The sequence below is a fragment of the Bufo bufo genome, chromosome 1 (genome assembly GCF_905171765.1).
Source record: "Bufo bufo chromosome 1, aBufBuf1.1, whole genome shotgun sequence".
Lineage (NCBI taxonomy): Eukaryota > Metazoa > Chordata > Amphibia > Anura > Bufonidae > Bufo > Bufo bufo.
In genome coordinates, this window is record NC_053389.1 from 353,934,478 (window position 1) to 354,006,566 (window position 72,089).

The 72,089-nt window shown below is 45.8% G+C and overlaps 1 protein-coding gene across 1 annotated transcript; it reads right to left on the reverse strand.

The window, feature by feature from the left end:
* Positions 1-14,769: 14,769 nt before the first annotated feature.
* NPM1 (nucleophosmin 1) lies at positions 14,770-55,427 on the reverse strand. Its single transcript, XM_040404825.1, has 11 exons — positions 55,285-55,427; positions 43,532-43,614; positions 41,420-41,539; positions 37,602-37,695; positions 36,660-36,766; positions 36,500-36,585; positions 33,310-33,346; positions 29,857-29,940; positions 26,450-26,560; positions 15,087-15,161; positions 14,770-14,979 (listed from the first exon to the last, which is right to left on the reverse strand). The coding sequence occupies exons 1-11, from the start codon at positions 55,343-55,345 to the stop codon at positions 14,929-14,931; spliced, it is 909 nt and encodes a 302-aa protein (XP_040260759.1). The 5' UTR covers positions 55,346-55,427; the 3' UTR covers positions 14,770-14,928.
* Between the last annotated feature and the right edge of the window lie 16,662 nt (positions 55,428-72,089).

Consider the following 72,089-nt stretch of genomic DNA (forward strand, 5'->3'; position numbering starts at 1 on the left):
TGCATCACCGTCCGGCTGCGGGTTCCGCCCTGATTGATGTTTGCCACGGCTGTGGCATTGTCCGACTGGACCCTTACCGGGAGACCCGCTAGGAGGGGGGTCCAATAAGACAGAGGAAAATTGCTCTGAGCTCCAGTATGTTGATCGGAAGGCAGGCTTCCACCTCTGACCACACCCCCTGAACTGTCCGAGCCCGGAGAACGCCACCCCAACCCAGGAGACTGGCATCGGTGGTGACGACAGTCCAGGAGATGGGGAGGATCTCCCCGAAGTCAGATTCTGAGGGGACAGCCACCACAAGAGTTCCATGCGAACCCGAGGAGGTAGGCGGATCCGAGAGTCCAGACCCCTCGATGTCCTGTCCCAGAAGGACAGGATCACCTTCTGCAGAGGCAGAGTGTGAAACTGGGCAAAGGGGACTGCTTCGAAGGAGGCCACCATGACCCCTAGAACCTGCATGCACTCCCGGATGGAGACACGGGGAATGCAGAAGGCGAGACACCAACTCCCAAATCCGTGAGAACTTGTAATCTGGAAGGAATACCCGGGCTGCAGTGGTGTCCATAATCATCCCAAGGAAGGTCACCCTCTGGGAATGTTGGAGAGAGGACTTTGGGAAGTTGATCAGCCAGTCGAACTGTTGCAGAGTCTGAACAGTGATCCTGACGCTGTCCTCGGCCTGGGGACGAGAGGGAGCCTTTATCAGTATGTTGTCCAGGTAGGGCAACAGAGATATGCCCCTGGTACGGAGAAGCGCCATGAGTGGCGCCAAGATCTTTGTGAATACCTGCGGGGCTGTTGCCAGCCCAAAGGGAAGGGCGACGAACTGAAAATGACGGCCGGCAATGGCGAAGCGCAGGAATCTGTGGTGAGATTCTGCGATAGGGACATGCAGATAGGCGTCCTGGATGTCCACCGACGCGAGGAACTCCCCCGGAAGAAGAGAAGCAATAACGGAGCGGAGGGATTCCATCTGGAACCTCCGCACCCGCAGGGACTTGTTTAATAGCTTCATGTCTAGGACCAGACGCACTGATCCCTCCTTCTTTGGTACTACAAAGAGATTTGAGTAGAACTCTGCACCCTGTTCCTCCAGAGGAACTGGGGCAACTACTCCCCGGTCCAGAAGGGAAGAGACCGCTTGTAAAAGGGCCGAGGCTCGGGCCGAATGCCCCGAGAAGGAAAGAAACGTTCCGTAGGCCTGGAAAGGAATTCCATCTTGTAACCGGAAGTCACAATTTCCAGGCATCTTGAACGTGAGCTCTCCAGACGTGCTGAAAGGAGAGCAGACAGCCCCCCACTGCATGCGGTGAGGGCGACCCTTCAGGTGGAGGACTGCTTGGGAGCCGCAGGGCGGGCAGAACTCCCTTGGAATTATTCCCGCGGGCGCCAGGAAGGTTGGGGCTTAAAGGAAGGCCTTTTGCGGGAGTCCTGAGAGCCACCGGAGGAGGGGGCTGTCGCAGACCTGGAGGAGGAGAAGCCCCGAGAGGACTGGTTTCTAGGGCCAGAGGGCCGAGCTCTGAAAGCGCACTAGGATCTAGATTGGGGCAGGAGGGTGCTCTTGCCCCCCGTAGGGTCAGAGATAATCTTGTCCAGCTTAGTACCGAAGAGCCTGGAGCCCGCAAAGGGGAGGCTGGTGATGGAACGCTTGGAGGAAGCGTTGGCGTCCCAGACCTTCAACCAGACCTCCCTGCGCTGCGTGACCGAGAGGGCCGAAACACGCGCAAAAAGAGTGCTAAAGTCCAATGAGGCCTCACAGAGGAATGTTGTCACCCGAGACATCTGGAGGACGAAGCTCAAGGTGTCCGCAGAGGCATCCTGCTCCGCGAGGTCCTGATGATGGCGCTGCAACCACACCGAAAGCGCCCTGGCTACCCAGACCGAGGCAAACGCGGGCCGCAGTCCTGTGCCCGCCAGAGTGAAGATGGCCTTGGAAAGAGAGTCCAAACGCCTGTTAACGGAGTCCTGTAGGGAGGATCCGTCCAGGACCAGTATTGCCGTGTTCTTAGCCAATCTGGCCACCGGCGGGTCGACCTTAGGAGAAGACCACTGCTGCACGTTATCTGCCAGGAAAGGATTAAGAGTATCCATGCGTTTTGTGGCAGAAAAACTGATTAGGGCGCTCCCAGGCCTTAGAAAGGACCTTGGCAAACTCGCCATGAATGGGGAAAGTGACTGCCTCTGGTTTCTTGGAATGGAAAAGGGTGAATTCCTGGCTACTAGTGGAAGGTGGTTCCCCTGGATGTCAAAGGTGTCACGGACCGCCGTGACCAAGTCTGCCACATGTTGGAGAGCTTAGGCGGGGGTTCCAGCTCCGTGTCCTCATCTGAGCCGGACCTTTCCCCTTCAGACCTGTAGTCCCTGCGAGGGGGAGGGGAAGCAGAGTCATCTGAGGAGGGATGCTGCTGCGTACGCTGCCTCTTAACGGTCGAGCGTCCTCTGTGGGGGGGCACCGGGAGGTGGAGCGGTGCTAACCACAGGATCGGCGGCCGCCATGCGTTTCATAAAGGCCAAGTCCGCGGCCGCCCTAGATATGGCAGAGGCCCAGGAGGGCTCCGCGGGCTCCAAAGGGGCAGAAGAGGGACTGGGCTGATTTGGAGGAGGATGATCCTGTCCCGAGGCAAGAGTCACAGGAGCCTGTGACCGATAGTGGCAGGCAGCAGACCTTACAGGATCCCAGTGGGACCTGAGTAGTCGGCCTTAGATTTTTTGGGGGCCCCAGGTCTAGGCATGATGGCGACAATCCCGGAGTCCAGGTCTCCTACGTTTGCAGAATGCAACCTGTCCTACCAAGACCTGTGAGTAGCAGCCACACGTGGAGAAGCGCTGAGGCAAAGCGGACGCGCCTGCGCAGACGCGATAGGCTCCACCCCCCAGTTGCGTCACAGATCGCGCAAAACCCGTGCGGGAAGTATGAAAAAAGGCAGACCCTGGCTCCAAAAATAGCGTCCACCGCCAGGGGTTAACGGGCCCTCCGAAGCGAACGGGGGAACTGAAACGACACAGCAGGGCGCTGCGAATAGCCACTGCCCCAATAAGGAATCCCTCCTCCCTCTCAACCCAGCAGCCCTGATCCACAGGTAAGCCCTAAGAAAACGGTGCCACACTGAGCACAGGGGAGATTGCAGGAGAGCAGTTGTACTCATCTGTGTCCTGCAGTCTTCACCCTCTGTTCCGGACCAGCAGGGGTTACCTCTTCAGTCATCTGGCACAAGGAGTGGCAGTGATCTGGATAGAGGGCAGGAGTAGGTGACCCTGGATCTGGTAGGCCACCGGAGCTGCAGGTCGAGCCCGGTTCCACTTATCTTCTGGGGGGAAAGGGAGGTAGCCGGGGACGTCCATTCGACCCCGGCACTCACTCCACTGAAAGACCAGGGATGCGCCATGCAACCCTGCGTCCTCTGATGAGAAAAAAAAAACTAACAGGAGAAGACAAAAAACTACAGGGACAAACCTGCAAGAGCAGGAGTGTCACCTCCTTATCCGACACCAAGCTAAAACTGAGGTCCTCCTGTTGGAGCATGGGGGTATAGCCAGTGGAGGATAAGCTGTTTTGTCTTATTTGCATAGTGTCTCCTAGTGGTGGCCTAAGCTATACCCATGGTCTGTGTCCCCCATTGGAATGGGCGAGAAAAGTAAATGTTCCAAAGTTATTACCACAAAGTGACACGTCAGATTTGCAAAATATGGCCTGTGGAGGAGGGCGAAAACTGGCCCGGTGTAGAATGGGTTGGCCAGTTACTGGTTATTGTTGACTGAGAATTATATGGCTCTAATATAGCCTTTGCTGAAATTATGCACAGTTTTCTATATTTCATAAGATATGCCTCTTTGTTTACAATTTGTGCTGTCCATAAGATGGCTGCTGATGGAGGGTCATGTGACCAGGCAAATCACCTCCATGTGAGGTCTCCTTCCAAATACACTGCACCTACACTAAACTGCCAACAGGTGCAGTGTATTTAAATGAAGATCACATGGAGGTGACTTTGCCTGGTCACATGACCCTACATCAGTGACCCAACACAAAAGACATGGTAAACCAGGGAGAATATCATAAGAAATATAGAAAATGGTGCAGAATTTCAACAAAGGGTTTATTAATTAGGGCCATATAATAATCTCACAAATGCACTGGTCAACGATAACCAGAAGGTGGCCAACCCCATTTACATAGTTAAGGTTGGAATTTGACAAAAATTAATCAAGTCCAAACTAATTCGGCTATATCGATCCATGAAATTCCTGGATCAATGTCCATCTTCCGTTTAACCACTTCCACTGGGCCACTTACCCCCTTCCTAACCAGGCCTAATTTTGCAAATCTGACATGTCACTTTGTGTGGTAATAACTTTGGAACGCTTTTACTTATCCAAGCCGTTCAGAGACTGTTTTCTCGTGACACATTGTACTTCATGTTAATGGTAAATTTGAGTCAATATGTTTTACTTTTATAAAAAAAATCCAAAAGTTTGATAATTAGAAAAAACACTTTTCTAAATTTGAATCTTTCTGCTTTTAAAGACAGATAGTGATGCCTCATGAAATATTAACATTCCTCATATGTCTACTTTATGTTGGCATCATTTTGGTAATGTAATTTTATTTTTTTAGGACGTTAGGTCTAGAATCTTATGAGCAATTTTTGAAATTTAAGAAAATTTCCAAAGTCAACTTTTATAAGGACCAGTTCAGAAGTCACTTTTTGGGGCTTACATAATCGAACCAACCCATAAATGACCCCATTTTAGAAAAGACACCCCTCAAACTTTGCAAAACTGGTTTTAGAAATGTTGTTAACCCTTTTAGGTACCATATTCCATAGCAATTAAAGCAAAATAAAAGTGAAATTTAAAAATTTAACTTTTTTGCAGATTTTCCATTTTAATAAATTTTTTCCTGGAACACAGAGGGTTAACAACAAGACACCCCATATGTGGTCATACAGGATATCCCCCCCTCCCTTCTAGTTCGCTTTATACACAGCGCTCAACGTCAATGGACGGTTGGTAAGTGGTTAAAAAGGGGTTGGGCCAAAGGGAAAGTAGCCTCAATGTTATTTTGAATTACAAAGTCATCTAAACTTTTTTTTTTTTTACTCCATCTACTGTATTTGCTGTGACCGGCTCCTGCGGCAGGGTATTCCAGAGATTCACAGCCCTTACATTAAAGAATGCTTGTCGCCTCGTATGACAATCTTTCTCCAGGCGTAGGGAGTGGCCCCTTGTTTTCTTGAGGGGGTTTACCACAGAATAGCTTCCCTCGATTTTTTTTTGTATGGTCCGTTTATACATTTGTACAGGTTAATCATGTCCCCCTTAGACGTCTTTTTTCAAGGCTAAACAAATTCAGTTCATTTCAAGATCTTCCAGGCCCTTTATTTGTTTAGTTGCTCTCCTCTGTACTTTTTCCAACTCCAGGGCATCATTTTTATGGACTGGTGCCCAGAACTGAACCACAATTTCCAGTTGAGGCCGCCCCAACACACTACAATTCTTAGGATATGATAGTGAAGCCAATTTTCAATCCAATTACAAATCATTTTCTAAACCAATAGACCTCAATTTACCCATTAGTCGTCCGTATGGGACAGTATCAAACGCCTTTGCAAAGTCCAAAAACAGACTAGGCAGCCTTCCCTCTGTCCAGGCTTCTACTCACCTACTCATAAAAACAAATCCGGTTAGTATGGCAGCTTCTGTACTTAGTAAAACCATGTTTGCTATCTCCCGTAATCCAGTATGCAGTCCTGTTTTATTAAAAATCTTTAAATACAAATATATTGTACAAAATTTGCCACTAAAAGTACAAGGGACATTAATTACTTTACGCCAAAGTCACATTATGGTGCTTCTCAGCACTTTTCTGAAGTGTCAAAAGGGGTGTGACTTAGATAAAGGGGCATGGCTTTACAGCGCATTTACTATAGTTTTCACCAGAAAGGGACAGAAGTTATAGCTAAAGGCTACACAAATCAGGCGCACAGCAGGGCAGAGATGCGCCTGATTTGTTAAGAGGCTTTTGCCTCTTATATCAGGTGCATCTCACGGCAGCACAGGGAGATCATGACTGGTAAATCTGCCAGTCTAAAAAAATTTACTCCATTGTGTCATGGAAAAAAAACTCAATCACAAAGTAAAAGTAACTGCCGACATGAGCGCATGCACTTGAGAGCTGCTCCGTTCCCTGTATTGAATCCTGACTAATCCTGCCAAGCTGCCTACTTCAAATTACGAGTGGCAAGTACAGAGGAGAAGGAGGAAGCCCAGGCAACACGATATGGGTCCCAGCAAGGCATAGTCTGCGGCTGAAAAGCTTAAAGAGTATGCCCACCAGGAAAATCAACATGGCGCCGCGGCTCCCGCCACTCCACGTGCAGCAGTGACGCGCGGGCAGGCCGCTCAGCAGATAGAGCCTGAAGATGCTGGAGAACCTGAGATTACATTGAAAGTGGTATCAGAACAGCTCCTAAAAGCAATCTCCTCCTGCCAGTCCTCCCTCACATGTAAAATCAAGGAGGTGCGGGTGTACTTGGGCCTGCTGAGGCAGGACGTACATCAACTGAGGGAGAAAGTAATGCAGACAGAGGATCGTGTGTCGGCACTGGAGGACTACACTAGGCCGCTGGACTCGAGACTACAGGAGGTTGAGCGAGCTGTTGGACTATGGCGGCAGAAGTGTGACAACCTAGAGAACCGGGCCCAGCGCAACAATGTGAGGATCCTGGGGTTACCTGAAAGAGCTGAGGGGCGAGATCCTGCCAACTTCTTGGAGGTATGGTTTAAAGCCCAATTCCCCGATGCCGCATTTTCTACGGCCTACGCTGTTGAAAGAGCGCACAGGGTCCCTGCCAGACCACCTCCCCCAGGTGCCCCGCCGAGGCCTCTGCTAGCCCGTTTACTAAACTGGAGAGACCGGGACTTAATCCTTAGTCAAGCGAGGAACAAGGGAGCACTGATGCATGATAATGCTAATGTATCACTATTCCCGGACTTCTCTGCGGATTTGCAAAATAAGAGGGCCACCTTCGTTTCAGTTGAGACGCCTCAGAGAATTGAATTTACAGTATTCAATGGCCTACCCAGCATGCCTTCGTGTGATTGATGGGGACAGACCAGTCTTTTTCACTGACCCGAAAGAAGCAGAGGACTGGATCTCTAGGCACCCAAGACCACGCTAATTGCGCTATCAGATCTGAGCTGCAAGTATTTTTTGGCACTAAACTGCGCAATATGGATGCCTTGTCACTACGTTTTTATTTATATAATGGCGTAAATCTTCTACCTCACTTGCATAAAACGTGAATTTCATTGACAGACCAATGAGACCTTCAAGCTAGTTTATGTTGATGGTATATAAGCTAAGGATGGTTTGGAGATATATATATATATATATATATATATATATAATTATTTGCCATTACTTGCACCTGCAGCTGTATGATTGTAATATACAGGGAATGTTCGGCCACCAGTACGGGCTTAACACTCTTTTTCCTCCCGTACCGGTCCCCAAATACACTGCCACGAAACTAACTATAATGTATGCACTGGATGTATGCTTAGAGATGTTGGTTTTTCACATGTTATGTTATGCGTTTGTGTTATTGAAGGCATGGTCATCTGAGAATTTTGAATGGGTTAAGGACGAGAAGAGATTCCTTATGAGGCGGAGGGAACTACTCCTTTACCCCAGTAAAATCCTGCATTATGCAGGGGGAAACCTCATGGTTAGATTATGGGGTCTCTAGTGGTGATGTCCTGGAATGTGAGGCCTGGGAGCTCCGAAGAGAATTGCGGTATTCTCGCATGTAAGACGATATAGCCCTCACATTCTAGGACTTCAAGAAACTCATTTGACAGCCGATACTGGGCACAGAATTGTTAAACAGTGGGTGCAATGGTCTCTACAGACATACGGTACTTCACACTCTAGAGGAGCAGCCATTTTGGTTCGTAAAGGTCTTATATGGGAACCGCAGCAATCTGTAGCAGACCCTGAAGGCCAATATTTGTTGGTGTATGGATTCATTAATCATGTACCTTACGTTATTAACATATATAATCCCCCTCAAGCTAGAGTCTCACTTCTCCAGACAACATTGGGATTTGCGGCGCAATACCTTTCGGCCCGACTACTCTGTATGGGGGACTTTAATATGGTTATGCAGGAGGAGTTAGGGTTGAGGCTAGTTGAAACCCTTTCTGTCACCACACTATTTAGAATTGCTGCAGAGATGGGATGGCTGGATCTGTAGAGACTTAGAAACCCGCAGCTGAGGGAATACACCTGTTTTACCCCCTCTAGAGGTGCACTATCGAGAATTGACTATATTCTGGGCAATGCTGTAGTATATACGGATCTAATTGATATTAAGTTTGAGCCGCAGGGACCTTCAGATCATGCTGAGGTAGTGGCGCGTTTGAATATTCCCGGGGCTGCCTCTGGAGGGGGGGGGAAATGAGAATTCACCCTTTCTGGCTTGCTCTTCTGACCCAGAATGATAGAATTCCTGACCAGCTGCGGGTTTTCCTGGATATGCAAGGTGATGAGATGGAGAGTTTGCTACTATGGGACACCCTGAAAGCTTACCTGAGGGGCTGCTTAAAGTCCTCAATATCTTATGTAAAAAGGGATACAGCTCGACAGGAACTAGACCTGCACACCAAATGTAGAGAAGCTGAGGCCTCTTTCTGTTCTGACCCCACGGAAGCGAATAGGATAGAATGGATGGTTAGGGGCAGATCCTACATGCTGCACCTCAAAGAAAAAAGTGAGCGCAGAATATTCTTCATGAAGCAGCAGTCGTTTGAATCTGGAGACAGAGCATGTAAGCTCTTAGCTCATATTGCTAGGGCCAACCAAATGTCCCCCCCCAGTATTACGCATACTAAACCCAGAGGGGCAACTGGTGGAATCTGGATGGAATATTAGATGGTTTCAAGCGATTCCATCAACTACTGTATAGCTCCGCAGTGCATTATACTGATGGGGAGCTGAGCGAGGTGCCCACTAAGGTTTCCCCATCGGTAAGCAAAAGATTAACTCAGCTGTTTATATTGCATAGAAGCTATCTCTCAGATTACATAAAATGGGGAGATCGCCCAGTAGCAGATGTCACAGATGTCAGGAGGAAGGTGCTCAGATGTCATGATTCATGCCTGTTAAACTTCAATAAAACGAGTTTAAAAAAAAAATGGGGCTGCAACTTAACCACCTCCGGACCGCCTAACGCAGGATCGCGTTCCGGAGGTGGCAGCGCTGCGCACAGTCACGCATATACGCGTCATCTCGCGAGACGCGAGATTTCCTGTGAACACGCGCACACAGGCGCGCGCGCTCACAGGAACGGAAGGTAAGAGAGTTGATCTCCAGCCTGCCAGCGGCGATCGTTCGCTGGCAGGCTGGAGATGTGTTTTTTTTAACCACTAACAGGTATATTAGACGCTGTTTTGATAACAGCGTCTAATATACCTGCTACCTGGTCCTCTGGTGGTCCCCTTTGTTTGGATCGACCACCAGAGGACACAGGTAGCTCAGTAAAGTAGCACCAAGCACCACTACACTACACTACACCCCCCCCCCATCACTTATTAACCCCTTATTAGCCCCTGATCACCCCATATAGACTCCCTGATCACCCCCCTGTCATTGATCAACCCCCTGTAAAGCTCCATTCAGACGTCCGCATGATTTTTACGGATCCACTGATAGATGGATCGGATCCGCAAAACGCATCCGGACGTCTGAATGAAGCCTTACAGGGGCATGATCAATGACTGTGGTGATCACCCCATATAGACTCCCTGATCACCCCCCTGTCATTGATTACCCCCCTGTCATTGATTACCCCCCTGTAAAGCTCCATTCAGATGTCCGCATGATTTTTACGGATGCACTGATACATGGATCGGATCCGCAAAACGCATCCGGTCGTCTGAATGAAGCCTTACAGGGGCATGATCAATGACTGTGGTGATCACCCCCCTGTCATTGATTACCCCCCTGTAAAGCTCCATTCAGATGTCCGCATGATTTTTACGGATGCACTGATAGATGGATCGGATCCGCAAAACGCATCCGGACGTCTGAATGAAGCCTTACAGGGGCATGATCAATGACTGTGGTGATCACCCCATATAGACTCCCTGATCACCCCCCTGTCATTGATTACCCCCCTGTCATTGATTACCCCCCTGTAAAGCTCCATTCAGATGTCCGCATGATTTTTACGGATGCACTGATAGATGGATCGGATCCGCAAAACGCATCCGGACGTCTGAATGAAGCCTTACAGGGGCATGATCAATGACTGTGGTTATCACCCCATATAGACTCCCTGATCACCCCCCTGTCATTGATTACACCCCTGTCATTGATCACCCCCTGTAAAGCTCCATTCAGATGTCCGCATGATTTTTACGGATGCACTGATACATGGATCGGATCCGCAAAACGCATCCGGACGTCTGAATGAAGCCTTACAGGGGCATGATCAATGACTGTGGTGATCACCCCCCTGTCATTGATTACCCCCCTGTAAAGCTCCATTCAGATGTCCGCATGATTTTTACGGATGCACTGATAGATGGATCGGATCCGCAAAACGCATCCGGACGTCTGAATGAAGCCTTACAGGGGCATGATCAATGACTGTGGTGATCACCCCATATAGACTCCCTGATCACCCCCCTGTCATTGATTACCCCCCTGTAAAGCTCCATTCAGATGTCCGCATGATTTTTACGGATGCACTGATAGATGGATCCGATCCGCAAAACGCATCCGGACGTCTGAATGAAGCCTTACAGGGGCATGATCAATGACTGTGGTGATCACCCCATATAGACTCCCTGATCACCCCCCTGTCATTGATCACCCCCCTGTCATTGATTACCCCCCTGTCATTGATTACCCCCCTGTAAAGCTCCATTCAGATGTCCGCATGATTTTTACGGATGCACTGATAGATGGATCGGATCCGCAAAACGCATCCGGACGTCTGAATGAAGCCTTACACGGGCGTGATCAATGACTGTGGTTATCACCCCATATAGACTCCCTGATCACCCCCCTGTCATTGATCACCCCCCTGTCATTGATCACCCCCCTGTCATTGATCACCCCCCTGTCATTGATCACCCCCCTGTCATTGATCACCCCCCTGTCATTTAGCACCCCTCTGTAAGGCTCCATTCAGATATTTTTTTGGCCCAAGTTAGCAGAATTTTATTTTTTTTTTCTTACAAAGTCTCATATTCCACTAACTTGTGTCAAAAAATAAAATCTCACATGAACTCACCATACCCCTCACGGAATCCAAATGCGTAAAATTTTTTAGACATTTATATTCCAGACTTCTTCTCACGCTTTAGGGCCCCTAGAATGCCAGGGCAGTATAAATACCCCACATGTGACCCCATTTCGGAAAGAAGACACCCCCAGGTATTCCGTGAGGGGCATATTGAGTCCATGAAAGATTGAAATTTTTGTCCCAAGTTAGCGGAACGGGAGACTTTGTGAGAAAAAAATTAAAAATATCAATTTCCGCTAACTTGTGCCAAAAAAAAAAAATTTCTTTGAACTCGCCATGCCCCTCATTGAATACCTTGGGGTGTCTTCTTTCCAAAATGGGGTCACATGTGGGGTATTTATACTGCCCTGGCATTCTAGGGGCCCCAAAGCGTGAGAAGAAGTCTGGTATCCAAATGTCTAAAAATGCCCTCCTAAAAGGAATTTGGGCACCTTTGCGCATCTAGGCTGCAAAAAAGTGTCACACATCTGGTATCGCCGTACTCAGGAGAAGTTGGGGAATGTGTTTTGGGGTGTCATTTTACATATACCCATGCTGGGTGAGAGAAATATCTTGGTCAAATGCCAACTTTGTATAAAAAAATGGGAAAAGTTGTCTTTTGCCAAGATATTTCTCTCACCCAGCATGGGTATATGTAAAATGACACCCCAAAACACATTCCCCAACTTCTCCTGAATACGGCGATACCACATGTGTGACACTTTTTTGCAGCCTAGGTGGGCAAAGGGGCCCATATTCCAAAGAGCACCTTTAGGATTTCACAGGTCATTTACCTACTTACCACACATTAGGGCCCCTGGAAAATGCCAGGGCAGTATAACTACCCCACAAGTGACCCCATTTTGGAAAGAAGACACCCCAAGGTATTCTGTGAGGGGCATGGCGAGTTCCTAGAATTTTTTATTTTTTGTCACAAGTTAGTGGAAAATGCTTATTTTTTTTTTTTTTTTTTTTTTCATACAAAGTCTCATATTCCACTAACTTGTGACAAAAAATAAAAACTTCCATGAACTCACTTTGCCCATCAGCGAATACCTTGGGGTCTCTTCTTTCCAAAATGGGGTCACTTGTGGGGTAGTTATACTGCCCTGGCATTCTAGGGGCCCAAATGTGTGGTAAGGAGTTTGAAATCAAATTCTGTAAAAAATGACCTGTGAAATCCGAAAGGTGCTCTTTTGAATATGGGCCCCTTTGCCCACCTCGGCTGCAAAAAAGTGTCACACATCTGGTATCTCCGTAATCGGGAGAAGTTGGGGAATGTGTTTTGGGGTGTCATTTTACATATACCCATGCTGGGTGAGAGAAATATCTTGGCAAAAGACAACTTTTCCCATTTTTTTATACAAAGTTGGCATTTGACCAAGATATTTATCTCACCCAGCATGGGTATATGTAAAAAGACACCCCAAAACACATTCCTCAACTTCTCCTGAATACGGGGATACCAGATGTGTGACACTTTTTTGCAGCCTAGGTGGGCAAAGGGGCCCACATTCCAAAGAGCACCTTTCGGATTTCACAGGTCATTTACCTACTTACCACACATTTGGGCCCCTAGAATGCCAGGGCAGTATAACTACCACACAAGTGACCCCATTTTGGAAAGAAGAGACCCCAAGGTATTCGCTGATGGGCATAGTGAGTTCATGGAAGTTTTTATTTTTTGTCACAAGTTTGTGGAATATGAGACTTTGTATGAAAAAAAAAAAAAAAAAAAAAAAATCATCATTTTCCACTAACTTGTGACAAAAAATAAAAAATTCTAGGAACTCGCCATGCCCCTCACGGAATACCTTGGGGTGTCTTCTTTCCAAAATGGGGTCACTTGTGGGGTAGTTATACTGCCCTGGTATTCTAGGGGCCCAAATGTGTGGTAAGGAGTTTGAAATCAAATTCAGGAAAAAATGAGGAGTGAAATCCGAAAGGTGCTCTTTGGAATATGGGCCCCTTTGCCCACCTAGGCTGCAAAAAAGTGTCACACATCTGGTATCCCCGTACTCAGGAGAAGTTGAGGAATGTGTTTTGGGGTGTCTTTTTACATATACCCATGCTGGGTGAGATAAATATCTTGGTCAAATGACAACTTTGTATAAAAAAATGGGAAAAGTTGTCTTTTGCCAAGATATTTCTCTCACCCAGCATGGGTATATATAAAATGACACCCCAAAACACATTCCCCACCTTCTCCTGAGTACGGAGATACCAGATGTGTGACACTTTTTTGCAGCCTAGGTGGGCAAAGGGGCCCATATTCCAAAGAGCACCTTTCGGATTTCACAGGTCATTTTTTACAGAATTTGATTTCAAACTCCTTACCACACATTTGGGCCCCTAGAATGCCAGGGCAGTATAACTACCCCACAAGTGACCCCATTTTGGAAAGAAGAGACCCCAAGGTATTCGCTGATGGGCATAGTGAGTTCATAGAAGTTTTTATTTTTTGTCACAAGTTAGTGGAATATGAGACTTTGTAAGGAAAAAAAAAAAAAAAAAAAAAAAATCATCATTTTCCGCTAACTTGTGACAAAAAATAAAAAGTTCTATGAACTCACTATGCCCATCAGCGAATACCTTAGGGTGTGTACTTTCAGAAATGGGGTCATTTGTGGGGTGTTTGTACTGTCTGGGCATTGTAGAACCTCAGGAAACATGACAGGTGCTCAGAAAGTCAGAGCTGCTTCAAAAAGCGGAAATTCACATTTTTGTACCATAGTTTGTAAACGCTATAACTTTTACCCAAACCATTTTTTTTTTACCCAAACATTTTTTTTTTATCAAAGACATGTAGAACTATAAATTTAGAGCAAAATTTCTATATGGATGTCGTTTTTTTTGCAAAATTTTACAACTGAAAGTGAAAAATGTCATTTTTTTGCAAAAAAATCGTTAAATTTCGATTAATAACAAAAAAAGTAAAAATGTCAGCAGCAATGAAATACCACCAAATGAAAGCTCTATTAGTGAGAAGAAAAGGAGGTAAAATTCATTTGGGTGGTAAGTTGCATGACCGAGCAATAAACGGTGAAAGTAGTGTAGGTCAGAAGTGTAAAAAGTGGCCTGGTCTTTCAGGGTGTTTAAGCACTGGGGGCTGAGGTGGTTAAAGGGGTTGTATCGCCTGAGACATTGGTGGCATACTACTAGGATATGCCACCAATGTCAGATAGGTGTGGGTCCTAGAGGTGGGAACAGCACCTCTCTAGAATGGGCACTCCCAGAGTGTAAAAAAAAAAAAAAAAAAAAAAAAATGATGTAAGGGGAACCAGTAATTGGCAGCAGCCATGTCAAAACAGGTGTTTACAGCAACGGAGCAGAGCATTGCAGGACTTGAGAAGGAGCGGAGGGCCAGCAGGGAAGTAACCTTCCCGTTACAGGTCTGGCCAGGGTGTTGCTAAACGCTGCCCATTCTTTCACAACCTCTTAAAACAAAAGACACACAATTACTGTATGCAAGTCGTCAAGTAAAATAGTTTTATTCATTTACATTAGTATAGCCTGGCCCATCTTTATAACCTTAACAGAACATTAGGTGCACAAAACAAGTGGAAAACAATCCAAACAAATTTTCTAACTTAAAAGTATAAAATTAGGAAGGGAAAAACTGCCAGAATTCAAATTATTTAATATCTTTCAGGGTCTTTCGCCAATTCCAGAGGTCATCAATAATCTGCAATGTAAAAAAAATTAAATTAATACATTTTTATACAGAAACACTAAATAAAACAGTTTGTTCAAATATTTCTGAAAAAGCATAAACCACTACTAGTGCGTTACCTTCTTATTGTCAGTCCTGAAACAATTCTTCACATAGTTTGTAAATCTTGCCTCAACTTTTGGAAGGTTACCACCCTAAGTGAATAAATGACAAGTTATTACACCTTAACTTCACAGCAATTATACACTACACGCTCACTTTTCTCAGACAGTGGGATAGATGTATGAATACTAGACATTATCAAGATTAGCTTTTCTATGCTATCTAGTTAACCACCTGCTGGAAAATGCACTTAATTTGTGACTAGAATTAAAAAATGGTACATAACTAGGGCTCCACCCACACAATCATTCCAGAAAGTGTTAAGGGCGCATATTATTGTCATTTGCACAAAAATTTGTGCATATGGATTTTAGAAGTTGCAACCCTTAGCTTGAGACTTTGCGACAGTCTGGTCTAGGGGACAGTCAGACTAGACTCGACTCTATAAAATACACCAGAGTTATCACAGTGGCTCATGCTGTACAAGTCTGGCACACCTTTAGAATGTCTAGATTAAGTTGACACCACCTATTAGTTATTCATTGTGGCGCACAACAGAATTGTGCTCTAAAATGTATAGCATCAGTTTCAAACCATAAATAAAGCGATCACCGTCATATTTCAAACTGATGTTTTTAGACGTCATGACCAAGACTTTCAGTTTGAAAACTGGATTTTTGTACTCACTGTAAAATCCATTTCTCATAGGATGCATTGGGGGACACAGCACCATGGGTATACGCCCAGCTACCACTAGATAACAAAAGTTGGCTCCGCCCAGGTGGGCTATACCCTCTCCACAGCCACTTGGTTATTCAGTTTGTACTAATAGCAGTAGCAGAGAAACAAAGGCTAAGAACCAACATGTCCTAGACCAGGAAATGAAACGAGAAAAGCAACCCGGTGACAGGAAGAGACAGAAAAGAAAGAGTGGGATCTGTGTCCCCCAAATGCATCCTACAAGAAAAGGATTTTACAGCGAGTACAAAAATCCAGTTCTCGTCAATGGCATTGGGGGACAGCACCATGGGATGTCCCAAACCAGTTCCTGAGGGTGGGATTGAAAAGTCATGCAAAAAGTCTGGTGCATAGGTGCAGGAGTACCATGTGACCTAACAGAACCAGGAGAGACCCACCATGAAATTGTTCCAAGGAAAAAAAATGGGAGACGGTAAGGATCCCAAGAGCAAGTGCCCGGGAACAAGGCCTACCAGAAGGAACAAGGAAAACACCCAGCTCCACCCAAGGTGAACCAGGGCTCCCCTGAAGAAACAGGGGAGTAGTATTGCCACGTTTGTTAACAACCTAGCTCTCTGCCTAGAGAAGGATGCTGCAAGATGAGACTCCAAGAGAAAAAAAATGAAATGAATCCACCAAAGGAGAAAAAACAGTCCATGGTTGATTAACCAGCACAAGTGTAGTGACTAGCAACTGTGTAACGCTGTCCAGGAAGGGGCAGGTAAAGCAGCCTGGATCCGGCTACGGAAACGATAAGACGTTAGAAGGGATGCAGAAGATGCCTGAGAAAACTGGGACTACCAAGACATGTAGAAACCAACTTCCAACCAGCACACAAACCACCAGGGAAGAGAAAGGAAACAGACAGGTGCAGATGTTGGCAAGGCCCAAAGGAACTGCCCTTGTGTCCTGTAGCACAACTAATCTGAGAACATACGGGGGTACAAGGAACACCTGGACAATGAGTGAACTACGGGGCCATGTCAGATACTCGAAAAATTCCACCCACCAGCAGGTGAGTGGCGCTAAGTAGCCCTGTCACAGCCATATTAGAGCGGATGTCAAACAATGACAGTTGTAATTGACCACCCAGAGATTCTGTATGGTGGAGAACCTCCAGCGATGACCTGAAAACTGCAATCACGGCTAGTGCCGACAATATTTTATACCCCTGCAGGATAGAAGATCCAGTGGTGAATACGGTAAACTACCAGGAATAGGCCACTCCGTGGAAAGAAAGCAGAGAGACAATAATGCGAGTACTCCATAACATGGGGAAACAAGGCTGTGCAGCATACAGTAGCACTTTACAGGGTTGACAAGGAGCAAACCTAGCACAAAAACAACAACCACCTGCCCATGGTGAAGGGAGTGTGGTTGGTTGTGGACCTCCCCGATCGGATCTGAAAATGCCAGCCATACACTGGATCTAACAGTCACAAAACTAGTCCGACCAAGAAGGGGGAAAACTGGACAACCCCTGTGAGATATGGTTACCAGGTACATGCTGTAACCAGGTTGGTAAGTTGTAGACAGTGCCTTGAGAAGGTACGAGGAGACCCTCGAGCACAACAGTAATGGGGTGCTAGATGCGTGTTATAACCAGAAAAGAGGAATGAATAAAGAGACTAGGGATGGAAACACTCCGTAGGACAGATAGGAGCCCAGGGGAAGGAAGCACCCAATAATACAGAAACTGTATGGGCCAGATATTTCAGCATAGGGCTCAGCACCTGGTATACTGCAAAGACCCGCCTATAATAGGGGTAAAGTGGCTGCACGTTACACTCTGAGAATGGAAACAGAGCCACAGCATCCGGGAATGCTACAGTATCTGGTGATAGTACAGGCACTGTACCTGTAAGGCAGAAATACAGCTGTGTAGTGCAGAGGTAAAACCAGACCAGTGAAATGGGTACAAGCACCTGGAGGTGGTAGATTTACTCCAATTGAGGGGAGCAACGTGGCTGCATGGCGCACCCTAGAATTCGAGAGGTGCAACGGCAATCGCAATAGAAAGGGATCTATACTGCGCCCAGGAAGGGCGAAACAGGGCCGCATGGTGCACCATAGCCCAAGACAGGTGCACACTATAATCAGTTAGGTGCAATGGTCACAGCAAGTGAAAGGCCTTGATATCTCGCCTAGAGATTGAGAAATACGCTGCCAGGATGGAAGAGGCAAGATAAGCTTCTTTCCTCAGAAGCAACAAGAGAGACCACCCCTTTAGAGAAGTCCACACTTGCCAGAAGTGAGGGCCCCTCCCGCGGGAAAGGAGCTGGGCTGAAGCCCAAGAGAGAAAAGGGTCGGGGCCAAGCGGGCCGAAAAAGCCAGGCTAAAGCGTGAGGAAAAAAAGAGGGGCGCGGCCAGGCAAGAAGGGCGTGGCCAAGTGGGCCGAAAAAATTAAAATAAAAAAGGGGACGAAATTAATGCTGTGGCCAAACCGGAGCTCCAGTAGCCATCGCAGGGAGCCCCCCCGTGGAATGGGAAAATGGGGCTAAAGTTTCAAAGGCCAGGATTGAGACCCCCTACATGGTGCACCCAGATGAAGGCCCCTCCGGTAGAGAAAAGGCCCCAACGACTTAGACGCCCTGGCTATGAGGAAGATGGTCAATATGACCAAGAACTGCTAGCTGGAGCCCCTCAGGTGGCATGGGGGGGGTCGTACTTGCCCTCTGCCATCTTTAGGCGCCGCAGGGTCACCCCATCGGCAGACTCAACACCGGACCTGTGGGAATGCCGGCAAGCCACTGCGGATTCAATAATGGGGACTGGGTGACCGGAGAGGCATCGAAGTACGTGTCCGCAGGGGGTGCAACTAAAGTGGCAGCCCACAATGGAGCACCCGCCTGCAGCAGGTGAAAACCTGCAGAAGAGACAAAAGATGAAAAAAATAATTGCATCAAGACCTGCAGGAAAAAAAAGCAGGTCAGGTCTGCCTTCTAAAGACACTAGACTAAAACTGAATAGCCTAGTGGATGTGAATAGGGAGAACATACAAGCGTGCCGAGATGAGAAACATGCACGCGATTTTATTAGGTCAAGTCAAGGCCCAATATTCATTCTTAGGCCTCTTTCACACGGGCGCCCCGGATTTGCTCCGGATGCGTCGCAAGCAATTTCAGTCAGTTTTGACTGATTGCGTTCAGTTTATCGCGCGGGTAAAATGCGTTTTGCACGCGAGTGATAAAAACTGAATGTGGTACCCATTTTGGGTTAGGTGTTCTGTAGATTTTAATATTTTCTCTTATAACATGGTTATAAGGGAAAATAGCATTCTTGATACAGAATGCTTTCTAAAATGTCGATTGAGGGGTTAAAAAATAAAATTTCTCCTTATCCACTTGATCGCGCAGCCGGCATAATCTTCCTTCTTCCAGCACCTGCAAAAGGACCTTTGATGACGTAATCATGCTCACGACATCAGCGCAGGTCCTGCTGAATGAAGATAGAATATCTTCATTCAGCAGGACCTGCGCAGACATCACCACGCGGTGAGCGCGATCAAGTCATCAACGGTCCTTTTGCAAGTCTTGAAAGAAGAAGAAAGACTATGCCGGCTGCACGATCAAGTGGATAAGGAGAGTTAATTTTTATTTATTTTTTAACCCCTCAAATCGACATTTTAGTAAGCATTCTATATTAAGCAAATGCTATTATTTTTCCTTATAAACATGTTGAGAAAATACAGTGAATTTACTTTAATGGGGTCTGGGATTGCTCATCCCCATCATCTAGCAACCATGCGTGAAAATCGCACCGCATCCGCACAGCCCCATTGAAGTCTGGATTCAGTTCACCTCACACATTGCACCCGCGCGGAATTCTCGCTCGTGTGAAAGGGGCCTTAAGCTCATTAAACGGTCACTGAGCTTTTGTAAAACATGATATGTCAGACATATGTTTTGATCTTTGAGGGTCTGTGTGCGAGACCCTTGCTGATCCCTAGACAGGACAGAAGACACTATGGCTGGGTGATGAAATTGATGGGGGGGAAAGGGAACACGATTAGGCTACTTTCACACTAGCATTTTTTTGCGGCTCAGTCATGGATCTGCAAAAACGCTTCTGTTACAATACAACCGCATGCATCCGTCATGAACTGATCCAGTTGCATTAGGTCTTCAATAGCCATGCCAGAGAAAACTGATCAGTCCCCATTCACTTACATTATGTCCCAGGACAGATTCGTCTGGCTCTGCTTAGTCAGGCGTACAGCAAAACGTTGCATTTGGTGTCTACCTCCAGAGTGGAATGGCGACTGAACGGAGGCAAACTGATACAGTCTGCGTGTATTCTATTCCTTGCAGAATACATTAGGGCAAAACTGATCAGTTTTGGACCACTTTTGAGAGCCCTGAACAGATCTCACAAACTAAAAGCCAAAACGCTGTCTCCTGAACCCGTTCGCTACCAGCGCCGTACATGTACGGTGCTGGAGCAATGGGTAAACATGGCGTCCGTTTGCAGGTGCAGCAGATCTCTGCTGTTTCAAACAGCAGAGACCTGTGGATAATTACGGTGACCGGCAATAATGCCAATCACTGTAATTAAATGCTGTTATCAAGTGAGGTCACTACATCTAAATGCACAAAAACCTGGAAGCTCGCGCTTCCTACCGATGACCCGTGTGGCCAAATGGGGCATCGGTACCCGCGATGAACACTTTCAGCCTCGCTGATGAGGCTAAAAAAGTGTTCATGCTGCAATTCTTATTTTGGCCACCAGATTGCAGGCCAGGATGAGAAATGAGAAGAGAGTTTAAATGGATTTTAAAAATCCCTGATAGACCAAAATGAAAAATTAAAACCATTTATACGCTCATGAGCACAAAATCACAAAAAAAAGTAAAAATTTGAAATATACAAAAAAGTTTAAAATCACCTCTTACCCTATAATTAAAAAAATAAATACCTAAATAACAAATATAAGCATCATGGGTATCAACGCGACCGAAATCGCCCATACTATTGAAATAGAAAAAATAATTCCAATATGGCAAATAGCGTCATGAAAAAAAAAGGGTCAAAATGGCCGATTTGCTATTTTTTTTCATTGCTTCTCTTACCCAAAAAGTAATAAAATGTGATCAAAAAGTCAGGCACACCCCAAAATATCAAAAAAACGTAATTAGAGACTTACCGGTAATTTTGTTTCCTTGAAATCCACCATGACGGCTACCATGGGGAGAGATTACCCTTGACCTCTATAGGGGCAGGAACACAGTTTAAAAGGCCACCACCCACTCTCACCCTCAGTGTTTAGTGTTTACAGATTACCAAGTGGGTGCAGCCTAATGATTATAATAGCATATTCAACCACCAGTGACACCATTTTTTTTTTTTAAATGAGTATTACTTCATACTCTCTGATAAAGTTTACATAGGGAGGGAATATCTGAGCAGTCATGGTGGATTCAAGGAAACAAAATTACCAGTAAGTCCAATTACGGTTTTCCTTATCCACCATGACGGCTACCATGGAGAACTACCAGATTACTAGGTAGAGGGGGGGGGGGGGGGGGGGGGGGGGGAAGACGCCTGCAGAATCTTGCGACCGAACGTCAGGTCTGCACTGGCTGAAACATCCAGACGATAGTGTTTTATGAAGGTATTTATATTTGACCAAGTGGCCACTTTGCATATGGCGTCCAGTGAAATACCGGCCTTCTCTGCCCAGGAAGATGCCATAGCCCTAGTGGAATGGGCTCTAATGTTGGCTGGGCTATCCAGGCCCTCCAATGGAGGCCTTTGACACTTTTTTCCCTTTGTTCTGACAAGCAAACTGGACTAAGAGGTTATTGTCTTTCCTAAATTCTTTAGTAGTGGCCAAGTATAACATGGTGTCTCTTACATCAAGGAGATGGAATTGAGATTCTTCCGGCTGAAGGACATCTACGGGAAAGGATGGTAAAATAATTTCTTGATCCGTGTGGAAATTTGATACGACCTGGGAGAAAACCAGGATCTAATTTTAGAACTATCCTATCTGGAAAGACAGAGGTAAGGTTCTTTACATGAGAGGGCCTGGATCTCGCCTAGGCGTCTGGCTGGTGTTATGGCGATCAGAAAAGCAGTTTTGTATGAAAGATGTTTTAATCAGATGTCTGACAAAGGAGTGAACGGGGGTTGTTAGTACTTTTAATACCAGATTTAAGTCCCATTGTGGTACTTTATTCGTAAGGGATGGTCTTATTCTGGAAGCCGCTCTCATGAATCGTTTAATCGACCTATGGTTTGATAGGTCGGAATCATAGAATGCTGCTAGGGCAGATATTTGCACCTTTAAAGTGTTAGGTTTAAGCCCCATATCTAGGCCCTTTTGGAGAAAATCTAGAATTTTCTGGATGCAGGGTGGTGATCTGTTAGGGCAGTTATCCCCTAGCCAGGAACAGTACCACTTCCATATTTTCATATAAATGGCCGTGGTTACTTTTTTACGGCTCAAATTTTAGTGTATTGATGACTTTCCCTGAGAGACCTTTACTTTTCAGCATTTCACCCTCAGGATCCAAGCTGACAGACGGAACAGGCTGGGGTTCTGATGATTGATTGGGCCCTGTGACAGCAGGTTCGGATGGTATGGGATTTCCCAAGGTTCTTCTAAGGCTAGGTCTTTCAGGATGGAGAAACAGCTTTTTTTTGGCCAGAAAGGGACCACCAGTATTACTGTTGTTGGATCCCTTTTGATTTTTTGAAGTACCCTGGGGATTATGGACCAGGGAGGAAACTCATATGCCAGGTTCCATGTCCACCTGGTTCAGAACGCATTGATTGCCCACAGTCAGTCTCTGGGATTCAGGGAGCAGAAGCGTTTGGACTTTTGACGCGAACAAATCTATTTGAGGAGTTCCCCACTTTTCGCAAGTTTTTAGGAAAGCATCCTGGCACAGGGACCACTCTCCCTGATCTATATTTTTCTGCTCGGGTAGTTTGCTTCTAGATTTTCTGAGCCCTTTAAGTGGACCGCCGTTATTGATAGGACATGTTCTTCTGCCCACTGGAAAATTAGTCCAGCCAGTCGGATTAAACCCTGGGATTTTGTGCCGCCCTGATGTTTTAAGTAGGCTACTGTTGTCGTGTTGTCCGAAAATACTTTTAGGTGTTTCTTTAGAAGTTGGCTTTGGGCTACTTTTAAGGTTTCCCATACTGCACGCAGTGCTCTGTAATTTGAAGATTTCGTACTTACTGCGTCTGACCATTTGCCTTGCCAATTTGAGGAGTCTACTTTGGCACCCCATCCGACTGCTTGCATCTGTTATGATTTGGACCTCTGGGGTTGTTTCCCAGGCTACGTGAGTTAACAGGTTTTTCCTTACATTCCACCAGTTTAGATCTAATTTTACGTGGTGTGGAATTAATATTTTCCTGTCCAGTGAGGACTGTTTTCCGTCCCAATTTCTTAAGATCCAGGCCTGCATTGTTCTGGAGTGGGCTTGGGCCCAAGCCACCGTAGTGATACAGGATGTCATGGATCCCAGGATGCTCATGGCTTCTTTTTCTGAGCCTGGAATTTTTGTACTCCCTGAAAACTGCCAGCTTTTCTATGGGGAGGGATGATGACTGGGTCACAGAGTCCAGAAGTACTCCCAGTAATTTTATTTGGGTGTTTAGAGTGGACGAGTTCCCTCCCGTTGCTCCACCTCTGCCCAGCATTGGAATACACCGCAGGAGGGTAGAGGGAGTTCAGGATAAAGTCTTCATCCAGGTACTAACTATACCTCCTTCCGGAGGTGCTCTGTGTAGGTGCCTCCATAGGGGCAGGAAAACACTGAGGGTGAGAGTGGGTGGTTGCCTTTTAAACTGTGTTCCTGCCCCTATAGAGGTCAAGGGTCACCTCTCCATGGTAGCAGTCAGGGTGGATGATAAGGAAACTGCAGATTGTTCAGCAAAAAATGAGCCCCTAAACAGCTTAGTAGACATACCGTATTTTTCGCCCCATAAGTCGCACCTAGGTTTTAGAAAAACAATTTCATTACACCTCAGGTCAGACCACCAGACCCCCAATGTTAATAAGACCTCAGATCAGAGCCCAATATAAAGAAGCCCCCAATCAGACCTCAGATGAGACCCCCATGCCTCATATCAGCCCCCAGCCATATGTTAATCTGCCCCCAGCTACATGTTAATCAGCACCCAGCCTCAGATCACAAAAAGCACTTCTCTCCTGCTCCTGGACGACGCCACTAAACACCGCCCACGATCTTCCTTTATCGAATGTGCTGTGAACTGGCGCGCACAGCGGGAAGTCAGAGCGCACTCACGCTGTGTGTAGCCTTCACAGCCAAGAGCCGGGGACCAGGTAGTGGTGAGTACAGAGCCTATACTGCTTCATGGTTCTCCGGTACTAATGAGTACTTCCATAATGGAAGCGCTAATTAGTATTCTCCCTATAAAATGCAGGGGCTTTCCCTCCCCCCCCCCCACTTTGGAGGGCAAAAAGAAAAAGTGTGTCTTATGGGGCGAAAAATACAGCAAGTATAAAAAAAAAAGTTATGGGGGTCAGAATATGGTGACTTAAAGATTTTTTAAAATAAAAGTTTAAATTTATATTTACACTATTTAGACATAAGGAACCTATACATATGGGGTATCGTTGTAATCTTACTGACTCAGAATGAAGGGCATGGGTCAGTTTTGCCGTAAACTAAGCGCTGTGGGAACAAAACCAGCAAAACGGTGGAGGATTTTTTTTTCCCTCCCAATTCCACATCATTTGGAAAAAAAATTATCGCTTCCCATGATTAATGCCATAATTAAGGGTGGCATTAGAAAGTACAACTTATCCCACAAAAAAATAAGCCCTCATACAGCTATGTGACCGGGAAATATAAAAAAAAAAAAGTTATGGCTCAAGGAGAAATGGAAGAAAAATGAAAATGCAAAAACGAAAAAACCTCTGGTATTTTAAGGGTTAATCTCTTCCTGTTCATGGTGCCGGCTTGCATATGCAGTGGGCAACATACCTGCCTGGTGCTTGCTGTTTCATAACTAAAGTCCGCGGCTGGAGGTAATGCCGATCAGACTTTTAAGGGTACTTTCACACTAGCAGCAGGGGACTCCGGCAGGTGAACAGCCTGTCTGATCCGTCCTGCCGCTAGTTCATGCTCCATCCCCATTGACTATAATTGGGGCGGGGGCGGAGTAGCGGCGGCAGCGCACACCGAGAGGCAGCCTGGACTAAAATTCCTGCATCTGAATGCTCTAAAACCCAGAAGCAAACTGGGTTCACTCCTGAGATCAGGGGAGTCGGATACATAGTGTGGCAGCTTCAGTCCTCCAGAATGAACTGAAGCTGCCGCACACTAGTTCCCATGGAGCCTCAGCCTGTGGCTGACGATTGCTTGTTGTAGAACTATAAAATAGTGTAAAAAATTCAAACAATCCCTCTCTAAAATTTAAAGAAACAAAAAATACACGTATCACTGTGTGCAAAAATACCTGTACTATTAATATAAAAATATTTTTCTAAACAGCAAAAAATTTAAATGGCCAATTTGCTGATTTTTGGTCCTTTCACCTCTCAAAAAAAAAAGTGATCAAAAAAAGTCACACACCCCAGAATGGTATCAATGAAAAGTACAGATCGTCCTACCAAAATGAGCCCTCACATAGCCCGTTTACAACTACAAAAATGTATTAGTGGGTCAGAATAAATATTTAAATTTTTTTTAAAATTTTGTTGGATTAAAATCCACGAAAAACTACAAATACATATGCGATATCACAGTAATCGAACTGACCTGTAGAAAGATAGCTCAGTTTTACCATATAGGGTACATTGTAAAAACAAAACTCGGAATTGCGTTTTTTTTTTCAATTTCACCCCATTTAGAATTTTTTTCCATCATAGTATGCATTATTAAATGTTCGAATTAGAAAGTACGACTTGTCCTGCAAAAAAACAAGCCCTCACATATGGCTATGTAAATGGAAAAATAAAAAAGTAATCGCACAAGAAAGGCAGAGAGTGAAAAAACAAAAAACCTCCGGGGCTGAAAGGGTTAAACTTTGTAGAGTCAGACACCACCACAGCAAGCCCCATGCCGCCAATGATATTGCTCCAGAGATGCAGGGCCCTGCAGGATTGCTCCCACACTAGTCCAGTCACGGGTGGGGGAGGAGCAGTTTACTAAAACTCAGTGACCTTTTAAAAATTCAAATATGTAATGGCAACACCATTTATGTTTAGGGACAATAGGGCAGGTGCTGAGACAATTTTTACTGTGCAGATTTTTTAGCCCACAAGTACCTACTGACCTTTGAAAATAATGAATCATGAATGCATTACCAATTCTTTGCATTTCTATACAGTTTTAGCACAACACTATACATACCACTCATAAAAGCTCTGCCTTCTCTGTTCTGGTGAGCAGTGCAATTACAACTATGGTGACCCCAAGTGAATAGGAAGGAGCCATCCCATACATGTGAATGGAGGCTCCATACTTGTAATTACACTGCAATTGCTGTGGTGAGCCGGTAAAGGCAGGACTTGTATGAGCACCGCCTTCTCTTCAAAAAGCTGATCGGCAGAGGTCTCGGGAGTTGGAACCCTGCAAATCTAACATTGATGACCTATCCCAAGAACAGTAGGAAAAAAAACTTTAAAGGCAGACATTCTGTACTACAGAGAGACATACCTTGTCAAAGGTACCCTGTATTTTTCCTTTCATCTCTTCAAGCGTAAGGGGTGTTTTGGGTGACTTTGGAGTTTGTTGCTTGGCTTCTTGTTTCCCTTTATGTTCCGGTGTCTAAAAGACAAAGAATAAGTTTACATTAAATACTAGTAAGTTCTCAAGAAACCCCCAAATGTCAGCAAATAGTGAATGTAGGGGGAATGCATCAATCTGTACTGACTTCCCTTTATACAAGTACATGCCAAACAAAGGAAGCACACCAATATTAGGGTTGCACAGGGTGTCAATCTTTATTCAATACTTTTTCACTCTGATGCGATACAGGGATTTGCATTTTTTTCTATACTAGGCTGCACTACTGCACACACCATGTTCTCCTAATAGGCCACACTGGAGAAAGGGGGGGGGGGGGCCATCCCTCCTCTGTGATGCGACCAGCCACTGCTGCCAAAGAAAACGCAGAATGACCGATGGGGGACTGTTGGGGAGAAAAGGAGGGCGGAGGACAAACGCACTGTGGTTTTTGTGGTGCTCTGGGTTAATAGATCTTTGTCATCGCCATGTGACCAGTAACATCCACTGGTTACTGGTCACATGGCAATGACATCAAAGGTCCTTTATTTTTCAACATGAAGAATCATCCTGCAGTATTATAGGCATTTGCTTTTGCCTTGGCCTTATTACATTAGAAACTTCACATTAATAGGAACAGTGACCCCATCATGTCCTCATGATGGGCAACATGGGATTATGATTGTCACTTAAGGCACATTAATAAATCCGCAAGTATTCCGCAAAAAGAAGGTCTTGTGAATGGGGCCCAACTGTGACCCCATCCTGTACCTTGTATAATGGGCAACATGGGGTTAATGGTGTCACTATTAATGTGAACAAGGTCCAAATACCCCCATGTGCCTCATTAGTAGTAATCCTGTCAGCTACCTTGTCACATAATGCACAACATGGGTTTAAAAGGAACCTGTCAACATTATGCTGACCTCACTGAGGGCAGCATAAATTAGTGACAGAAATGCTGATTTCAGAGCTGTGTCACTCATGAGCTACAAGTGGTTGCTGAGAACCAGCATTAGGGATGAGCAAATTTCTGATTATGAAATTCGTTCACACTTCGTTTGTAGGTGAAAAAGTGAATTGCGTTATGGATCATAACGCAATTCTATGACGGAATGTATGATTGAATGCCTTCAGAGGCATTCCGTTATTCATTCCATTATAATAGAAGTCTATGGGCTGCTAAACCGATCAGTCCCGTTTCAGTTATGCAGGGAAGTCCTTCCCTTAAGGGTGCATTCACACGTCAGTATTTTTACCTTCCAGATAAACGTTCCTGTTTTTGCGGATCCGAAAATCTGGATGACATGAGGATGCTTTTAGCATGTCATCCACATTTTTGACGGATCCATTGACTAGAATGGGATGACGGAACGCAAAATCGGACAAATAGTAGGACAGGGTATAACGGAACCCACGGAACGGAGAGCACCATGAGTGCTGTACGATTTGCGGATTCCACTGAAAATGAATGGATCCGCATAACGTTCCGTTTTTAATCGGAACTGATGCGGAACACCAAAACAGACGTGTGAATGGACCCTTAATGTGAGGTACATGATGAGGTTATGTGATTTTTTATAGAGCCAGTTAAGGACGCAGTTATACATAGTCTTTTTATTCTATTTTTTACAATTTTATAAGGCTTTATTATGGGAAAGGTTTTTGTTTTTAACTAAACTTTTTTGTGGTATGAGATGAGTTTGGTACCATTTTGGGGTACATACGACTGATCACTTTTGTATTACTTTTTGTGAGGTTTTTGCAGTTAATTTTTTACAGTATTGGGCATATCATGTGATCTTTTTATAGAGCAGGTTGTTACAGATGTGGCGATATCCAATGTGTCTATTTGTCTGTTAAGTTTTACACAATAAAAGCATTTTTGAATAGCTTAAAATCTTGTTTTCGTGTTACCATTTTTTTTTTTTAGCAATTCATTTAGGTAGGATCTCTTCCTGTGGGATGAGATGACAGTTTGGTACAATTTTGGGGTACATATGCCTTTTTGATCGCTTAGTATTAAACGGTGTGAGGCAAGGTGACCTGAAAATTGTTGTTTTGCCACTATTTTTATGGCGTTCACCAGACAGGGTGGATCATTGATATTTATAGAGACGGTCTATACGGACGCGGCTATATCCAATACGTCTACTTTTTCCTAATTTTTATAATTACACTATGGGACCTCAACTTTTGGGGGGTCTGATCCCCTCTACAATGCATCTGTATTGTAATGCGTTGTCTGTAAGTGTATTACACAGTGTAATACACTTACGGCCTGCTTGCCTGTTAGACCCAGGGGGCTGGGTCTCACAGGCTTACATGGAAGGCAGCACGATGCCTATGAACGGCATCGGATCTGCCTTCCCAGCCAGCGGGTCCCAGTCACCGCAGGGACCCTCCAGACACATTGCACGTGCTGTGATCAGCGCTGACCGCAGCACAGCTAGGGTTAATGCGCCAGCATCAGTTTTTTCACTGATGCCAGCTCATGCAGCAGGGGCACGGCTAACAGGAACAGCTGGACCCTTGCTGCTGATCGGGTGGGCGCAGATCTGTACAACGCTGACATTTAAGTTAGAGTCCTCAGCACCATACAGTTACAGCGCTGGTTTCCTACAGGTTAAAAATACTAAAATACAACGTATAAAACAGAAAGTCAATGGAAACTTTGTTTCAAATCGATTTGATGACAAGCACAGAAAACATGAGGGGAAAAAAAAAAGTTCCCACACAAGAAAATAGGACTAACTGCAGCACATTAAGTGTTGAACAGATAGTACAGAAGATATAGGCATGTTATGCAAGGTACATTACTCCAAGTTAAGGGGTTCTTCAGGCTCTCCTATATTGATCACCTATCCTCAGGATAGGTCATCAATATCAGATCGGCAGGTGTCCAACACGCCACTGATCAAGCTGTATGAGAAGGCCACCTGCCATCTCTCTTCCTGTTCAGCATTAATGACCTATCCTCTGGTCAGCAATGTTAAAGTCCGGAGAACCTCTAACTATATTCTCTTCTACATCCCTATACATTCTACCAAATTACACAAAATGTTACAAAGGCATTAGACAAAATGGGGTACCTAGTACAGTCAACTTACAGGAATGGTTTCTGACAAAACCTTCAGCCATGAATAATATTTGAACAGACTAGGTACATTTTAACCTTGCAAAGTGGCATAATTCTAAGTCTTCTACCTGGGACCACTACCAGTTCTTGGCTATTACAGGCTGAGAAAGGAATACACTTGTGAAATGGAATTACAAGCCCACAGTTCAGACTAACAAAAGATACCACTTATCTATGGCAAGAACATAAAACAACTCACTTTTAGAGCTTTAGGAGTGGACGGTTCAGATGCCTTTCCATTGTGGCTTGACTTTTGAACAGATTTCACCTTTACTGGAGCAGGCTAGAAGATTACATTAAATACTTTAATTTTTCAAATTTAAAACCTGTAGAAATTAGTATTTTAAAACAGAAGTTTGTCCTCATACAAAAGTGAATACTGCTTACGGCACCATTATCTTTTCTGCTTACAAATTGTAGGATATGCACAGTATACTGCAGAACTGCCCCTCTAGTCTGTCACAGTTCCTTGTTCACTTTGAAAGTGTTTTCTCACACTTGACATTGCTCACTTATCAACTGGATGTGAAAAATATCTTCACTGTGGACCCCACCAATGGAACCTCCATGGATCACTAGAATGATGGGCTAGTGGAAACAGCTAAACATCAGTTCTATAGGCACTGATTAGTGTCAGGCACATGCTTGACCACTGCTTCATTCTAACTCCTGCAGGGAGGTCAGGACCAGCACTTGACTTGTGGGGACCACAAGCGATTAAACATTTATCATCTATCCTATGGATGTGTCACAAGTATCAAACCTGGGAAAACTAAACAATTAAAACAAACTTCCAGGCTGTGAGCTCTGCAATGCGATTGGCCAGAGCTACAGAAGAACAAGGGCAGACTCCACCTACCATAACTTAGGGAACGGAGATACCGGAGGACATCGCAGGAGAACGGAGCGGCGCCCAGGGATAATAGTAAGTGCAGTGAGATCCCCGGTCACCGCTCTCCATGTCTGTATAGTTAGTTCATAGTGTAATAATTGGTGAAAGGTCCTCTTTAACTTTCATGTAAAAGGTCTTCAAAAGACAAGGGCACTGCCTCATACTGGAGAAGAAAAAGTTCAGTCTCCAGACGTTTCTTTACTGTAAGGGTGCAGTTCTGACATGCATTCTGGATGCAGTTATCAATTTAGCTAGTTTAGCAGCCTCGTTAAACCCTGGTGTTCTGCATTGTGGGAATGATTTAAAGGGAACCTGTCACCAGTTTTATGGTGTCCTAACTAAGGGCAACATAAATAAGTGACTGATTCTCTTAGCACAATGCTGGGTCACTTTCTTTAATTGACTCAGTCAATCTGCCAACATCTTGTATTGAAAAGCTCCAGCTGATAATGATGAGTCATGAATATTTATGAGCTCCTGACTCTCCCCGCCCACCTGCTGCTGAATGACAGTTTGTTTCCATATGAATCAGCAGCAGGTGGGCAGGGGAGTGGCTATAGCTCTGAATTAAATATACGCTGGACTCCATGACATCACGCCGGACTCCAATCAGCTCATTAGCATGCGGCATCTTTGGGTGTATATTATGAGGTAACCATCTGTCACACCAGTAAGTGAATACATCTAAGGTACTTTTTAGTAGTTAGTAAGTGAATACATCTAAGGTACTTTTTAGTAGTTAATGATTGTATATAATTAGTTAGATTATAATCAAATATCCACATGACAGGTTCCCTTTAAGTTTAGATGAATTCTTGAAAGTAATTGACATTAATGCTTATGAAAATGTGTAGAAATCCAAGTCTCACTTCCTTCTGGGAATCATGTCCCCACCTATCCCTTGGTTGAACTTTGTCTTAAAGGGGTTGTCCGGGATTGGTCACATTTGTTTAATAGCAAAGTTACCTTAAGTGTATATATATCCTAGTGTTACCTTAAAGGGGTTGTCCGAGTTATGAAAAAAAATATAGCACTGAAAATCTGATATAACTGAGCTAAGCAAGTTTTATGCAAATAATAAATATATATTTCCCTGGTTCTTTTCTGGCCCTTTGTTTACATGCAATAAAAACAATCTCTGCCCATCCACCTGCTCTGCTAAGGGAGTGAACACAAGAGTTGCCCTGAGTGACATGTCTGCCTGCTGGGAGACTCTGCAGCATGTTGTAAGTGTAGAACTACAAGTCCCACCTGTATAATGACACTGCTAATACACACAGGATCTTCCCCCTACTTTCTTGTGCAATGTTCTCTCAAGTATATCAGCTCCAGTGCCCAGAATTGTCTCTTCACTGCCTGCAGAGCTGTGCAGCTGAAGGGGTTAAGATTCCTAGGATAGAGCACACAGCCAGCAGTGAAGGGGGCGTGGCCAGCAGTGACGTCTTTACAGGCTTGTAAACGACCTTTATCAGAGCAGGAAGAGAAGCTGACATCACAGGTCATGTGACCCTCAGTGAAATCTGAGAAACCAGCCACTGGAGATAAAGTGAGTAAATTGGAAAGCAGGGACCCACAAGGCAGTGCTGCTGGAAATTACATAACCCAGTTTCAAAATATTGAAAACCAACAGGGGGACATTGAAACTGCTAGACAAGGTGATATTGCATGTTTAAACTCAGACAATCCCTTTAAAGAGGACCTTTCACCCATTATGACAATGTGAACTAAGTATACAGACATGGAGAGCGGTGCCCGGGGATCTCACTGCACTTACTATTATCCCTGGGCGCCGCTCCGTTCTCCCGCTATGCCCTCCGATATCTCCGCTCACCAAGTTATAGTAGGCGGAGATTCCAGTCACTAAGTTATGGTAGGCAGAGTCTACCCTTGTTCTGCTGTAGCGCTGGCCAATTGCAGCGCAGAGCTCACAGCCTGGGAGATTATTTTCTTCCAGGCTGTGAGCTCTGCAATGAGATTGGCCAGCGCTAGGGCAGACTCCGCCTACCATAACTTAGTGAGCGGAGATACCGGAGGGCATAGCGGGAGAACGGAGCGGCGCCTGGGGATAATAGTAAGTGCAGTGAGATCCCCGGGCACCGCTCTCCATGTCTGTATACTTAGTTCACAATGTCATAATGGGTGAAAAGTCCTCTAAGTCTTTTTTCAACTGTATTAACCATGTAACGATGCAACTGCACAAGTTGAAGTTATATGTACATTTGGTGGGCGGTTCATGTATAATGGGTGAATCACTTATGTACTTTAGGGTATTTAAACGATATCATATACCAGGGATGCTCAACCTGCGGCCCTCCAGCTGTTGTAAAACTACAACTCCCACCATGCCCTACTGTAGGCTGATAGCTGTAGGCTGTCTGGGTATGCTGGGAGTCATAGTTTTGCAACAGCTGGAGAGCTGCAGGTTGGGCACCCCTGCCATATACATTCACTTTTGGCCTGATAAAGACTAGGATATAGTCGAAATGTTGCCATGTTTGATTGATTAAACTACAAAGAACTGGAAGAGTGCTGAAAACTTTCTTCATTATATGCTCTCTGGAGTGCCGAGGATCACTATGCAGAGACTGTGGGAGGAGTGAAGAAACATGATTGCTCACCAAATGAAACCATACCATGTAAAAATTAATGCCACAACTTTTGACTACTAAAAGCATGTAAATTGAAAATACTGTTCATTCTATGACACAAATATAATTTATGGTGGGATAAACCTGTTGAATTTTACAAAACAAAAATTACCTTCTTAACTGGTGCTTCATCTTCATCTTCATCATCCCTTAAACAAATTTAAATTAACAGTTTAAAATGTTACATTAAGTAAATAACCACTCTTATTGTAGATTACTACCCTCCTAACAGTCATGATAAAAATGGAAAAACTCTCCCAAAAGTCGCACTTATTGTAGACTTAACCCCTTAGGGACCGGGCTCATTTTCACCTTAAGGACCAGGCCATTTTTTGCAAATCTGACCAGTGTCACTTTATGTGTGAATAACTTTAAAATGCTTTGACTTAACAGGCCATTCTGAGATTGTTTTTTCATCACATATTGTACTTCATGACACTGGTAAAATGGAGTAAAACTTTTTTTTATTTATAAACAAAATACCAAATTTACCAAAAATTGTAAAACATTTGCAAATGTTTAAGTTTCAATTTCTCTACTTCTATAATACATAGTAATACCTCCATAAATAGTTATTACTTTTCATTCCCCATATGTCTACTTCATGTTTGGATCATTTTGAGAATGTTTTTTTTTTTTGGGGAACATTACAAGGCTTAGAAGCAAATCTTGAAATCTTTCAGAAATTTTCAAAAACCCACTTAAGGACCAGTTCAGGTCTGAAGTCACTTTGTGAGGCTTACATAATAGAAACCACCCGAAAATGACTATTCTAGAAACTACACCCCTCAAGGTATTCAAAACTGATCTTACAAACTTTGTTAACCCTTTAGGTGTTCCACAAGAATTAATGGAAAATAGAGATACAATTTCAAAATTTACTGTGTCCGGTATGTTTATGTATGCATGTGGGAGCGTTCCCCTTACAGTGTGATGCTGTCAGATAGTCAGGTCCATAAAAATTGGGACATCGACACAATTCTAACATTTTTGCCTCTATACACCACCACAATGGATTTGAAATGTAACTAACAAGATGTGCTTTAACTGCAGACTGTCAGCTTTAATTTGAGGGTATTTACATCCAAATCAGGTGAACGGTGTAGAAATTACAACAGTTTGCATATGTGCCTCCCACTTGTTAAGGAACCAAAAGTAATGGGACAATTGGCTTCTCAGCTGTTCCATGGCCAGGTGTGTGTTATTCCCTCCTTATCCCAATTACAATGAGCAGATAAAAGGTCCAGATTTCATTTCAAGTGTGCTATTTGTATTTGGAATCTGTTGCTGTCAACTCTCAAGATGAGATCCAAAGAGCTGTCACTATCAGTGAAGCAAGCCATCATTAGGCTGAACAAAAAAAAAAAAAAGATAGCAAAAACCTTAGGCGTGGCCAAAACAACTGTTTGGAACATTCTTAACCGCTTCACGTCCGCCCATAGACTATAAACGTCCTATGGGTGGACGTCTATTTCCGACAGCACGTTTTAAAACGTCCTGTCAGAAATAGCAGCTGCACGCTAATCGTGCAGCTGCTGATTGGGTTGCCCGCTGTCAGTGACAGCAGGGCAACCCTAAGACAAGGCAGGGACAGTTCCCAGGTGTCCCTGCCTTCACGATCGCTGCAGACAGCGCTCACTGTGTCTGCAGAGAAGGAAGCGCTGTGCGCTTCCTGTTCCGGCCCGGCGGTCATGTGACCGCCGTGACCGGAGTGTGCAGGGGCTGTGCGAGGTCTCTCAGAGACCTCGATCAGCCCTGCTCTGAGGCTGTACAGCGCTGGATTGCTGCTGTACAGCCTCTCTAGGGGTGCATTTGTCCTGTAATTGGGGCTACTATGTCAGCCCCAGTTACAGGAGAAAACAGTGAAAAAAAAAAAGCAAAAAAGTGAAGCAAATGTCCCCCAGAGGTCTTGTATGACCTTATGGGGGACGAAAAGTGTAAAAAAAAAATAAAGGGTTGAAAAAATAAAATAAAGTTTCACATGTAAAAAAAAAAAAAGTTCCCAAGTAAAAAAAAAAAAAAATAGAAAAAAATAAAATAAAATAGACATATTTGGTATTGCTGCGTCCGTAAAAACCAGCTCTATAAAAATATCACATGACCTAACCCCTCGGGTGAACACCGTAAAAAAAAAAAAAAACTGTCAAAACAAGCAATTTTTGTCACCTTGCATCACAAAAGGTGCAACACCAAGTGATCAAAAATGCGTATGTCCCACAAAATAGTACCAATAAAACAGTCACCTCATCCTGCAAAAAATGAACTGGTACTTAAAAAGTGGGTTTTGGCAAATTTCTTAAAAATTTGAAGAATTGCTTCTAAACTTCTAAGCCTTCTAACGTCCTAAAAAAATAAAATGACATTTCCAAAATGATGCCATCATAAAGTAGACATATGGGGAATGTTAAATAAATATTTTATGAGGTATCACTTTCTGTTTTAAAAGCAGAGAAATTGAAATTTAGAAAATTGCGAATTTTTCAAATTTTTGGGTAAATTTGGGATTTTTTCATAAATAAAGGTGAAATATTTTGACTCAAATTTATGATTATCATGAAGTACAATGTGTCACGAGAAAACAATCTCTGAATGACTTGGATAAATAAAGGCGTTCCAAAGTTATTACCACATAAAGTGAGATATGTCAGTTTTGCAAAATTTGGCCTGGTCAGGAAGGGGGCAAATGGCCCAGATGGGAAGTGGTTAAAAAGAAGGCACCAGTGAGCTCAGCAACACCAAAAGACCCGGAAGACCATGGAAAAAAGGTTTGCAAAAAATTGAAAGACATTTTCTGCAGTAAATTAAAAAAGCGCCACGATTAGAAAGTGTTTACCCATGGGGACTTTTCCTAACACTCCCAAGCGTGGCCACACCTTGGGAGTCTCCTTGCATCATTCGGTTTGATGAGGGTCAAAGGACATCTGAAGCCAATGACTGGCTTTAATGGTGACATGTCACCCATGACCAGGTGGCAAGAGCTGGCAGGGCAGTGTTGGGGCTGAAACCCAACAATGCCTACAATGACAGCCTCAACCAAATGGTGCATATTGACTGATCATAAAATACATGATAAAACATTTTTTTCATAATTTAAACATGTAAGACTCTGGTCACATGTTACATCAGGCTACTTTGTTTTTGTTGAAGGCATCTCTAGTTAGACCAGCAAGATACTTTTGAGGCCCAAATGAAGAAAGGGACCAGTGTGAATGATAACCTCTGTATAGCACCATGATATTTTGGCACTATATAAATGTAGAAAAAAGTTTGCCATGTAACCTGCTTGTCATTATGAAACTTACTCATCATCGTCGTCCTCTTCATCATCATCATCGTCATCATCATCATCGTCGTCGTCATCCTCCTCCTCCTCTAACTTTATCCTTTTCTATTTGGATCAGCAAACAGGCAGTTAGGCTTTGTACAAACAGAAGGGTCAATAAAAACGGCATATTACTGTACCTGTGGAACCTTAGAAGTAGTAGCAGCAGGTCTTTTTGCATTCTTTGTTTCAGTGTTCTCCTCCTCTTCATCATCCTCTTCATCTGATGAGCCCAAATCCTCTAAAGCTAGACAAAAAGACTAATAAAGCTCTAGGACTAAGATTTCGAAAACAAAAAGTTAATATTCTGTTCGGTGTCTAACCTACTAAAAAAGGTCTGCATGAACTTCCAGTAATGAATCTGCTGTGACATCCACTGCTCCCCATGACAAAGAGGCAGCTTGGGAAGGTTTGTTTGTTATCAGAAAATTACCTATTTAACCCCTTAAGGACCCTGCCATATTTCACTTTAAGGATTAGGCAATTTTTTGCAAATCTGACATGTGTCACTTATGTGGGGATTACTTTAAAACACTTACTTATCCAGGCCATTCTGAGATTGCTTTCTCATCACATATTGTACTTCATGACTGGTAAATTTAAGTCAAAATATTTCATTTTTATTTTGTTGTGCTTTTTCATAAGTATATAAAACATTTATCTAAATATAATTATAGTGGATTTGATTAGGTCATATTGCTATATGTATGCATTTTAAAAGATGGCCAAGAGAGGGTCATGGGAAGGACGCTGTTAATAAGGCGTTCTTGTCTCTATGGTTTTATGGCTGAGAAGGATATTCTCTAAAAGCAGCTGGTGCTAATTACCTATACAGTTTGGTATTTATTAATGAAGTAATTTTTACACATTATATATAGCATATCACACATGCTTCAAATTATATTGCAATATAGATTGTAGGCCATATCGCCCACCCCTACGGAGTTAGCACTGCCTCCCACTGAAATGAATGGGGACAAAGACAAGGAGGCAGGGGGGTTTTAGCAGCTGTCTGCAACAAAATACACCTTGTGAGCAGCCGCTAAGGCTCTGCATAGTTCAATATATTGCAAGCTACTTACCAACGAGATGCTGCCCACTAACATATACAGGACCAGACCCAGACTTTAGCCGCAAAATCACAGGTGGCGTAATTTCAAATCCACCAAGTGAAACCTAGACGAAAATTTACAAGTTTATACAGAAGTCCATTTTACCTAAAAATTAAAACACCAATAAATTAACAGAGTGTAACCTCCCTAACCAATTGTTTACATACACAACTGTAGTTCAGTTGACTACTGTTTATGACAGAGCAATTTTCCATTTTGTTCTTTACTCCCTGCCTTCTTGGAGCCTTAGCTTTGTTATCTTTCTGTTCACAGCTGTATGAGGACTTGTTTGAGGCACAAGTTGTACCATTTAAAGAGGACCTTTCACCTCTCCTGACATGTCTGTTTTAATAGCTTCATGCATTCCCCATGTACTGAATTCTGGAGCATCTATTCTTATGTCTGTAGGCTGTCCCATTCCTCTATTATTTCTACTTGAAGTTATGAATAATTGCTAGCTGTCTGCAGTAAGGGTACAAAGAAGAGTTAACAAGTTGGGGGTGTTTACCTGCACAGTCTTCCTCTGTTACCTCCCCTCCGCTAACTGAAGGCTAATAGCAATTTATTCATAACTTCAAGTAGAAATAACAGGAATGGCACAACATACAGACATAAGAATAGATGTTATTACACAGGAAATGCATGTAGCTATCAAAACAGACATGTCAGAAGCAGTGAAAGGACCTCTTCAATATTGCATGATGTTAGAAGTGAGAAGCTGAGGGGGGGGGGGGGGGGGGGGGGTTGAGTTTTCTGGGTTTTGTTTTTTACAGCATTCACTATGCAGTAAAACTGGCTTGTGTTCTTCCTTCTCTGGGTCAGTACGATCACGGCAATTCTTCATTTGTATACTTTGTTTTCGGACGCGGTGATGCCTATTTTTTATCTTGGGGAAAGGCAGGTAATTTGAATTTTTTTTATGTTTTTTAAAACTTTCTTAGGCCCAACATGCAATTATTAAATTGCAATTTGTATAAAGTAATGTTATCCATTACACTATACAAAAATCAGCATATTACAACTCTGTGCAGGCCTGAATTATAGTATACAAGAAGTAGGGATCGACCGATTATCGGTTTGGCCGATATTATCGGCCGATATTGAGGATTTTGAACGTTATCGGTATCGGCATCTATTTTGCCGATATACCGATAACGTATTGGGAACACAGATCGCGCTGCTCTCAGCGCGCTCTGTGTTCCCTCCGCAGCACCGGGGAGAAGAAAGCAGTGTCTCCCTCCCCCTGTGCTGCTGCTGCCGCTGCCGCCAATGAGGGGATAGAACATAAGAGGAGGGGAGGGGCTGTGGCCGCTGCGCCACCAATGAAGATAAGCCTCTCATTCATTCATATACAGGAGGCGGGAGCTGGCTGCAGAATCACATAGCCGGCTCCCGACCTCTATGAGCGATAGCTGCGGTCCGCGGTAGTTAACTCCTCAGGTGCCGCGGATCACAGCTACCGCTGATAGAGGTCGGGAGCCGGCTATGTGATTCTGCAGCCAGCTCCCGCCTCCTGTATATGAATGATCGAGAGACTTATCTTCATTGGTGGCGCAGTGCGCCCCCCCCAAGCCCCCCAGTATTAATCATTGGTGGCGCAGTGCGCCCCCCACCCCCATCCCAATCCCAGCCAATAGTTAAAACATTGGGGGCGCAGTGCGCCCCCCCACCCAGTATTACTCATTGGTGGCAGTGGCCACAGGATCCCCTCTCCCCTGCTCCTCCGATCGGAGCCCCAGCTGTGTAAGCCTGGGGCTCCGATCGGTTACCATGGCAGCCAGGATGCTATTGAAGCCCTGGCTGCCATGTTCAGCTCCATGCTGCTGTGTGCACTATGCACAGAGCAGCAGGGACAGTGTGAGATCCTATTCCCCCTGATAGAGATCTATCAGGGTGAATAGGACAAAGGTTCTAGTCCCTAAGGGGGTTAAAAGTTAGTAAAAAAAAAAAACACAAAAATATTAAGTATAAATGAAAAAGATTTATAAAAAAAAAACACACATTAACAATAAACAAAAAAAAATACACATTAACAATAAACATATTAATTTTCAGCAGATTTGTGTAGGAATTTTTTTTTTCTCAAAAATGAAAATTCCCAGAATATCGGTATAAATTATCGGCTATCGGCCTGAAAGTTCACAAATTATCGGTATCGGTATCGGCCCTAAAAAATCAATATCGGTCGATCCCTAACAAGAAGCCTACCTAGTATAGGCTTTGGCTAATTAGAGCAACAGAACACCTTTCCCAATCTCAGCTACAGGGAGGCACTACAAAAATAATAAGTCTTTATTAACATTTTAATTAACAAAACAGAAACTTCAGTAACAGGCTATAGTTACTAGAGATGAGTTATTGATCCAGGGAGATATTCTGATTGCCTCATTGGAGTAAGGAAGAAAATTAGCATCTACCTCAGGTTTTTTGCCTTCCTCTGGATCAAATTGTAGGATAACAGGCTGAACTGGATGGACAAATGTCCTTTTTCAGCCGTATAAACTATGTTAACCCCATTCCCTCCCTCTACAAAAATGTCCAGAAGATACTCTCCATCCACCACAGTCCCATATTGTGATGTCGCCATCACAGCATCATAAAGTACATACCCACCCACATCTCCCTTCAGCACACAGGAAATTAACAGTAGGGTTGTTCAGCAATAATTTTGGTTGTTGCTAGGCACAGCTTGCCTCCACTAAGAGGAATGCATACACTGAGCCACCCAGAGGACCATCAATCACAAATACAAAGTGACAGCAGTAGTACCCATCACACCAGGCCCAGACGATATCTCTGAAGTTCCTGGGACGCCAATCCAGAGGCATTAATCCAAGGAGGCCAAAGTTTCTTAAATTTAGCTAGGGCCCCTCTTCCTATAAACCCCAAGTCTAGGTTAAGTAGCCAGTTAATCCTGGCTATGTATTCGGTTCTACTTGGGCTGCACTCATCCAGCCAATGTTGAGCAGTTTGTGAGCCATATATAACATTCTGGGCACCACCACCCTACCAGGCACGTATCTTAATACACTTACAAATGGGGTCACATCCAATGTAACAGCATACAAGTACCACAGAGCTCCAAAAGCCCTCCAGAGCCAAGCAAGACTGTATGTAGCGCATATGCAACATACCTACACCCCCCCCCCCCCACACACACACACCCCAGGTGCACTTGGAATCTGAGTGGAGTCAAATATCAAATAAGAACTGAATTGTTTTATAAACCATTCATTTTATAAACCCACTCATTAGTAAACTGCAGAACTAGTCTACTAGCTGTACCCCAATCCTTTACACAATTTTCTCCAGAAAACAGAGCACCTGAAAAGATGAGATAATTTCACAGAAACAAGATGCACTGAATCGTCAGGCCACTTTTGGACTATAACTCAGTATTCCATTGGGAGTCAACATCACGTGCATGCAGTGATTAAGGGGCGTTCTCCAGTTTCCCTATCCTGAAGATAGGTTATCAATATCAGATCAGCGGGGACCGGACTGCTGGCACCCTGCCGATCAGCGTATGAGCGATGTGTTCTCTTCCCTGATTGAACACATCTTGTTCTTTAATCATTGTATGCTGGTAGTGGCGAGTGACATTGTAACACTGAGCGTTATAGTCCACAAGAAGTAGACTGAAGATTTGGTGAATTTTAACTTGGGCTTTGTGGTCTTTATTGTGGCTCGTTTTGGTGCTCTGTCACCTGTTGAGTTGATAATTCTATTTGATAATTTCACTGAATATTCTGTAAGTTACAAAAATGTTCTATATATATCGTACTTACTGTTGGTTGCACAGATGGTCTCAAAGATGCAAGAACAATCTTCAGTTGTTTACCTTCATAGTTCATTCCTTCAGCTTCAACAATGTGTAGTTCATCTTTAGCAGCGGCACCTAAACTAACCTGAAAAACAAACCATGTTTTCACATATGTATGATGTATCCATTGGATAGATCAATATCTGTTCAAGGGTGTTCAGGCACTAACCATCAGCTGTCTGAAGGGAAGAGAAAGTAGTTGGATGAGAAAGCCAGACAGATGAAAGCAATAAATAACTTAGAAAGTTTATTTGTTCTTGAACGGAGCTAAAGCACATCTAAATGAAAGTATCTCAAGGGCCATTAGGAGTTTCTTGTTAACCAAATTTGGTGCAGATTCCAAGGTTAAAAAAATAAATATGCAGGCAGCCACATGTGGAAACCGCCTCATTGATTTAAAGAGGACCTTTCACCACTCCTAACATGCCTGTTTTAACAGCTTAATGCATTCCCAATGTAGTAACAATTCTGTAGCATCTAGTCTTATGGCTCTATGTTGTGCCATTCCTCTTATTTCAACTAGAAGTTAGGAGTTAATTGCTAGCAGTCTGCAGTAAGGGTACAGAGGGGTGGTAACAAGTTGGGAGTTTGTACCTGCTCAGTCTCACTATCCAATCAGTGCTGCCATATTCAGACTGTGCAGGTACACACCAACTGGTTACTACCTCTGTGCCCTCACTGCAGACTGCTAGCAATTCATTCATAACTTCTAGTAGAAATAAAGGAATGACACAGCCATAAGAATAGATGCATGACAGTTCTTAGCAGGCAGAAGCAGTAGCCCACTCCGCTAATCCTGGCATAGTACATGGGTACAAGATACCAATGTGCTATGCCAAGAGCTAGTAATTGTCTGGGGAGCACGGGCAGGAGCAGCAAAGTGAGCTCCTGCCATGAGTACTTGGTACACCGCTGAGCTGTCAGCAGTGTACAAAGGTCTGAGTTTTAAGCGCACACTGAATGGTTCACATTAGGGATCAAAAAGTATAGTAAAATAAGATTAATAAATAAAGTAGGTTAGAAATTTTATTAGGTGATTAGGGACAACATTAAAAATTATAAAAGTTTACTCTTCAAGATGCAGTGGTCGCAATGGACCACAGCAGAACTTAAAGGGATTCTGTCACCTGAATTTTAGTGACAGAGCTAATTTATTCACTCCTCTTTGCCGGCTGGCGCATGTGCAGTGCATCCTGTGAGGCAGATTCCAGGCGCTGACATTGTATACACGGAATGCATTCGCTGAGCCATAAGCTCGCGCATGCGCCATGGATACATGTCAGCACCTGGAATCGGCCTCACAGAACGCACTGCACATGTGCCAGTCGGCAATGAGGAGTGAATAAATTAGCAATGGGGCAGTGCTGGGCTCCAGAAGGGGCACGTCTGGGCACCAACGGCCGGTGGGACAGCCCCTTGGGCACCTTACTCAGGTAATTACCATATTAATAAAAGCGATTTTCTAGACAAAGGACAACACTTAGGGTAGTAATACTAGTATATTTTAACACAAAACAAGCAGACTGATGTGATGTTAAAAGTTTTGTCACTAAAATCCAGGTGACAGAATCCCTTTAAATGTCTGCAAAAAAAAAAAGAAGAAAAGTTATCGCTGATGACAGATATTAGTCCTGGCTGTCTGCTGTGTGAAACAGCAGGCACCCAGCAGCTATGGCTCCCACTCCACTCCAGAGTGGATGTCCTCTATCTTTAAAGGGATAATGGCCTCTACATATGGCACGTCATCAAGAAGTGAAAGTGATAAATCAGTTGGATAAAGATAGAAAATATAACTATGCACACTGATGAATGTGCCACAGTTGCAGAGACAGTAGACATGGCTAAAAGGAGGCACGTGTCTGCTTAGCATTTCTCCTCAACGTGCCTACACCTCAGTCAAACCGTAGCCACTAAATCTGTCTATTCCAAGTTTACTGCCAAATCATAGCACTATTAGGGGAAACTAGATAATACACCATTATATTTCTATATAACATCCAGAAAAGTGGATTCAGCATCATGTGCCATATTGCAAAGTTAACACACCAAAGCAGTTTGAAGATATTCCCATACTTACTGTTCTCAATGACAACTGATGCTCACTTTCATCATCATCCACTTTAAATGTATACTCCTTCTTGTCTGCCTTGAGTTCACACCCTACAAAGTATAGATTGGAGAAAAAACATGTAACACCACTCATTTTCTCCTATTGATGACCTATCCGCATCTGCTGTAATTACACAGCTCTGACGCAATGTTAACAGCAGATAAAGCGTAAAAGGAAGAATGCTCACACAAGTGGTATGCTGTCACACCGCTGATCAACGGAGTGTTGGGAATCAGACCCCAGCTGATCTAATGACAACCACCTAGTGAGAAAACTGAACAACCTCTTTAAGTGGAACCTAATGGATCTACTAAGAAAAAATGTAAGTCTCAGGTTGTCAGCTGTATTGATAGAAATAAATCAAGTTGCATTAAAGAGGTTTTCTACACATTATGAAAAATACTAGCATTCAATGGACCTGTATCAGAAAGATTGTTTCCATAATACTTAAAGGAGTTTTCTGAGACTTTATAACAGATGACTTTGTTTCCTAGGAAACTAGATCTTGGTATTATATTAACCCCTTAAAGACCAGGCCTATTTTCATTTTTCCTCATGTTTTAATAGCCATAACTTTTAATTTTCCATTCACATAGCTATATGAGGGCTTATTTTTGGTGGGACAAGATACATTTTTAATGCCACCAGTTAATGTACCATGTCTTGTATAAGAAAAGGGGGGGGGGGGGGGGGAATTGGCAAAAATTTAAAAAAAATAAAATAAAATCAAGCAAGGTTTTGAGGGTTCACTATGCACTAAAAAGGACCTGACATTCTTATTCTGCTGCTCAATACAAATGCGGCGATACCAAACTTGCAGATTTGTTTTACTACTTTTAAAAAATAAAAACCTTTAGAAAAATCTATTTTCTTTGCATCGCTATATTCTGGAAGTCATAATTTAATATTTCAGTCCACAGAGCTGTAAAAGGGCTTGTTGTAACAATATGACAGGTATCCTTTAAGAATCCAGGGAGAGAGCAGATGGCAGTGAAGGGGGCGTGGCCAGCTCAGTGACCTCTAGTGTACAGACACATCTGCTCTGCCAGGCTTGTGCACCAATCAGAGCAGGGAGAGAAGCTGACAGGTCAAGAGACCATCTGAGAAAGGAGCAACTACAGATGCAGTAAGTGCATGGTAAAGCTGTTACATTAGATTAGTTAGAAACATACAAAGAACAAAAAAATAACTGACAACCCCTTTAATGAAGGCTAATAATTCATTCATAAGCATTCTCATCTTTTCAGGTGCTCTGTTTTCTACTTCTAGTAGAAATAATAAAGGAATGGTAGAATAGAGCCATGAGAATAGATGCTTCAGAGTTACATAGGGAATAAACGTAGCTATTTAAGTGTTTGTCATCAGAAAAATGGGTATTAACCTGGCTGACATTAGCGATGTGCTAATGTCAGCTGAACATAACTACATTAGTCCCATGTGCCACCATTATTTAGAAAAACGAACTTTAATATGCAAATGAGCCTCTAGTTCGCTTACCTCTTTCCACGCCCTTCTACACTTGATTGACAGGGCCAGGCCAGTGTTGGTCTCCTGTTTGCCAGGGAAATCTCACGCCTGCACCATCCCGTTCAGTATTCTGCGCAGGCACAGTGACGGAAGGACATGCGCCGACAGCCAGCTTCCTCACTGCACCTGCGCTGAATACGTCGCAGTGGGGAAGCCAGCTGCAGACGAAAATCCTTCCCTCACTGCGCCAAATACTGAAAGGGACGGCGCAGGCATGAGATTTCACTGGAAGACAGGAGACCAACGCTGGCCTGGCCCTGTCAAAGTGTAGAAGGGCTTTTTTCACTTTTTTTTATAACCATTAGCCCCCATAGCGCCTAGTACATGGGATCTTTTGATCCCATCTCCTCTATTAGGGTGAACAGGATTTTTACTCCCTCCATTCAGAGCTATGCCTCGAGTAGGGTTGAGCGATATACAGAGATATTAAAAAGCAGCGATATGGCGATATCACCGTTTCCGAAAAACCACGGTATTTAATGACGTCATAGGAGTGGTCGCATGTGTGCTGACCTGCTTCTAAAATGTCAGATTCCACCTGCTTATGTTCCCCGGTCACTGACCTCTGCCTCCTGCATTACTACTAGCACGCGAAGGGGTGCAGGGACGAGCATTTTTTTTTTTTTTTTCCTTCACTTTATTTAAACCTGTGATGGCAACTTTACCAAGACTTTGTACAAACATTAAAGAGGACCCTTCATGGGTCCAAAGAATATGAACTTAGTAGCAGGCTGCATAGAGTGGCGCCCAGGGATCTAAGTGCACTTACTATTATTCCTGGGCGCCGCCACTCCGTTCATCCGCTGTGGCCCTCGGTAATTTCTCAACATTCGGTGCAAGTAGGAGGAGACAGTGTCTCTCCTCCCCGACAGCAGCGCTGTCCAATCACAGCGCAGAGCTCAGAGCCAGGGAGGTTTTTTTTCTCCCTAGCTCTGAGCTCTGCGCTGTGATTGGACAGCGCTGCTGTCAGGGAGGAGAGACACTGGCGTCTCCTCCTTGCGCCGAATGTTGAGAAATGACTGGAGGCCACAGCGGACGAACGGAGCAGCGCCCAGGAATAATGTAAGTGTACTTAGATCCCTGGGCGCCGCTCTATGCAGCCTGCTACTAAGTTCATATTCTTTGGACCCAATATGTGTCACCAACGCATGTGTCTTCACTCCAGTGTCCACCTGTGATGTGATACACATATAAATAGAGATGTCACTGTGTACATACATGACGTGTGTACTGGGCTCGGGTAGACTGATGTTTACATTGATGGTGTTTTCATCTGAGTCGCCCTTTGTGACCGACAGTCCGCTACTGACTGCTAACATAACCCCTGGCTATGATCTGTCCTCTGGATAGATCATCAGCATCTGATTGGCAGGGGTCCAACATCCGGGACTGTCGATCAGCCGTTTCAGAAAGCAGAGGCGCTCCAGGAGCCCCGCGGCCTTCTCGATTTCCTTCAGGAGCGCTGCTGTCTTCTCAAACAGCTGATTGGAGGGGGTCCCTGGTGTCCAGAGGTTAGATCATCAGAAAGAACTTCAGAACCCCTTTAAGTAAAGGTGTTTTAAGTTACATCTGTAAGAGTTGTTATTCCTGGTGATACCATGGCACATATTGGTATAAACAGAGCAATCACACTGGCTAGGAGGAAAGGGGAATATTGACAATCTTAGGGCTCTTTCACACTTGCGGCAGGAAGGATCCAACATGCTGTTCACCATGTCGGATCCGTCCTGCCGCCGCTCCGTCCCCATTGACTATAATGGGGACGGGGGCGGAGCTCCGGCGCAGCACGGCGAAAGCCGCCGGACTAAAAAGTCCTGCATGTCCGACTTTAGTCCGGCGGCTTTCGCCGTGCACTGCCGGAGCTCCGCCCCCATTATAGTCATGGGGACGGAGCGGCGAAATAGCGGCAGGACGGATCCGACATGGTGAACAACATGTTGGATCCGCCCTGCCGCAAGTGTGAAAGAGCCCTAAGGCTACTTTCACACTTGCGTTCGTGGTTCCGCTTGTGAGTTCAGTTTGAAGGCTCTCACAAGCGGCCCCGAACGGATCCTTACAGCCCCAATGCATTCTGAGTGGATACGGATCAACTCAGAATGCATCAGTTTGGCACTGTTTGGCCTCCGTTCCGCTCAGCAGCCGGACACCCGAACGCAGCTTGCAGCGTTTTGGTGTCCGCCTGGCCGTGCGGAGCCAAACGGATCCGTCCAGACTTAAATGCAAGTCAATGGGGACGGATCCGTTTGACGTTGACACAATATGGTGCAATTGCAAACTGATCCGTCCCCCATTGACTTTCAATGTAAAGTCAGGAGTCCCTATTAATATACCTTCAGATCCGAGTTTTCTCCAATCCGATGGTATATTTTAACTTGAAGCGTCCCCATCACCATTAGAACGCCTCTGTTAGAATATACCATCGGATTTGAGTTAGATCGTGAAACTCAGATCCGACAGTATATTCTAACACATGGTGATGGGGACACTTCAAGTTAGAATATACTAAAAGAACTGTGTACATGACTGCCCCCTGCTGCCTGGCAGCACCCGATCTCTTACAAGGGGCTGTTATCAGCACAATTAACCCCTCAGGTGCCGCACCTAAGGGGTTAATTGTGCATATCATGGCCCCCTGTAAGAGATCGGGTGCTGCCAGGCAGCAGACCCCCCTCCCTCCCCTGTATCTAACTCATTGGTGGCCAGTGCGGCCCCCTCTCCCTCCCGCCCCTGTATTTAACTCATTGGTGGCCAGTGCGGCCCCCTCCCTCCCCTGTATTTAACTCATTGGTGGCCAGTGCGGCCCCCCTCCCCTGTATTTAACTCATTGTTGGCCAGTGCGGGCTCCCCTCCCCCTAATTAAAATGATCGACCCCCCATCATTGGTAGCAGCGGAGAGTTCCGATCGGAGTCCCAGTTTAATCACTGGGGCTACGATCGGTTACCATGGCAGCCAAGACGCTACTGCAGTCCTGGCTGCCATAGTTACTTAGCAATTTTAGAAGCATTATACTTACCTGCGATGTCTGACCGGCCGGGCGCTTCTCCTACTTGTAAGTGAAAGGTCTGTGCTATAAGCAATGCGCCGCACAGACCATTCACTTACCAGTAGGAGGAGCGCCCGGCCGGTCACAGACATCGCAGGTTAAGTATAATGCTTCTAAAATTGCCAAGTAACCATGGCAGCCAGGACTGCAGTAGCGTCTTGGCTGCCATGGTAACCGATCGGAGCCCCAGCGATTAAACTGGGACTCCTATCGGAACTCTCCGCTGCCACCAATGATGAAGGGGGGGGGGGGGGGTCAGGTCATTTTAATTAGGGGGGGGGGGAGAGTAGGGTTGGACGATATCAAAAATATTCCCACGATAACGATATTAAGAAATTTATCGCAATAACGATATATATCGCGATAAATGCCCATTTAGAAGAAAAAAACACTGGGGCAGCCACAAGGAGACGTTACACTGTATGGGGCAGCCACAAGGAGACGTTACACTGTATGGGGCAGCCACAAGGAGACGTTACACTGTATGGGGCAGCCACAAGGAGACGTTACACTGTATGGGGCAGCCACAAGGAGACGTTACACTGTATGGGGCAGCCACAAGGAGACGTTACACTGTATGGGGCAGCCACAAGGAGACGTTACACTGTATGGGGCAGCCACAAGGAGACGTTACACTGTATGGGGCAGCCACAAGGAGACGTTACACTGTATGGGGCAGCCACAAGGAGACGTTACACTGTATGGGGCAGCCACAAGGAGACGTTACACTGTATGGGGCAGCCACAAGGAGACGTTACACTGTATGGGGCAGCCACAAGGAGACGTTACACTGTATGGGGCAGCCACAAGGAGACGTTACACTGTATGGGGCAGCCACAAGGAGACGTTACACTGTATGGGGCAGCCACAAGGAGACGTTACACTGTATGGGGCAGCCACAAGGAGACGTTACACTGTATGGGGCAGCCACAAGGAGACGTTACACTGTGGCTGCCCCCATACAGTGTAACGTCTCCTTGTGGCTGCCCCCATACAGTGTAACGTCTCCTTGTGGCTGCCCCCATACAGTGTAACGTCTCCTTGTGGCTGCCCCAAGGAGACGTTACACTGTATGGGGGCAGCCACAAGGAGACGTTACACTGTATGGGGGCAGCCACAAGGAGACGTTACACTGTATGGGGGCAGCCACAAGGAGACGTTACACTGTATGGGGGCAGCCACAAGGAGACGTTACACTGTATGGGGGCAGCCACAAGGAGACGTTACACTGTATGGGGGCAGCCACAAGGAGACGTTACACTGTATGGGGCAGACGGGCAGTTCCCCAGCCTCTGATCAGCCCCCCCAGCCTCTGATCAGCCCCTTTAAGTGCCTCCCAACCTCTCCCTCTTATCAGCCCCCTCTGGTAACCCCCCCCCTAGTATTAATCATTGGTGGCAGTGGCCACAGGGTCCCCCTCACCATCATTGGTGGCAGTGCCGCTTCCCCCCAGTATTAATCATTGCTGGCAGTCGCCACCGGGTCTCCCTCCCCCCCCCCCCATCATTGGTGGCAGTGCGCCCCCCCCCCAGTATTAATCATTGGTGGCAGTGGCCACAGGGCCCCCCCCCCCCTCCCCAGTATTAATCATTGGAGGCCACAGGGTCATCCCCCATCATTGGTGGCAGTGGGCCCCCCCTCCTTCCCCAGTATTAATCATTGGAAGCCACAGGGTCTTCCCCCCCATCATCGGTGGCAGTCGGCCCCCCCCCTCCTCAGTATTAATCATTGGAGGCCACCGGGTCTTCCCCCGATCATCGGTGGCAGTGGGCCCCCCCTCCTCTCTCCCTCCCCAGTATTAATCATTGGAGGCCACAGGGTCATCCCCCCATCATTGGTGGCAGTGGGCCCGGGCCCCCCCCTCCTTCCCCAGTATTAATCATTGGAGGCCACAGGGTCGTCCCCCCATCCTTGGTGGCAGTGGGCCCCCCCTCCTCTCTCCCTCCCCAGTATTAATCATTGGAGGCCACAGGGTCGTCCGCCCATCATTGGTGGCAGTTTTCAGATCCGATCGGAGTCCCAGCAGTGTGATGCTGGGGCTCCGATCAGTTACCATGGTAGCCAGGACGCTACTGGAGCCCTGGCTGCCATGGTATGTTAGTGAGCAGCATTATACTCACGTGCGTCGTGGCCGCCGGGCGCTCCTTCTGTCTGTGCGGCGCATTGCTAAGGCTTATAGCATTAGCAATGCGCCGCACAGACCTATGAGAAGAAGGAGCGCCTGGCGGCCACGACGCACGTGAGTATAATGCTGCTCACTAACATACCATGGCAGCCAGGGCTCCAGTAGCGTCCTGGCTACCATGGTAACTGATCGGAGCCCCAGCATCACACTGCTGGGACTCCGATCGGATCTGAAAACTGCCACCAATGATGGGCGGACGACCCTGTGGCCTCCAATGATTAATACTGGGGAGGGAGGGAGGAGGGGGGCACTGCCCACATTCCCGGCACCCGACCTCTGAGAGGACGCTGTGATCACCTGAGGGGTTAATTGCGTGGATCACAGCGACCTCTGAGGTCGGGTGCAGGAAATGCGAGTCACAGAATTCCTTCCCTCCCCCACGCTGGCCGAACTGCTGAGAGAGCCGCCGCAAGCGGCCAGCAGGTATCGGGGGCATTCGCACGAATACTCTGCAAATGTCCCGTATCGGTTCATGCTGGGGCGGGCGGCCGCAGATTTAGAAGCGGTCAGCGCCCATGACCGCTTCTATGATGTCACGAAATACCGCGGTATTTACAAAACAGCGATATCGCCATATCGCCGTTTTTTTAATACCGCGGTATATCGCTCAACCCTAGGGGAGAGGGGGTTCCGCACTGGCCACCAATGAGTTAAATACAGGGGAGGGAGGGAGAAGGGGCCGCACTGGCCACCAATGAGTTAAATACAGGGGAGGGAGGGAGAAGGGGCCGCACTGGCCACCAATGAGTTGAATACAGGGGAGGGAGGGGGGTCTGCCCCCTACTGCCTGGCAGCACGCGATCTCTTAGGCTACTTTCACACTAGCGTTCGGAGCGGATCCATCTGATGTTTCATCAGACGGATCCGCTCCGATAATGCAGACGTTTGCATCCGTTCAGAACGGATCCGTCTGCATTATTACTTAGAAAATTTTCTAAGTCTGAAAGTAGCCTGAGCGGATCGGATCCGCTTGAAGATTGAGCCATATAGTGTCATCTTCAAGCGGATCCGTCCCCATTGACTTACATTGTAAGTGTGGACGGATCCGCTCGCCTCCGCACGGCCAGGCGGACACCCGAACGCTGCAAGCAGCGTTCAGGTGTCCGCTCACTGAGCGGAGGCTGAACGCTGGCAGGCGGATGCATTCTCAGTGGATCCGCCTCCACTGAGAATGCATTGGGGCCAGACGGATGCGTTCGGGGCCGCTCGTGAGCCCCTTCAAACGGTGCGCACGAGCGGACACCCGAACGCTAGTGTGAAAGTAGCCTTACAGGGGGCCATGATACGCACAATTAACTCCTCAGGTGCAGTACCTGAGGGGTTAATTGTGCGGATCACAGCCCCCTGTAAGAGATCGGGTGGCAGCAGGGGGCAGTCATGTACACAGTTCTTTTAGTATATTCTAACTTGAAGCATCCCCATCACCATGGGAACGCCTGTGTTAGAATATACTGTCGGATCTGAGTTTTCACGAAGTGAAAAATCAGATCTGAAAAAAAAAAACAGTTATGCAGACGGATCCGTTCTGAACGGATGCAAGCATTTGCATTATAGGAGCGGATCAGTCTGTGCAGACACCAGACGGATCCGCTACGAACGCAAGTGTGAAAGTAGCCTAACCAGTAATATTTCATCCATTATATGAGTAACTTCAGATATTGCTAAAGATAATTATTGATACCTGCTCTCTTCAGCTCACTTATCGAGCAATCGCAATCTTTCAACAGGTTTATAAATAGTGGCAGATTGTGCCGTCTAATCACGCTCTGCTGCCAACAAACCGATTAAGCATGGAGACAAGCGACAGCATTAGTGATCACTACTCCCCACATTGTGGAGATCGCTGCATGTAAACGCAGCAGTCTCCTCCACTGACAAGCAGACGATGGTCGGAAATTAACACTTCCCTCCTGCATTTGCCTGCCTGGTCGCATAATGTAATGAAGGCCTTAAAGGCAGGGCTCGGCAAATGCCAGGTCGCCATGGCGACCAGGAATTTGGTCCTGGCGCTTGGGTATTTGTCAGCCCGTTTTCAAAGATGCGCTCTCGGCGCGCACCATGGTTTCCTGAGCCGGCACAGTGGAGAAGGAGAGGAGTCCCTTCCTCCCCACTGTGCGCGGCTGCCGCTGACCACCAGTGAGAACAGAGTAGGAGGGGGAGGGGAGGGACTGTGGCCACTGCGCCACCAATGAATGCCTGATTACCAATGTGTCGGCCATATCCCAGCCCCTATGACTGCACGCTGTGATCCGCGCGATTAACCCCTCAGTTGAGGGGTTAATCGCGCGGATCACAGCGTCATGTCAGAGGTCGGGTGCCGGAAATGTTTGTCTGCATTGGTGGCAGTGGGCAGTTCCGATCGGAGTCCCAGCAGTGTAATGCTGGGGCTCCGATCGGTTACCATGGCAGCCAGGAGTCACGCTACTGAAGTCCTGGCTGACACGGTATGTTAGTGAGCAGCATTATACTCACGTGCGCCGTGGCCGTCGGTCGCTCCTTCTGTCTGTGCGGCTCATTGCTAATGCTTATAGCATTAGCAATGCGCCGCACAGACCTATGAGAAGGAGCTCCCGGCGCACGTGAGTATAATGCTGCTCACTAACATACCATCGCAGCCAGGACTTCAGTAGCGTCCTGGCTGCCATGGTAACCGATCGGAGCCCCAGCATTACACTGGTGGGACTCCGATCGGAACTGCCCACTGCCACCAATGATGAATACTGGGGAGGGAGGGGGGGGTGGGTTTGTTACCAGAGGGGGCTGATCAGAGGCTGGAGGGCACATGATAAGCTGGCTGCCATGGTCAGCTCCCTGCTGTTGTGTGCACAAAGCACAGGGCAGCAGGGAGAGTGTAAAGTCCTATTCACCCTAATAGAGCTCTATTAGGGTGAATATGACAAGGGTTCTAGCCCTAAGGCTAATAGTTATTAAATAAAAAGTAAAAAAAAAAAAAAAGTTTGTCGCCAGAACTGCCTGACTGATCCGGCAATCCGGACGCAAACTGATGGCATTTGTCAGACGGATCCGGATCAGTCTGACAAATGCATTGATATACTGGATCAGTCTCTCCGGTGTGGAAAAACTGATCCGGTATTAATTTCTTTGCATTTTTAAAGGTTTGCGCATGCACAGACCAGAAAGCTGGATCCGTTTTGCCTTAACTTAAAGGGGTTCTGCACTTTCATTTAACTAATGATCTTTCCTCTGGAAAGATCATAAGCTTCTGATCGGCGGGGGTCTGACACCCAGGACCCCCGCCGATCAGCTGTTCGAGAAGGCAGTTTCTCACCGTTTACCGCCGGCCCACTGACGTCACGACTAATATCAACTAGCGTGGGCACGGCTAAGCTCCATTCAAGTGAACAGAGCTTATCCCCGCCCACGCTAGTTGATACTAGTCGTGACGTCTGTGGGCCGGCGGTAAACAGTGAGAAGGCCGCGGCGCTGCTGGAGCGCCGCTGCCTTCTCAAACAGCTGATCAGCGGGGGCCCTGGGTGTCGGACCCCTGCCGATCAGAAGCTGATGATCTATCCAGAGGATAGATCGTTAAATGAAAGTGCAGAACCCCTTTAAAGGGAGTCTGTCACCAACCTGACCAGTTTTAAACCGATCACATAGTTCAGTGGGACATGACACAGATGTTACCTTTGTTTCGTTTTTCAGATCATCCAAATCTCCCAAAAAGTCATCTTTATGATATGCTAATGAGCCATTGCAAGTGCCCAGGGGCGGAGAGTTTGTTTAAAGTGCCCAGGGGCGGAGAGTTTGTTTAAAGTGCCCAGGGGCGGAGAGTTTGTTTAAAGTGCCCAAGTTCCCCCGCCTCACTCCGCCCCTCAGTAAGCTCCGGCCAGTCCTGTGAGTCTGACTTCATATATCCCTATAGGCCGTTCGTGCCTCGCAGAGGCACAGAGATATGCAGTTTGCATGCGCCGAGTTTACGCCAGTAACTAGCGCATGCGCACTGCATATTTCTGTGCCTCTTCCCACTGTGGGCAGAACACTGCGTGGGCCCAGCAGCGATGTGCGAACGGCCTATAGGGATATATGAAGTCACAAAACCACAGGGCTGGTCGGAGTTTACTGAGGGGCGGAGTGAGGCGGGGGAACTTGGGCACTTTCAGCAAACTCTCCGCCCCTGGGCACTTGCGTCGGCTCATTAGCAGATCATAAAAACGACTATTTGGATGATCTGAAAAACAAAACAAAGGTAAGATCTGTGTCATGTCTTTGTGTCCCACTGAACTATGTGATTGGTTTAAAACTGGTCAGGTTGGTGACCGATTCCATTTAATGCCGGATCCGGCACTAATACACTTCAATGTAAATTTATGCCAGAGAAGACTGCATGCTGCGGTATTTTCTCAGTCCATAAAACGTGAGGGGGACTGAACGGATGCGTCCTGAACTGAATGCATTAGGATGAAACTGCCCACCCCCCCTATTGAGCTCCTGTGATGGAACTCCATACCAGGAAACAATAGCGTCTAGTGTGAAAGTACCAAAGACAGTCTATCCATCGGTATTCTAGATTTAGTGCTTCTTCAGAGGGAACACATTCTAGGTATGAAATCTAATTCTACTGGTAGTGTTCACGGGTGACCGCATACTGCAAATCCTGCTACCAAAGGACATTTCAGTAAGGCAGACATGGCTTATTGACCAGTAAAGACAAAGGAACACTGCTGGTGATCACAGCCACCCACCCATTCTGCGATCAGGACACCACCCGACTGCCTCTGGGGGCTGACACGTGGTAGCTGCATGGCGCCCGATGAGTGATCACGTGAGCGGGCACGGCGCTCTACACACCTGCAGCCGATGGGCACTTGTTTTACCAGCCTACCGCTATACACCAGAAGGAATGTCCCAGTAATGCCCAGGTGTCCCCCTCAACCTAAAAACTATAAATCCAAAATCTACTCCTCGAGCTAAAACATGGCACAATCAGATTAGAGGCTAAATACCGAAAAGGAAGTTCTGCGGGCGAAGAGGAGTCATGCTGTCCATATCCACGCTGTCTTCCATTCTCCACACACAAACGAGCTACAATGGACGGCGTAATGAGGCCAGGCGCTCGCGAGACAGTGCTTTATATAGACACCGAGGGTCTCGCGAGAATGCCGAGCTGGGCGGTGTTTCCGGGCCGCAATAAGCCGGGCTTTGATTGGCTGTGTGTTCCTCAGCGCGACGTGTTTTTTTTCTTTTTCTTTGTCGTTGCCACCAGTCAGTGAAAAATATGAAATATAGTAGCGTTAAAACAATTTCTCCTAAAAGGTGACTAACCCAAAAACTTGTATACCCCCCTTCCCCCCCCCTAAAAAAAACCCCAGGGAATCTAGTGAGAATAAGGTAAAAGAATAGGATCAGGCGACCCCCTTCACAGGAACAATAGTAATGGCAGTCCCACCTATGCTATGTAGCATATCAGGGACAGGAGAGATCTATGGCAACCAATCGGCCAGAAAAACTAGAAATTGTTGTTCCTATAATTTCACATGATATGTAGACAGCTACAAACAGCAGGTCCGCAATATACGGGCACGGGCCGTGTGCCCCCTGCATCACGGATGCAGACCCACAGTGTTTCTGTCCATGCAGAACTTTATTTTTTGTATGCACTTATATAGCGCTTCTATATTCTGCAGCGCTTTACAGACATTAGCATCCAACTGTCCCCAATGGGGCTCACGATCTAAGGTCCCTATCAGTGTGTCTTTGGATCTCGATCCGTCGTGGCTGCAGCACAAATGTTGCCCGTGCATTGGGGACCGCATGAGGCCTTAGCGATGATCTGGATAATGCTCGATTTTGTATGGAGGCGTATTTCTATGGGAGTCTGAATTAGTGCAGACTGTTCTTACTACAGAGGTGTGGCTAGGCTTACACATCTAAAAAAAAAGGCCAATGGAACTCAAAATATATAAAAATATCTTAAACTTTATTAGTGTGTATAAATAAATAAAAATGAATAGCATAGCATGGGGGCGGGGCAGTGTTCCGAAAAACAATGGCATCATCAGATATCTATAAAATATATCAGCGGTGCTACTGAGTATATAACCCAATTAATGTATAGATATAAATGAATATCAAATAATCCCCAGTATATCACAGAGGAACACCATAAACATCCAATATACGTGACTATACAATAGCACTACGAATAACAAGGCCCAGATAATAAAAAATGCGAGCCTAATAGCATATAGGGTATGAATCTAATATATCCCATACATAACACAGGAAACAGATAAGCATCCTAAGAGACATTTCATCCAAAAGGAGCCAGAGCCCCAATAAATATTGCTCTTAAATTATAAAGAACCAGCGCCTGTCTCATAAAACAATGTGTAAAGGTAGGGTAACTCTCCTGTACACTGTATGGGAAGGGTGCACTTATCTCAGTGACTCACCCTGTCACTAGGCAAAATTATATTAGAAAAATTGGAAGAGATTGGCACTCCACTACCACGATCACTCCGAGAAACAATTAATTTCATAGGCTACATAATAGAGTACATAATAGTTCATATAAAATATAAAAATGTAAGAAAAAAGTAAAAGGTAATATAATGACGAAAAAATTACAAAAAGTAAAAAAACACAGCGTGTGGTGCTGTATACTGTGGGTGCTGTATATTGTGGAGTGCTATACTGCTATACTGTATACTGTAGGATGCTGTATACTGTGGAGGGCTGTATATTGTGGGGTGCTGTATACTGTGGGGTGCAATACTGCTCTACTGTATACTGTGAGGTGCTGTATACTTTCGGGTGCTATACTGCTCTACTATATAATTTGGGGTGCTGTATACTGTAGGGTGCTTTATACTGTGGGGTGCTGTATTCTGTATAGTGTGGGGTGCTGTATTCTGTATAGTGTGGGGTGCTGTATACTATAGGGTGCTATACTGCATACTGTGGGGTGCTGTATACTATAGGGTGCTATACTGCATACTGTGGGGTGCTGTATAATATAGGGTGCTTTACTGCATACTGTGGGGTGCTGTATACTATAGGATGCTATACTGCATACTGTGGGATGCTGGGGTGCACTGTAAAGCTAGGGTGAGCCGAGCCCCGGTCTCCTTCCTGCAGAGCGGTGCCCACTTCTAGCCTGAGCCCAGCTGCCCAGAGCACTGATCCTGAGCCGCTGGAGTCTTCAGAACTGGAAGTATTTACAGTCATTCATTGTACTCTACGAGGTGTGTGGATTTTTGGTGTGTGTGTTGTGGTGGAGGCCGTGATTGCATGCAAGGGTGTGGGAAGGCGGGATCCAGGGGGCCCAAGTAAATTTTTGCCTAGGGTCCAATCAATATTAAAGACGGCCCTGGTTATTGTGCACATATATTCTGTCCCTTTATTTTAACTCCGGGTGGACTATAATAATCGTTCACAATGTGTCATCTATTGAGCGAATAATAGCTGTATGTCAATTGTATCCACTGAGAGTATAGGGATCCCTTGTCACATGTTCAGAATCATTCCCATGTATTCCCGCATTTGGGTTTCATATAAGTGTCCATTTAAGGGTTAAGGGCCAGTGCCTCACTTAAAAAGTCTGTACAGAAATTAGGGTAACTGTGTTTATTACTTCCCCATAATATGCGCACGGGTTAGCAAAATTTCCTTGCTCACGGTTTGCTGTTAGGGGATCGGGGTCTAGTGCCTGCCGTGGCGTCCCACGTGGTCTTCGGCACTGCGATCTTACCTCCGAATCTCCTCCCTGCTTGTGAGTCCATGTGTGATAGAATCAGCCCGTGCGCTGAAAAGTGGCACAATCAGCGTGCCACGTGGTACATACTGTAGAGACCAGCTGTCTGCTTTTCAACTTCAGGTAAAGATGGACTTGGAGCGCTCCATATATTATTAAAGTTGATTATAGGTAAAGGTCCATCCTGGGATATCCATGCATAGGGGTTAATGCAACACCAGACGCGTTTCAGAACATTCACACTGTTCCTTCCTCAGTGGTCAAACCTCTCACGGGGTTCCGAAGAACTGCCCGCAGAACTGTTGCTTAGCTTTGGGAATGAGGATTTGTGCTTGACCTCATTCCCAGGGCGGCTTTGCTGGCTGGGTGGTTCCCTGCTCCTAGTCTGCCTTGAGCGCCGAGCTGATCACTCGGTGCTCGACTGGTTGGCCTGTCGGTCATGTGACGCTGGCCACGTCACATGACCCTCACTCCCCACTATAAATACAGGCAGCCTGCTGGCCACAGGTTGCCTGTTAATTTCTAGGTTCCTGGCTATTTGTTGGACTACTGAATATTTACCTGATCCTGTTCCCTGACGATCCTCTGCCTGCTCCTCCTGTACTGCGCATCCATCCTGGTATTGTGACCTCGGCTCCCACCTGACTACTCTCTTAGGACTCCTCTTGTACTTCGCTACTCTCCTGGTATTTGACCCCGGCTTCTCCTGACCATTCTTTGCTTAATCCGTTGTACTGTGTAGCTCTCTTGGTTCTGACCCGGTCTGTTCATGTTCCGTATTTTGTCTTGTCTGTCTTCCCTGCACATATCCTAAGTTAGGGACTGCCGTCCAGTTGTCCCCTGTCATCAGGACTCATGAGGCAAGTAGGCAGGGCCAGGGGTGAGGGTGGAGCGCAGTGGTCACTACCCTTCCCCCTGTGTGTGTGTGGACGTGACCGTTACAGATTAACAGGCCAAACAACCACTGTATCATGAATCCTCTTATTACCCTGACTGACCATGTCTCTAACTTGACACAGATGGTGCAGGAGCTAGGAGGGAAACTCCGTTCTTTTGAGTTAGGGCAAGGTTCTTCCACTCCTCTGCCCCCCAGTCCACATGTTGAACCCCAGATCAAGCTCCCAGAACCCTTTTCTGGAGACCGGAGGAGGTTTCTCTCCTTTAAGGAGAGTTGCAAACTCTACTTCCGTTTGCGCCCCGTGTCCTCCAGTCCCGAGAGCCAACGCGTGGGGATTATTATTTCTCTACTACAGGGTGATCCCCAGGACTGGGCATTCTCGTTACCTCTTGGGGCCAGTTGTCTGACTTCCGTGGAGGTTTTTTTTCAGGCCCTGGGTACCCTCTATGACGAACCAGACAGGGCCCTGGTAGCCAAGGCGGCTCTTAGGGCACTGGTTCAGGGCCATCTCCCTGCGGAGGAGTATTGCACCCAATTCAGACGGTGGTGTGTCCCCTCTGGATGGAATGAACCAGCCCTGAAGAGTCAGTTTAGGTCTGGTCTATCTGATATTTTAAAAGATCTATTAGTCAGTTATCAGGTTCCAGAGACCTTAGAGGAGATGATGACCCTAGTTGTCCGACTTGACCGACGAGTTAGAGAGAGACGACATTGGATCAACAAGATCCTGGCCATTGGATCAACAAGTGTCCTAAGAGGGTCCTCTCTGACAAGTCTCCTAAGGCAAGACAACCTAAAGACCAGGTACACCCTGATTTTTCTAAATATAAGCTTTTGGTACCCATAACAATTTCTCTGGGGGTTAATAAGTGGCCGGGTAAGGCCTTTATCGATTCCGGTTCAGCGGCCAGCTTTATTGACTTAGAATTTGCTAGTAAATTGGGTATTCCAATGTTTGCTTTACCTACATCTATCCATGTCATGGCTATTGATGCTACTCCCCTGATTGGTGGTACGGTGAGGTCATGTACCTCTGAAATTTCTCTGACCGTGGGTGTGTGCCACTCTGAGAGATGTTCTCTTTTTGTCTTGGAGAGCCTACCGGTTGAGGTGGTACGAAGGTTGCCTTGGCTCCGTTTACATAATCCCACAATTGATTGGTTCAAAGGAGAGTTGGTGAAATGGGGACCTAAGTGTGACTCATGCTTGTCTGTGGTCCAGGCTGGGGTTTCAGTAGGTCTAATACATTACCTTCAGTTATTAAAGAATATTATGATGTATTCTCATCCCCTATTCCAGAGGTTCTACCGCCCCATAGACCGTATGATTGCGCCATAGAGCTAATAGAGGGTGCCGAATTTCCTAAAGGGAGAATTTATAATCTTTCAGGGCCCGAACGCAAGGCTATGGAAGATTATATTAAGGAGAGCCTTGCTAATGGGCATATTAGACCTTCAGTCTCTCCTATGGGAGCAGGGTTTTTCTTTGTTAAAAAGAGGGATGGTGGTCTTAGGCCTTGTATTGATTACCGGAGACTAAATAAGATCACTGTCCAAAATAGATACTCTCTCCCATTGATTCCGGATTTATTTAACCAGGTTCTGGGGGCAACCTGGTTTTCCAAGATTGACCTGAAAGGGGCATACAATCTAATCCGAATCAAGGAGGGAGACGAATGGAAGACAGCGTTCAATACTCCGATAGGACACTTTGAATATCAGGTGATGCCTTTTGGACTCAGCAATGCCCCAGCTGTGTTCCAAAACTTAATGAACGATATTCTTAGAGAGTTTTTAGGTAAATTTATTATTGTCTATCTTGACGACATTTTGATATTCTCTCCTGATTTCGAATCTTATGTGTCTCATGTCAAACAAGTATTAGAGGTGTTGAGGGAGAACCAGCTATCCGCTAAGCAAGAGAAATGTGTCTTTGGTGTACAGGAGATACTCTAGGGCATGTTTTGACTCCTCACGCCTTTAAGATGGATCCTGGTAAGGTTTTAGCAATTAAGGAATGGGTAAGGCCTTCATCCTTAAAGGCTTTACAGCGGTTTTTGGGTTTCGCTAATTACTATCGTAAATTTATCATGAATTTTTCTGTAATTGCTAAGCCATTGACCGACCTTACTAAGAAAGGGGCGGATTTGGAGAATTGGTCTACCAAGGCCATTTCTTCATTTGAATCATTAAAAAAGGCATTTAGTAGCGCTCCCATTCTGATCCAGCCTGATCAGGAGAGACCCTTTATTGTGGAGGTAGATGCGTCCGAGGACGGCGCAGGAGCAGTTCTTTCACAGGGTCCTGCTAGCCTCACTAACCTGAGACCGTGTGCCTTCTTCTCCAGGAAATTCTCTCCCACGGAGAGAAACTACGACATTGGGAATAGGGAGCTGCTGGCTATTAAATGGGCATTTGAGGAGTGGAGGCATTTTTTGGAGGGGGCAAGGCATCGAGTAACTGTTGTCACTGATCATAAAAACCTAATGTTTCTCGAGTCGGCTAAGAGGTTGAATCCCCGTCAAGCTTGATGGGCTCTGTTTTTTACCCGTTTTGATTTCTCCATTACGTTCAGGCCGGGAAGTAAAAATGTGAAAGCAGACGCATTATCCCGGAGCTTCCATGCCTTTCAACCCACTGAGACGCCGCCTGAATCCATCCTACCAGCAAACATCTTCTTAGCAGCTCTAACCCAGGATATCTCGGCTCACATTAAGGCTGAACAACATCTGGCACCGGTATCCACCCCAACAGATAAGTTGTTTGTTCCCGTACAATTTCGTCTCCAGCTGTTGGGGGAGTGTCACGATTTTAGCTTTTGTGGACATCCGGGTGTTGAGGGCATCCCTGGCCCACTCTGACCAGGGATGTCAAGTCCTACGTGTCAGCCTGTGAGGTTTGTGCCAGGTCTAAGACACCTAGGACTCGCCCTGCTGGTAACCTACGACCCCTACCCATTCCCAGTAGACCCTGGTCCCATATCTCGATGGACTTTATAACTGACCTACCGCTGGCGGAGGGTAAGACTGTGGTTTGGGTAGTGGTCGATAGGTTTAGCAAGATGGTTCATTTCATTCCCCTGTCTAAACTTCCGAATGCTAAAACCCTGGCGTCTATTTTTGTGAGAGAGATTGTTCGTTTACATGGCATCCCGGAAAACATTGTTTCTGACAGGGGTGTGCAGTTTGTGTCCAAATTCTGGAGGGCCTTCTGTCAAAGATGTAAAATTTCATTGTCTTTTTCTTCCGCCTACCATCCTGAGAGTAATGGGCAGACTGAACGCCTTAATCAGTCTGTGGAACAATTCTTGAGGTTGTATGTTGCTGATGACCAGCAATTATGGGTCAAAATCCTTTCGTTGGCTGAATTTGCTTTGAATAACCATGTCAATTCTTCTGCTGGGGTCTCCCCTTTCTTTTGTAACCATGGTTTTCATCCCCGTTTTCATTCTGGGTCGTCCGTCTCCTCCTCTAACCCTGAAGCGGATAAACTCTCCTCCGAACTGTGCACAGTTTGGGCCCGGGTTCAATCGAACCTAGAAAAGGCTCAAAGTTCTCAAAAACTCAAGGCCGATAGGAGACGTTCAAGGGGGGTGAACTTTCAGGTTGGGGATAAAGTATGGTTGTCCTCCAAGAATCTATCTCTCAAGGTAACTTCTAAAAAATTTGCTCCTCGTTTTATTGGACCATATAAGATCACGGAGGTGATTAACCCGGTATCTTTTAGGTTGGAGCTGCCCGAGTCATTCCACATTCATAATGTGTTCCATAAATCTCTGCTTAAAAAATATTTTGAACCAGTAGTACCATCAAAAGCCTCGCCTCCGCCGGTTCTTGTTAATGATGCTGTCGAGTATGTGGTGTCTAAAATAGTGGATGTCAGGAGGGTGCGTAATGCCTTGCAGTACCTGATTCACTGGAAGGGGTATGGACCTGAAGAGAGATCTTGGGTACCTGCTAGGGAGGTTCATGCTCCTAGACTTGTTCGTAAATTTCATTTAGAACACCCTGAAAAGCCATCGCCTGAAGTCTTGGGTCCGGTGGCCCCTCGTAAAAGGGGGGGTACTGTCACGGGGTTCCGAAGGTGCACTCGGTCCCCCATTGCCCGCAGAACTGTTGTTTAGCTTTGGGAATGAGGATTTGTGCTTGACCTCATTCCCAGGGCGGCTTTGCTGGCTGGGTGGTTCCCTGCTCCTAGTCTGCCTTGAGCGCCGAGCTGATCACTCGGTGCTCGACTGGTTGGTCTGTCGGTCATGTGACGCTGGCCACGTCACATGACCCTCACTCCCCACTATAAATACAGGCAGCCTGCTGGCCACAGGTTGCCTGTTAATTTCTAGGTTCCTGGCTATTTGTTGGACTACTGAATATTTACCTGATCCTGTTCCCTGACGATCCTCTGCCTGCTCCTCCTGTACTGCGCATCCATCCTGGTATTGTGACCTCGGCTCCCACCTGACTACTCTCTTAGGACTCCTCCTGTACTTCGCTACTCTCCTGGTATTTGACCCCGGCTTCTCGTGACCATTCTTTGCTTAATCCGTTGTACTGCGTAGCTCTCTTGGTTCTGACCCGGTCCGTTCATGTTCCGTATTTTGTCTTGTCTGTCTTCCCTGCACATATCCTAAGTTAGGGACTGCCGTCCAGTTGTCCCCTGTCATCAGGACTCGTGAGGCAAGTAGGCAGGGCCAGGGGTGAGGGTGGAGCGCAGTGGTCACTACCCTTCCCCCTGTGTGTGTGTGGACGTGACCGTTACAAAACCCCTATGCAATTGGCAGAGGCTTTAAATACTTTGTGAATTCATGTGTTATTGGAGTCGCCGCAAACCTTGGAATGGATTCATTCTGGTTCTCACTCTAGACAAAGGTCACATATATCATACTTCTTATGCATATACCACAGTTTCTATACAAGCATAAAATGCATAAAATACATATGAGGATTATTCTCCCAACAAGAGTGAGATGATGGGCATTTTTTCATTCATGGCTACATATATTATCTCCTTATAAATATATTCAAATACAAGGATTCAAACATTAATTAGTAGATATAAAAAATATATAATCACATTGCTGGTTCTTATCATCTAAGTACATATAGCCATCAATAAATTTCTGGGAGAACACAAAAAAAAAAACACCTAAAAAAACATGCGATTTTGATGTGATTCTTGTGCGGTTTTTGGACCTGCATGAAATTATATACACTGCTCAAAAAAATAAAGGGAACACAAAAATAACACATCCTAGATCTGAATTAATTAAATATTCTTCTGAAATACTTTGTTCTTTACATAGTTGAATGAGCTGACAACAAAATCACACAAAAATTAAAAAATGGAAATCAAATTTTTTAACCCATGGAGGTCTGGATTTGGAGTCACACTCAAAATTAAAGTGGAAAAACACACTACAGGCTGATCCAACTTTGATGTAATGTCCTAAAAACAAGTCAAAATGAGGCTCAGTAGTGTGTGTGGCCTCCACGTGCCTGTATGACCTCCCTACAATGCCTGTGCATGCTCCTGATGAGGTGGCGGACGGTCTCCTGAGGGATCTCCTCCCAGACCTGGACTAAAGCATCTGCCGACTCCTGGACAGTCTGTGGTGCAACGTGACGTTGGTGGAAAGAGCGAGACATGATGTCCCAGATGTGCTCAATTGGATTCAGGTCTGGGGAACGGGCGGGCCAGTCCATAGCATCAATGCCTTCGTCTTGCAGGAACTGCTGACACACTCCAGCCACATGAGGTCTAGCATTGTCTTGCATTAGGAGGAACCCAGGGCCAACCGCACCAGCATATGGTCTCACAAGAAGTCTGAGGATCTCATCTCAGTACCTAATGGCAGTCAGGCTACCTCTGGCGAGCACATGGAGGGCTGTGCGGCCCTCCAAAGAAATGCCACCCCACACCATTACTGACCCAATGCCAAACCGGTCATGCTGGAGGATGTTGCAGGCAGCAGAACGTTCTCCACGGCGTCTCAAGACTCTGTCACGTCTGTCACATGTGCTCAGTGTGAACCTGCTTTCATCTGTGAAGAGCACAGGGCGCCAGTGGCGAATTTGCCAATCTTGGTGTTCTCTGGCAAATGCCAAACGTCCTGCACGGTGTTGGGCTGTAAGCACAACCCCACCTGTGGACGTCGGGCCCTCATGTCACCCTCATGGAGTCTGTTTCTGACTGTTTGAGCAGACACATGCACATTTGTGGCCTGCTGGAGGTCATTTTGCAGGGCTCTGGCAGTGTTCATCCTGTTCCTCCTTGCACAAAGGCGGAGGTAGCGGTCCTGCTGCTGGGTTGTTGCCCTCCTACGGCCTCCTCCACGTCTCCTGATGTACTGGCCTGTCTCCTGGTAGCGCCTCCATGCTCTGGACACTACGCTGACAGACACAGCAAACCTTCTTGCCACAGCTCGCATTGATGTGCCATCTTGTATAAGCTGCACTACCTGAGCCACTTGTGTGGGTTGTAGACTCCGTCTCATGCTACCACTAGAGTGAAAGCACCGCCAGTATTCAAAAGTGACCAAAACATCAGCCAGGAAGCATAGGAACTGAGAAGTGATCTGTGGTCACCACCTGCAGAACCACTCCTTTATTGGGGGTGTCTTGCTAATTGCCTATAATTTCCACCTGTTGTCTATCCCATTTGCACAACAGCATGTGAAATTGATTGTCACTCAGTGTTGCTTCCTAAGTGGACAGTTTGATTTCATAGAAGTGTGATTGACTTGGAGTTACATTGTGTTGTTTAAGTGTTCCCTTTATTTTTTTGAGCAGTGTATTTCACTTATTATGTTATATTGAATTCTAACAATTATGTTCATATTTGTCTTTTTATTTATTCTTTGTTTTTGTAAGTATCTTTATTATTTTGTAATTGTGGTTATGATTTTTCTTCTCATCTAGATATGGTTCAATTTCAAAAAAGGAGATCAAAGGGTGGGGGCCTTCCGCCAAAGGGGGACTGAGTACCCTGAATTGGCACAAAGCTCGGTTCTCTGTCGGCAAAGGGCACCCACCCAGGACTATAAGAAACCGAACAACTCCAGCTCCACATTCAAGCCACCAGGTAAAAGTGAGTGGAATTCTATTCTATTCGATTCTATTCTTGACATTCTACTCGTATGGTCCCCAACCCTCCAGTATCCTTCTACTGTTTCTAAGGCAGCATATCTTATTCCAGTTGGATCCTATTATGTGTTTGTTTATAATGGTTAGATAGTGAGTGTTTTTCATATCCGTTCTTAATATTTGCAATACGTTCAGAAATTCTCTTTTTGAGGGTCCGCTTTGTTTTGCCAACGTACTGCATGGACATTAAATAATGTATATGACGTTTGTGCAATCACATGTTAAAAAGTATTTCATACATGTACATATGAATTAGTTAGCGCTGGCTTCTTCTTTGTAAAGAAAAAAGATGGTTCTCTCTGTCCATGCATCGATTAAAGGGGCCTAAATAAAATCACTATCAAGAACAAATACCCCCTTCCCCTTATTCCAGAGTTGTTTGACTGCCTCAGAGGAGCTAAAATCTTCTCCAAATTAGATTTGCGTGGGGCCTACAACTTGATCCGAATTCGTCAAGGGGACGAGTGGAAGACCGCCTTCAACACCCGCGACGGTCACTATGAATACCTAGTGATGCCGTTTGGACTAAGGAATGCTCCTGCAGTGTTCCAAGAATTCGTTAATGATATTTTCAGAGGGGCGTGGCCGAGCCAGCATGGAGTGAGGAAGCAGGATTGCAGTGCTCCTACAAAATCCTGTGAAATATCCTTTATACACCTGGCATAATCGGGGTTTTTTGAGCGCATTCACTATATGTTGGACCCCTTCATACTTGGAGACACTCTGCCCGGTGCTGGATTGCTGAGTTTTGGCTGTGGTGCTGTGGATGCCGACGGATTGAGGGAGAGGAGCAGAGGGACGCAAACTGAGGAGAGTGTGGAGTGAGGCCGGGACACGATCCGCCACAAGGTACACAGTGCAGGTACGGCTTGCTGAAAGTTGCTAACAACTTACCTTGGACTGCTGCCGATACCTGCTGGAATCTTGAGCCGAAGACCGAGGCGGGAAGAAGCCGCGCGGTGGGCGCCATCTTGCCGTTAAGTGTATGTGCAGCGGCGCTCCTCTCTGCCCCAGCAAACGGAGTGGATCGGCGAAACGCTCTGTATCTCCCTACTTCCACTATTATCCAGAAGTCCTGCAGTGGTAATCCTGTTAGGATTCCTTATATATGAAAGTTGCAGAGTTCACCACAGTTTATATGAAAGTTTAATGGTGGTGCTGGTGTACTTATCCCCCTCCCCCCTGAGGAATGTAAAGATATCTGGCAGTCTACTTGGCTGTGTGGCAGGACTTGCTGAATTTAATAAAGCCTCATCTTGATTTGCTGCATGAGTGACAAACCCCAGCAGAACTTTAAAGTGTCTGTGGACTATTTCTATGGGCCGCAAAACTTCTTCTGTGGCTCCATCATCTGTTAAACGATTCATGGACGCCATGAGTCAAACTGAACAGGAAAGTGAGGGGTCTCCTGTCCCTGGTTTCTCTGCTGAAGCCTCTCAAATTATGAAAGCTATAGCTGCCTGTCAAGCTGCTCTTACATCAAAGATAGACCATCTACAGTCTGACCTTAGCTGTTTGCGACACGATTTTGACAAAATACTTGAAAGAACATCTGCAGTGGAGCAAAGAGTGAGTGATGTGGAAGATGCGTCCAGAGCAGCTGGAAAAGACACCAGGCAGCTGCTGCAACAGGTACAGATGCTGCAAGCCAGGGCGGAGGACGCTGAGAACCGCAATAGACGTAACAACGTCCGTATCCTGGGCTTACCGGAGCGAGCAGAAGGGTCTACCCCAGAAATTTTTGCGGAACAGCTCATAAAAGAAGTGTTACATCCCATCTCACTTTCCAGTTGCTTTGTTATAGAAAGGGCACATCGGATTCCAACCAGGCCCTTACCACCGGGATCCCCTGCTAGACCTTTCATCATGAAGATCCTGAACTACAGGGACAGAGACGCTATTTTGCTAGCTGCTCGACAGAAGGGGAATGTCAGCTATGAGAATGTCCGTTTGTCCTTTTACCCGGACTTTACCGCAGAGGTCCAGAAGAAAAGGAAGCAGTTTACTGAAGTCCGAGCGCGGCTAAGGGACAAAAATGTGAAATATGCCATGATCTACCCTTCTCGCTTGAGGGTGCAGGATGGTGAAACAGTCCGTTTTTTTTAGTACTCCTGAAGAGGCTACTGAATGGATTGAGAGAAATCTAAATGCAAGGCCTCACCGCTGATGGTTTATACTATAGTGTTGGCAGCTGGAGCAAATAATACTTGATTAAATGTTAAATTGTCTTGCTGACAAGATGGTTGGGGGAGGGGGGGAGTATCTGGTTTAAATGCACCATTATTACTCCTGTTAGATTCCCTGTTCTTTGACTTTGTCTATTGATCAGATGTTTAACCCCATATTGGTATGCTGGGTGGCAACACCCTGTATGACTATGCACTGTTGTGGGTAGACGTATATACTTGCTTCCTATCACCAACGTACCTATATGGTATATATGTTCTAATGAGTTAGGGTAGGTTATCGTACCCAGGAGTTGCTAGTTTGGGGTGTCAGGCTCAACCATGTTAGGAAGGTTTGGGCAGGGTGGGTTAGGGAGGGTGGGAATGGGTGGGTTAGGGAGGGTGGGAATGGGTGGGTTGAAGAGAGTTTCTCTGTTGAGGGGTTCTTTGATGTGGATTGTGTGTGTGCGTGAATGTGCCTTCATTGGTCGGACACTATGGAGATGTTATCTTTGGAAGAATAAATGGCGGTAATTAAGCTACTTTCGTGGAATGTTCGGGGTCTGAATGATAAGATTAAACGGTCTTTAGTGTTCAATTATCTGAAGAGGTATAACCCGGACATAATGTTATTGCAAGAAATGCACCTGCAGGGCCAGAAAGTACTAGCTTTGCGGCGCCCATGGATAGGCCCCACATATCATGCGGTTTACTCAAACCACGCTAGAGGCGTGTCTATTTTAATTGCTAAAAGTCTTCCATTTCAAATACTATCTGTGCAGCTAGACCCTTATGGTAGGTATGTGATTTTACATGCTTGTGTCAGAGGCCTGCAGTACCTATTTGTGGGACTATATATTCCTCCGCCATTCCGCAGAGACGTCCTAGACTTAATTACAGCTAAAATAGCAGGTTTTCCAGCAATACCTTATATTATTATGGGTGACTATAATGCCACTTTAGATCCTATACGGGACAGAAGGGTTCCCCAGGCCTCACACAGCAATGTCCTATCACATTGGGCTAATTCTTATGATTTAGTAGAGACGTGGCGCTATTTCCACCCCACAGATGCGCAATTCTCTTGCTATTCAGCTTCTACTGGCTCACTCTCTCGTATAGATCTGGCCTTTGTCAGCAGAGACTTATCCCCCTATATCAAGTCTAGTGATTATCTACCGAGAGGAGTTTCAGACCATGCCCCCCTCCTTCTGATACTGTCACAGCCGCTGGCTTCGACTGATAAGCAGTGGCGGTTAAACCCTATGTGGCTCGAGGTATTACCTGTGGTGAGCGAGAGTCTAGATGCAATGGGGAACTACTGGACAGAAAATGAAGGGTCTACGAATCCTCTGGTAGAATGGGATGCTTTCAAGTCATTAATGAGAGGGGCATTGATTGCTGCTATTGCAACTCATAGAAAGGAACTGAATATCAAACGGATAAAACTAGAGACGGAACTAGCTGATAAGGAGAGGTTATATATACTAGATCCGTGCCCTGAGAAGCAGACTTTGTGGCTTGAGGCGCAGCGTAGGTTTACTTTGCATTTAACTGAATATACTGAGAAGAAACTTTTAAAGGGTTTCTATCACTTCGTATGACATAATTAGCTCTCAGACACTAGCGATCCGCTAGTGTCTGCTCTGGCCAACCATCCTAATATAACAGCTTTTGGGGCAGCCGTTTTGCTAAAAAAATAACTTTTATAAATATGCTAATGAGCCTCTAGGTGCTATGTGGGCGTCATTAGCACCTAGAGGCTCAGTCTACCTTCATACACAGCCACCGCCCAGCGCGTCCCTCCAGCCCGCCCATCTCCTGCTGAATGCGATCCTCCGTGTGACGCAACGGATGAATTCTCGCGCATGCGCCGTGCCCGGCTGTATTCGGCGCATGCGCAGTGAATGTCTGACCGCTTTCCTGCTCAGACATCTCCACTGCGCCTGCGCCTGCGCCGATGATGTCATAGTGCTCCAAGGAACAGGCGCAGTGGAGATGTCTGAGCAGGGAAGCGGTCAGACATTCACTGCGCATGCGCCGAATACAGCCGCGCACGGCGCATGCGCGAGAATTCGTCCGTTGCGTCACACGGAGGATCGCATTCAGCAGGAGATGGGCGGGCTGGAGGGACGCGCTGGGCGGTGGCTGTGTATGAAGGTAGACGGAGCCTCTAGGTGCTAATGACGCCCACATAGCACCTAGAGGCTCATTAGCATATTTATAAAAGTTATTTTTTTAGCAAAACGGCTGCCCCAAAAGCTGTTATATTAGGATGGTTGGCCAGAGCAGGCACTAGCGGATCGCTAGTGTCTGAGAGCTAATTATGTCATACGAAGTGATAGAAACCCTTTAAATCAGAGGCAAACTATTTTTTCAGATGGTGATAAGTGTGGCAGGGCCTTGGCGTACTTGACTAGATCTGAGACACAGCAAACGGTGGTGGCGGGAGTTCTGAATAACCAAGGGATCTTATTGAGGGAGCCTAGAGATGTCTGCCGACAGTTTGCCTCCTATTATGAGACATTGTATGCCCCCAAGATCACGTGTACTTCGGAGAAAATTTTCAATTTCTTAGCAGGTATTAATATTCCTTCTTTGGACAGAGATGACAGGGGAGCCCTGGCGGCAGACATATCTGACCTGGAGATTGAAACGGCCATTAGTTCCTTAGCAACCAAGAAAACCCCGGGACCCGATGGATTTCCTGCTGAATGGTATAAGCGATTTTCTAAAGACCTGGTTAGTAGATTCGGGAAGCTGTTGAGGTATGCACTGGAAAGTGGTTCGTTGCCACCGTCCTTTCTGGAGGCAACGATAGTAGTGATTCACAAGTCGGGGAAACCATCTGACCAGTGTAGCTCTTATCGACCTATCTCACTTCTGAATCTTGACGTCAAAATCTTTGCGAAGGTACTGGCGTTAAGATTGCGGGGGGTAATTCTCTCCTTGGTTGGGGTAGATCAATCGGGTTTTATGCCAGGGAAAACCACAGATATTAATTTAAGGCGTTTGTTCACTAATCTTCAGGTCAAACATGATAACAGAGGTATGAGGGCTCTTGCGTCCTTAGACAATGAAAAAGCATTTGATTCAGTAGAATGGGAATTTATGTGGGCAGTGCTGACTCAAATGGGCTTTCCGGAGAAATTTTTGTGCTGGTTACAAATGCTTTATAGATCCCCTTCGGCGAGAGTCAGGGTGAATGGGTACACATCGGACTCCTTCCCCTTGGGTAGAGGCACTAGACAGGGCTGCCCTCTCTCCCCCCTGTTATTTGCATTAATTATGGAACCTTTGTCGATACTCATATCCTCTAATTCAGGTATAGAAGGCTGGGAAATAGCTGGAATATCAGAAAAGCTTTCATTATATGCTGATGACATGCTGGTTTACCTAGCAGATTCAGGGAAATCCTTGGATACCCTTTTAGGTGTTGTTGATCAATTTGGGGGTTTCTCGGGTCTCCGTGTGAACTGGGCTAAGTCTAGTCTATGTCTGGTTGATGATGTTGACCCAGCTCGCATTTCGGTGAACAATAAGCTTCAGATTGTGGAGCAATTTACATATTTGGGGATTATTGTTCATAAAGAAGTGGCAAAATTTTATGATTTGAATGTTGCTCCTACAATGCAATCCATTACTCGAAAGCTAGAGGCTTGGGAAAACCTTCCTTTAACTCTGATTGGGCGTATCAATGTGGTAAAAATGATTCTTCTCCCAAAATTGCTATACTTATATAGGGCTGCCCCAGTGTTACTCCCCAAGAGACATTTTGTTACTTTGGATAGAATAATCGCTCCCTTTCTATGGAATAAGTCTTCTCCCAGAATAGCGAGATCCACCCTCCAGGC

Excerpts from the sequence above, each read along its gene's own strand:
- NPM1 (XM_040404825.1), bottom strand. The coding sequence starts at position 55,345 with ATGGAAGACAGCGTGGATATGGACAGCATGACTCCTCTTCGCCCGCAG. Across the intron at positions 36,767-37,601 it reads TAGTGGGCAGCATCTCGTTG|CTTTAGAGGATTTGGGCTCA; the intron begins GTAAGTAGCTTG and ends CTTTTTGTCTAG. Across the intron at positions 26,561-29,856 it reads CCACTCCTAAAGCTCTAAAA|ACACCGGAACATAAAGGGAA; the intron begins GTGAGTTGTTTT and ends TTTGTCTTTTAG.